This window comes from Pelobates fuscus, chromosome 5 (assembly GCF_036172605.1).
Source record: "Pelobates fuscus isolate aPelFus1 chromosome 5, aPelFus1.pri, whole genome shotgun sequence".
Taxonomy (NCBI): Eukaryota; Metazoa; Chordata; class Amphibia; order Anura; family Pelobatidae; genus Pelobates; species Pelobates fuscus.
The window spans coordinates 224,005,778-224,066,725 of record NC_086321.1 but is presented as its reverse complement, the minus strand read 5'-3'; the positions used below and the strand labels follow the sequence as shown (position 1 = coordinate 224,066,725).

General features: G+C 41.7%; 1 protein-coding gene across 1 annotated transcript; it reads left to right on the top strand.

Annotated features, from left to right (window-relative positions):
- The first annotated feature begins 357 nt into the window (after positions 1–357).
- On the top strand, positions 358–39,513 carry FXN (frataxin). Its single transcript, XM_063455065.1, has 5 exons — positions 358–556; positions 4,615–4,712; positions 7,336–7,456; positions 36,298–36,395; positions 39,206–39,513. The coding sequence occupies exons 1-5, from the start codon at positions 425–427 to the stop codon at positions 39,357–39,359; spliced, it is 603 nt and encodes a 200-aa protein (XP_063311135.1). The 5' UTR covers positions 358–424; the 3' UTR covers positions 39,360–39,513.
- Positions 39,514–60,948: the final 21,435 nt, after the last annotated feature.

The window sequence follows — 60,948 nt, the reverse complement described above, 5'->3', positions numbered from 1 at the left end:
GGGATGTATTCAAGATAAGGAAAAACTTTTATTTACAGGTTTTACTACACATCAAGAGGGGGGACCTTCCCCATAGTGCACAGTGAGCTACGCCCATGGCTATTCACAGCCATGTAAACTGCTAGGAGTTTAAAGCGAATTTCCGTTCAGGTGAAAATAGTCAAACTTGAATCCATCAATGTTTTCAATTTGGCTATTCTCGCATACAATAGTAATTTTCTATTAAATCCCCTGTAAATCTCACACATGACAGTGATTAAAGCTTTTCCTATGAATATCTAAGCACCGGTTGTTCAAACGTTTGCCAGTAGGTGTCCTCAGACTCAAGTTTTGTTTGAGCCCAGAGTGTCTTCACCAACTTCAGACACAACCAATCAAACCCTGAAAGGGGAGCCGACTACTAACGCTTGAGTCCAGTGACATTATGTGGGGCCTGGGCCGGGTGCTGAGGGATGTCCCTGGGGCAGTGCGGCTGGCCTGTCAGCGGAAGGCGGTCATACAGTGCAGCAGAGGACTGGGCTCAGGGAGTGTGGAGCCTGGCCGCAGTGTGAGCTCAGTGAGTATCTCAGCGGGAAGCCTGGGTCCTCCTCTTATAGCCTGGATCTTACCTATTGCTCTGTGACACTCTGTCACGTGGTGCTAAGGACATGGCCTCCCTGGCCAGAGACATACAGCTCATACACTTTACAATGACTGTTTAATCAGACTTGTTATTAATGGGCACATTGATTAAGCAAGTATTGTTAAAAGGGAATTTTAGAGACCCATAACAAGCAGAAGGAATTATCGCTGCGTGTTATTGTAGAACGTATGTTATATAACACACCATGTGCTACCAGGATATATGGGCAGTGCTGTAAGATCTGAAAAATTCACTAAGGATAGCCAGCCAGAACACGTGAAAGGATAAGTAAATCTGTGTGGTAAAACTAGTCTGCGGTTATTTCTTTCCATATCCGGCTGCTTATAACTACCAGTCTTATTATGCTCATCAATACTAAGAAATAAGTGAGCTTTCTGCAAATCAAATGAGTATTTTTTCCCCAAAAAGGTGAGGCACACGGTGGGTGTCACTGTTTAAAAAAAAAGTAAAATTGTTCTACCCTCCTTATAAGAAATACTATTTGCATTTTGACATGATTAAGTAAGACATGAAATAATCTGCAGAGTGTTTTGCAGTACTAAATTAGGAAATTATAGTCCCTTTAAATTTGTGTGATTTAATAAACTAATTCATAAATACTACATGTTAACATATTTGCTTGTTTTACCTCATGACTGTTTCATACCTTCAAGCGCATACTTAGGTTTGTAAGAAGTAAATGATGACAGAATATTTGCTACAACCCATTGACCTACCTGTATATATAATACACAGCAATCCTGTTTTAATCCAATACGTTTATCCAAGTACTGTTTCTAAGTGGCAAAGCTTGTCTCCCTATCCCATCTGCTATTTTATTTATTTTCCTGCCCTCCCCTTGAAGGGTCAGTTTGCGCATGTGCTCTGAACTGGTAAAATATTCCACTCAAAGGCTTCTCTGATTGGACCTCTCTGTGACTCTTGTGTCATCACAAGGGGGCATGCCAAGCAGTGCTGTGAGCTTTACCCAATTAAGGTAAGCTTTATTCTAAAAGTTTGTTTTTTTAAACAGACAAAAAAAAGGGATGGAGTACCCTTTTAAGAGAACCTCCGAAGAAGATGGGTTATACTCCCAATTAACTTTATTGAATGAATATCATTCAATTGGACTCAAATGACATAATGAAAAATAAAAGTTAACATTTATTAAAAATGTCTGCAAATGTTTGGTGATTTAAATTACCACTTAAGTAACCCCTGGTCTTTTAGTTTTAACCCTGCAAAGTAAAACATTGCAGTTTCTTTAAAAACAGCAATGTTTACGTCGCGGGTTTAAGTCATACTGACAGCCACTAGAGGTGCTTCCGCAGGACTTACGAATTCACTCATCCCTTAGACAGGTTGGAGTAACTCTACTAAGAATGGAATCAACAAAGACTGTAGTTTTAAGTATTATTACTATTATTATTATTATTGGTATTTATATAGCGCCAACTAATTCCGCAGCGCTTTACAATATTATGAAAGGGGTATATTTACAATAATTATGACAATTACACAGTGACACAGAATCAATAGGTAGATGAGGGCCCTGCTCAAACGAGCTTACTGTCTAGAGGTAGTCCAATATTACTGAATTGCTCTATTTTATCACAATATACTTGGCACTTGGACTAGTGTTTGCTATTTGACTAAAACACTATAAAAAAAATATGCATAAGTTCAAATAGAAACCACTTTGTTTCATGCTCATAACTATTTATGAAAGGCACAATTTAATTCAGCTTCTGTTTGCCGTTTTTATTAGCCTCAACTATCAATACTGTATGAGAATAGGCATTTTCTCACAATAGATGCCGATGGCATTTCAGTGTTCCTTCTGAAGAACAACTAAGCATGGTGCTATGATCTTTGCTGCTACTAATAATCTTGCACAGTATTAATGTGTGTACAAAGATGATGCCGCTCTAGGTAGCATTATCAGTCAGCATCCAAAGGTGGTGGGCTAAAGCCAGGAGAGGGTTAGGTATGTTCATCTCCCTTTACTCCATCCCCAGACTTCACCATGCAAGTGTACACATCACCTGCAAGGCTTGTCTGCTCAATAAATTAATGGCCCCACAAGTAACAGTGCTACTTTAATCCTCCCACTAGCATAACATTTTTTTTAATCAAATATAGCTAACATATAAACATATCATAGCATAGTAGTGTATAGATTGCTTTGCAGAAGAACTTAAGTATTAAACTTATGTAAATGTACACAATTTATTTTCACGTATTTGTTAATCCTTTATGAAAATACTTGAGGGAAGTATTAGACTGTATACAGTGGCCTTCTTGCAATATTTCACAGTCTGAAATGTTAGTGCAAAAGCATAAAAAAATGTTATCACATACAGTAAATGTCACAAATATATAAAGATGATCAAATACTTTTGCTTATAGGTATTTGCGAGGACTCTAAAGGCATTACTAGCAATACAGCATACTAACAGTTACAATTCAATATAAAAATGTCTGTGTTTGGGTTTTTTGCTCACATACAGTAAATACATTTAAATTCCATTTCTTTCTAAAATAAAGTTGTTGTTTTTTTAAAGCTGCTGTAGCAAACTTTATCAATTTCAATTTATTATATCAATTTATCAATTTCTGGACTGCTAATGATTGACTAGAAATGACTAGAAATTGACTAGAAATGATATGACCCATTGAAATCTCCTGTACTGTTTCAAAGCGGGGGAGGGGGGTTGGGCTTACATTTTCAGCAAATTTACAGGCTTTATATCAGTGGTTTCTAGCAGAGAAATGTATTCCTTTACGGGCTAGTAATCAAAATTAGAGTAGAAATGATGGCATGTGAGGCTTTATAGACTAGATTTCATAAGTTTTTACTTGATTTGACCATTGAAAGGGTTAAAGGTGAGTAATACTAGGTTAGTTGCTAGTTTAGAATATGTATCATTTATAAAATAATTTTATCTGACCAGTGACTGAACTTCCATTCAGAAAACACATGCATTTACACCTGAACGAGCCATCAGGTAAAATAAGGCAAATGCCCAGTGAGCCGCTGAGGCCGACAGGGGAGATCAGAGGATCTCCCCTGCCGGTCCATGCAGAGCCTGTGCTATTGAAGCTCTGGCTTTGCTGTGTGCCTCCAATGGCTGGTGGGGAGCTCTCCCTCACTGGCCCATAGGCACTTTACTATTGGAAAGGTAGGGAAGAGGAGCACCCGGAATTATGTATTCCAGAGGCGCTGTGGGCTAGAGTTACAACATCAGACCGCCAGGGTTTGCAGTGCCCCCCTCCCTAGCAATAGGTAAGAAGGGAGGGGGGAGATATAAAGTTATTTTTGTTTTTAATGTAAAAAGAAACAATATATTTGCTCCCAGTTCCATCTCCCCCCACACAATAAAGACCTTATACCACCCTACACACTGCACCCCTGTTACTTTGAAGCCATACTCAGACTGCGACCCTCACACACTGCATCCTGACACATACTAGATCCCCTTTAGACACTACATCCCTTATACACACACTGAGTTCCCTACAAGCACTAGATCTCCTATAGACACACACTGCACCACAAACACACATACTACATCTCCTATACACACACTCTGGACGCCCTATGCACAGAGTACATTCCCTAAACACCCACTCTCTCTACAGCCCATACAAGGCACCTATACACACTACAGTACCTGTACACTGGCACACATTCTTTACAGCCCCATGCCACACGTATGACACACAAAACACCACGATGAACTTAAGGAGCATAAACCCTATACACCAAAACTGCTTCATTAAGCTAAAGTTGTTCAGGTGACTATAGTGTCCCTTTAATCTCCTATGGACACAAGACATGCAAATGATTGTCAATGTAGTGTGATATATTTGCTAGTGCAATGTATAAATACAATAGTTTATAGCTTACAAAATCACTCTGTCATGCACAAATTACTGGAGGACTGTACAGTATTAATACATTTCATTTCTCTTTGATATTTCTTTTGTAGGCTGGAAATCTCCCAACTTGTAGACATCTGCTGGAATCTAACCACATGAATGTTACCTTACACAATAGCAGAAGAGCAGGGACATTAACAAGTAGCAGGTAAAGAGCACATGCTTTTAATATTATGTTTTCCAAATCCCAGGACAATCTGTGGGATTACTAAAAAAACAAACAAAAAAAAACTGCAGCATAATTTTTTTAGGACCCCAATACTCTCATTCAGACATTGTCTCCTTGACTTCAGCTCCTCTGATCACTGTTTTTTAATTGTTCTTCTAAATAGATCAGTCATTTTTTCTGGGTACACATTACCAGGCCAGCCACATTAGTAATCTTGATTGGTGTGATTGTGTCCCAGGCCCATTAATCTGTTTACTGCATTAGAGTGAGCTAAAGTCCAGACTATCTCAGATTGAGGAGTGAGAAAACAGGAGGTTAACCCAGGGTCTGGTGAGTGAATAGTTTTGCAGCGTTTGCTAGAAATGACATAAGAAAACATGAGGCCCACTGGTATCTCAAAGTGGTTTTACAGCTTGTTGAGACCTGACAGTCAAAATGGCCACCCCTCCAGAGTTTGCAACCATGGGCGCCTCCCAGTTATCATCCACACTTGTGGAACTGCTCCTCAAGGTGTTCAATCGCATTTGTGCATCATTCTGAGCAATGCTCAATGAAAGAGAACTTACCGTCACCTCTATTGAACAAACTGTGGTTCCATGGAGAAGTCCTATCAAACAAAGCCGTTTGTGTAAAGTTCCCTTGCGTGTGTCCAGAGAAGCACTCAGGAGAGCGCCCAGAAACCCGCAGTGGTGGACAGCGGTACTTAATTGTGCACTCCAGTGAATTCGCCACTACTCACCTCGACTGCGGAGATCTGAAATCCTTTGTCGTCAGCATGACCAGCCTAATCTGGATGCCTCTCCCTTATATTGCCGGGTGTCTGGGAATGCGGAATCACAGATGTCACACGCCTCTCTATTTCTGTGTTGAGTATGGAGGGTGCAGGTAGCAGAGTCTGAGCCTGGAACCAAGCTGTACTATATAATTCGGACTCGTAAGTGGCATTGGTAGGCTGACCTAGGCAGGATCTTTACCAATTCATGATAATTAGTTTAGACCAGTAGAGATTTCTGTCTGCTTGATCTTTTCTGTTACCTATAGTTTATAGCATTCTTGTTACTCATTGTTGAATTCATGTACATGCCCAACTAGTTATCTTCATGTAGGAACAGCCTTATCCTCTTGTATGTTTTAATCTCTGACTGGACGTGCTTATTTAGCCTTTTTATTTTTTTATTTTAAAATGTGGCAGACTTGGCCAGGAGTTGATTTCTGTATACATACTTTGATGCACTCATATTTATGTTCAAGCAAAGCCTATATACTCCTCATTGTGTATGCTATTACTCCATTTTATGTGCACTGTACCTTATCATTGCCTCAATAAAACAGAGACTGCCAGAATATAAAAGTTGTGGTTTGCTGGTGTAATATCTCACAAACGTTTATTTATTTTTTATTTTCATAGTATTTAATCTATAGTCAGTGTAAGTAAATTTGATCCACTTAAAAGAATATCTGTAAAACAATGTTAGTGATCATTGTGCCAAATATGTTTATTGTGTGACGCAGCATTTACCCCTTATCAGTGAGGCAAACTGTTGTTCAATGATTGTTCAGTTATAAATTTGTATATCCTCAATGATCAGCTAGCTGCTCATAATCACATGATTGTGACTAATGCACTAACTAATCTTAAATTTTGTTACTATTCATTATTATACACATATTTTCTATCAGATTGCTGGGAACGTATATGCATATTATATGAAATAAGCTGTTCAATCCAAACATCTTGGAGGTGGTAAAATATAGGTTGGAATCAGGCAGCCCCATGTGGTTTTCATCCTCTTCTCAAATCTTAGTGGGTTCACATGCTTCCAGAATAGCTCCAGGGGAGACTTCACCTTCTCCACTTGACACAACTTATAGTTTCCTCTGGTGAAGGCTTATGGCACTTAATGGTGATCCGGTTTGAGGGTGAGCCTGTAATGCAAAATAAAGTAGAGTACCAAATAAAAGTACAGCGGTTCTAAACCGTGCAAAACATGCTGTCAGTTGTCACTTCTTTGGGCTAAAAATGAACAATATAACTATAGGCCATATACGATCAAATACTGGTAAGTGGGCCATGTGAAATTGACATCAATCTAAAAAGGACTAATAGACGTAGCTGCATATGTGCTGAGAGAAGTGATTGTTACTATATTCCCAGAACAGTGATGTTTGGGGGATAGATGGGGAATAAATTACTGCACTCCATACTGAATGTGGTGTTAGTGGTGACAATTACTGAAATACTGCAATTTGCTTAACAAGTTGTTGTTTTTTTTGGTCTCTTTTTAAATTTACTGTACAAATGTCACCTTGTGTTAAGCTTACCTGGCTCCTTTTCACACCCCTCCTGGAACTGTCATTGCATGTCTGCTGATGTCATGAATGAAAGCAGTTAATAAGGAGATATAATCACATCAATCAAGCATAGGTAGCTGCCACCAGCAAGCTGACCGCTTTATATAAAGATCTGGGCGTTTGTGACTTTGCAGGATTGTGTCTTTTCTGTAGTAACATTAACTTCTAATAAGGTATCCATTTGGGTCACAAAAATGTATTCTGTCTTCTGTCTGTGTGGTTCTGCACTAACCTTGTTGACATTTCTTAGTACCCTAGATGAGAATACATATGAGAAGTTAGCAGAAGATACACTGGACTCTTTAGCTGAATATTTTGAAGATCTTGCAGATCAGCCATTTACACAAAATGATTATGATGTCACTTTCGGGGTATGTCTTTTCCATTTGTATATTTATTCATTTTTGTCATATGTTATTTTTACATTTTGTCAAGTAATATGCAGGTCCTGATATACGTTTTTGTGTTATCCATTTTGAAACATTTCTAAATGCATATTCTTTCCATCAGCATTCCTTATCTAGAATCTATATGCCAGGGCCTAAAGTTATTTACATAACTACACTTGCATGCCAGACAAACCATAATCTCTCTCTCTCTCTCTCTCTCTCTCCTAGTTATACACAAACATAGCTATCCACTCGCATGCAGATAAATACAATTATATACTTTTAATTTAAAAGTGAGCTGAGAAAGCTACCCCTGTTCCTGCAGTATGCAGAGGTCGTCCAATACTTTATAGCCTATAGGAGTTAGTCAGTGGATCTCTGAAAACACTTTATAAGTAGAAAGACAAAGTGTGTGTGCACTAGATCCTATTGTGTACCTATGGAAATTTGACACTGTGTACATCTAAAATGTGGTCTAAGTCTATAGAGGGGAACTGTAAATTATATTCATAACAACATTTCTATTAAAGAGAAACTCTTATCTTTTCTGTTGGTGACATTTATTTTTCCCCTGACACAAATAAGAATTATTGAAGGTTTTGGGGTGGAGAGTGCAGTCTACTTGCTCTCAACATTGAGTAGATTTACCCTGTTATCTTTCTTGGCTGCATACTCCCTGGTCATCGATTCTGTAATGTGCCCCTTGTGTGATCAGAGGTAGTGTGCAGGAAAAGTTTGGTCTGCAGCTATTCCAGCACATCTTGCATTTAGTACAAATCCAAATAAGAAAAACTGTTCACTCATCGCATCTTAACTGCTACAAAGATCTTAAAGGGACACTGACCACTTCATCTCATTGAAGTGGAGTGGGTGCAGAGTTCCTGTGTTCTTGTTAAATACAGCAGTTTTAGAGAAACTGGAATGATTAAGTTGCTGTGCTAAGAAAGCCTTTAGTGCTTGCCTACCAGACAGCCATTAGAGGCGCTCCCAGGAGTTTACCGGAATCTGCGTCGCCTAAATGAAATCCCAGTAAGAAAGCATTGAGGTAAAGCTTTCCTATGGTGAGAGGCTTATGCACTCGGCGCGCATGCGCCTTAGGTCCTCCCACCTCAATGCTTTCTTACGCGGATTTCTTTTTTTTTCCGGATGATGTTGGGGAAATCGGCATTGAAATTGTGTGAGTAAATGTGAGAATTTTTTCCTGTCGTAAGTAGTCATCTCCTTAAGTGGACAAGAAGCTCTGCAAATTAAAATAATTAAATTTAATTCCCTCCTCCTTGCCTATAAGAGGCCATACCTCCAAGACATACCCAGTTCTTCTTGTCCCGATCTCAGGACAGACAAGTAGCTCAATACAAGACTGGTGAGACTGGTGTTTTTTTTGGGGGGGGGGGGGGGGATTTATGCCTGCTAATGCTTGTAGAAGGTCCTCCAATCCCGATGCAGGCCGTGCGCCTGCGCACATTGGTGGAACGCACACCCGGGTGGCCATGCATTCCATTGAAGTTCCGACCGCGCTACTGCGCACGCGTGGTTTGGAACTTTGACTTTTGGTGCAAAATTCTAAATGTAAAGCCTATTTATTCTGTCCATGGCCTTGCTTTCACCAAGAGTGGTTGTAAGCAGTGATACACTGTGTCACCAGCCCTCCCACACGGTAGTGAGGTTTTGAGGTGAGATTTATTAAAGTCTCTACTTTAAAAATCCTAATGCTATTTATTGCAGGTTTGGTTGTTTTTTATATTTTTTTTTATATTATTTCCAGAATATGTCCAGCCCTGCATCTCTGGACAAGACGGATAAAGAAGAAATGCCAGCCCTAGCGCACAAAAATGCTAAATGCAAGGACAGCAGTGTTCTGCTGAAATCCTGGAATACTCAAAGCAACATGAGATGTAATCATTTTTAAATTGGATCCAAGACAGCTTATCACAGACTTTCGAATTCTTTAAAGACACGGAGAAGAAAGATAGCGGGTCTGTTAAACGACATGAGCCACACGATAAAAAAATGTAAAAGACTGAAGTCTTCATCACATTCAGACCTCTCTTCGGGAGAATGTTCCAGCTCTTTATCAGAAGTCTCTAGTCTAGACTCCAGTGTGGACGAAGGAATTAAAGTGGTTTATTAAGGAGGTCTGTGCTGTGGTTCAGATGTAGAACCCTGAAGCAGTAAGGTGAAAGGTTTCCCAACACATCCCAGAGTTCTTGAATTCGTTCAGAAAGAATGGGGAAAACACTGAGAGACGAGCCTTTATTTCCAAGCATTTTAAACAGATCTGCAGGCTACAGACCGAAGATAGAAAAACACACAGGTGCTTCCTCGGTATGAAACCTAGAGGGAGCCCCAGAGAGAAAGGGTTATAGGGGTGGAAATAAGGGCATAACCCTGCATAAAGCACAATTGAAGAAAAGAAATGAAGGATAAGACCAACCTGTAGAAGACCGGTTAATCACCTTCAAACAACCCCAAAAAAAAGCGTCTCACAGAAAATAATAAATAACTTTAATGGAAAACGTAGTAAAAACTCAAACGGCAACAAAGTGCCTGAACCAGGGATAGGTGCCTGTTAAATAACTGCAAAATGTATCCTAATAACACTCACAAGAGTATGAAACAAAGTATGACACTGGAGTGGAGTATGGATACAGTTTTAGCAATATAGTATCCTAATAACAGTCACCAAGTCTCACATGGTTAATGATTAAAAATGCAGAAATCGAAAGGATAGAGGAGGGCTTAGTTTAAGAGTGAAAATAAAGTGTGATCAAATAAACCTGATATAGGTAGTAAATACAAATAATATCACTGTTAAACAGAAAACAACAAACAAATGTAGCCCAACCTCCCTTTTAATCAATTATCAGGGTTGCAAAATAACTCCAAAAAAAATGGGGAGTATAATATCCTGCTAAATGAATATTTTCAGTCAAAAGTGCCAATCACCATGGTCGCCCATGGGTAGCCCAACGCGCGTTTCGGCGGTCCAAACCGCCTTTCTCAAGGGCACAAAATAAACATAAGTAGAGTGAAAATCGACCGCACTCGGGTTCCCCCCCAAAGCTCAATTTAAATGTCCCTTCGTACCTCCCATCCGTCGTGATTGGTCACTGACGGCCAATCGTGTATTACCTTTCAATAGGAGGAGTAGGGAGGACTGCGCATGTTCCCAGACACCCGGTGTCGTTTGTGCGCATGTCAGAAACGGGACTCAAATGCGCATGTCTGTATCTCCGTAATCGCGCATGCGCAAGAACTTTAACAAGTATGTATTGCGGATACTTGTATATCGGCAACACAGTAATCACGCATGCGCGGGAACTTTAACAAGAAAGTATTACGGGTGCATATCAGAGCCTATGAGGGAAATAGACCGTGGGAAGTAAATCGTTTATGTCTCACCTCAAAAGTGGTGAGCGGTCTCGGACAAACCAACGGCTAAGACCCAAAAGTTCTGTGCAGGAAGAGTCAGGGGAGATAAACAAAGTATAATAAATAATCCAAATGTAAATATATAGTGTAAAGAGACTAAAGAAAGAATTTCATGATAAATATACTCAAGTTAACTCACAGAGGGCTGGAACAAAGAAAAGAAAAAGAAAGAGAAATGGAAAAAATAATAATAATAGTAATAATAATAATAAAAAATGTATGAATGAGAAGTCCATGCTGCTGATGAACTAAAGTAAATAAGTTAATTAATTGAGTAGGTAAATTGGGTGAATAAATAAATAAACAACTAAATGGATAAATAAATAAACAGATAAAAAAGGAGGACTTATTTGTTTGCTACCCCAACATTTCTATATGTCTTTATATATATATATATGTATAAAGATATATGAATATATATGTAAAAAATAATAATAATACGTGCGGCCACACCAAAAAATTGTGTATATAAAAATATCTGTTGATAAATAGTAGGTGTATGTGCACAAAGTGAATGTATATACATATATATATGATTTAAAAAAAATCACTGTTAAGGTCTCTTCAAGATCCGTATATAAGGGAATGAGTATGTTCGCCCATTTACTGTCGGTAGAGTGCATTCACGTGTGTATACACCTGTGTCGGTGTGTATATACACACACATATACACTCGTACACCCACAGACGGTCTTAACCTGAAGGTGGTTAAATAAACGGGGCAAAGGAAAACCCCTCATTTAAGCCTGCGGGTTGAAGGGTCTTTAATTCGTAAATCCATCTGGACTCTCTCTGTCTCAAGATCTTGTCAAAATCTCCCCGTCTAGGGGTCCTTTTGACTAGTTCTAGACCACAAAACCTTAGGTTATTGGAGTCCCCTTGATGGTATTCCTTCAGGTGTCTCGAGATAGGAGTCTCGAGACGGTTTCTGGGAGACCTAACGTGCTCCATTATTCTATCCTTAAATGCCCTGAAGGTTTTCCCTACATATTTCTGGCCACACGTACAGGACAGTAGATATACAAGGCCCTTTGTATTGCAGTTAAAGAAGTTTCTGATTTTAAAGGAGCCCTGTCCCTTGCTATCGCTGACGGTTTTGGAGCCTTTCTGAATAAACTTACAGGCTACGCACCTACCGCAGCCATAGGACCCTATGGGAGGGGTGCCCAACCAAGTAGCCCGTTGTTGTGACTTAATTGAGAAGTGACTAGGGACCAGAAGGTCACGGATGTTCCGTCCACGTCTAGCCGTGATATTGGCATGTGGGCTTAGGGAGTCTTTTAGATGTGCATCATTTAAAAGGATGGGCCAGAATCTCTCTAGAGATTTTCGCACTTCTGGCCATCCCAAATCAAATGTTGCAACCATACGGATAATACCGGCATCCTGACTCTTTGGTTTGTCACACAACAAATCACTCCTGTCTGTTTGGAGCGCTCGTTTGTAGGCCCTTTTTAAACAACGATTCGGATAGCCCTTCTCTTTGAAGTATTGCCGAAGTTGTTTTGCCTGTGCTATAAAATCCTGGATGTCACTACAGTTTCTCCGAAGGCGGAGGTACTGGCCTATCGGTATACCCTCTTTGAGTGGCCTAGGGTGGTAACTGGTCCAATGTAGGAGGGAGTTTGTTGCTGTAGGTTTCCTGAACAGTGTAGAGTGAAAGGTACCGTTTTCACTGATAGTGATAGTGACATCGAGGAAGTTTATAGAGCGTCCTCCAAATTCAGACGTGAAGCGAAGGTTTTCCTCGTTTTGATTCAGAAGTGTAACCATATCTGAGAATTCCTTGGGGGTGCCTTGCCAGATAATCAAAATATCGTCAATATATCGACCCCACCATAGGACCTTAGATAGGTATTCACTTAGTGAGTCCGAATGACGGACCTGTTGCTCCCACCACCCCAGGTGAAGGTTTGCGTATGAGGGGGCACAAGCCGTCCCCATCGCAGTTCCCCTCACCTGGTGGTAGATACGGTTATTAAAAAGAAAATAATTGTGTGACAAAATAAACTTCAAAAGACGTAAAAGAAATGTCGTATGTAGATCATCCCTAGGGGTTCTTTGATCTAAGAAAAAGCCCACATGATCAATACCTCTATCGTGGGGTATAGAGGAATATAGGGACTCGACGTCCAGACTACAGAGTTGGACAGTGGGAGGGAATTGCAAATTGGCTAATTTGTTCAGTGCCTGCTTAGTATCCCTGATGTATGAGGGCAAGGTCTCCACAAAAGGTCTAAGGATTCTGTCGATGTACAGGCTACCATTTTGTGTAAGGTTATCCACCCCAGACACAATGGGGCGTCCAGGCGGTATCTCCAAATTTTTATGAACTTTTGGTAAGCAGTAGAAGGTTGCTATCTTCGGGTGGCGAGTAAAAATAAAATTAAACTCGTCACCAGATAGCAACCCCCCACTGCGACCCTCGTCTAGGATCTCCTTATATAGAGAGAGATAAACGTCAGTCGGGTCCTGTTTGAGGATCTTATAGGTCTCCGTGTCTCTAAGAACATATTCAGCCATTTCAAGGTATTTATCCACATCCATCACTACGATGTTGCCCCCCTTATCAGCGGGTTTGATGATGATATCACTATCATCCTGTAACGATTTACTTCCCACGGTCTATTTCCCTCATAGGCTCTGATATGCACCCGTAATACTTTCTTGTTAAAGTTCCCGCGCATGCGTGATTACTGTGTTGCCGATATACAAGTATCCGCAATACATACTTGTTAAAGTTCTTGCGCATGCGCGATTACGGAGATACAGACATGCGCATTTGAGTCCCGTTTCTGACATGCGCACAAACGACACCGGGTGTCTGGGAACATGCGCAGTCCTCCCTACTCCTCCTCCTATTGAAAGGTAATACACGATTGGCCGTCAGTGACCAATCACGACGGATGGGAGGTACGAAGGGACATTTAAATTGAGCTTTGGGGGGGAACCCGAGTGCGGTCGATTTTCACTCTACTTATGTTTATTTTGTGCCCTTGAGAAAGGCGGTTTGGACCGCCGAAACGCGCGTTGGGCTACCCATGGGCGACCATGGTGATTGGCACTTTTGACTGAAAATATTCATTTAGCAAGATATTATACTCTCCAAAAAAAATGGGGTTATTTTGCAACCCTGATAATTGATTCAAAGGGAGGTTGGGCTACATTTGTTTGTTGTTTTCTGTTTAACAGTGATATTATTTGTATTTACTACCTATATCAGGTTTATTTGATCACACTTTATTTTCACTCTTAAACTAAGCCCTCCTCTATCCTTTCGATTTCTGCATTTTTAATCATTAACCATGTGAGACTTGGTGACTGTTATTAGGATACTATATTGCTAAAACTGTATCCATACTCCACTCCAGTGTCATACTTTGTTTCATACTCTTGTGAGTGTTATTAGGATACATTTTGCAGTTATTTAACAGGCACCTATCCCTGGTTCAGGCACTTTGTTGCCGTTTGAGTTTTTACTACGTTTTCCATTAAAGTTATTTATTATTTTCTGTGAGACGCTTTTTTTTTGGGGTTGTTTGAAGGTGATTAACCGGTCTTCTACAGGTTGGTCTTATCCTTCATTTCTTTTCTACAGACCGAAGATAGATAGAAAGATCTCCCTAAAATGGATATACAGGTGGCACAGTTGTCCAAGAAAACGACCATTCCAATAGGAGAAGTTTTGGGTCTGAAAGAACCCATGGACAAGCGTGCTGAGACCTCCTGTAGACGGGCATACCAGGCTGCAGGCTACCAATGCAAAACCGCTTCTGCAGGGGCAGCGGTGGTAAAGCTCAAAATCTCTGGCTCCTGTCCTTTGATTATGGATAATACAAATAAGGACCGGACTTATTTATTCAACCTTATGCGGTTATCAAATGATTTCTTGCTGGATATGACTGATGAGATGTTAAAGCTGTCAGCCCACATCATGGATTTATCGTCGGTAGCCCACAGGGCTTTATGGCTGAGAACATGGACGGCAGACACTGAAAAAGCGGTTTTGTGTAAACTGCCTTTTTGAGAAAAAAAAATTATTTGGTTCTCCACTGGAAGAAATCATAAAGCAGATGCGGACACCAAAAAAGCTCTCCCTCAAGATCACAGGATGTCTGGGGATAACAGATACAGGAGGTTTCGAAACCAAGGTCAGAGGTCTTTTCATGGCCAAGACAACTACAGGAAATTTCATAGACCCTTTCAGAGATGTCAAAAGAGAGCCCTTTGGGGGGGGCGGAGCCAGATACCTAACTGGACGCGTCCTGCGGGAGCTCCGGCTATACAGACAACAAAACGAGGCTACAAACCCAGTTCAGACCCGAAAAACCCCTCATAAGAGCGGGCTACTGCATACAGCTACTATGGGGCGCAAATAAAAAAAAAATACCGGGCAGAAAAGACCCCCACAACTGCCGATATTGGCGATCTCCTCTGGAGGCCCCAAAGCTCCACGAGACCTGTCATGGCGCCTGCCTCGGACGGACCGTCATGCTCCTCCAGCAAAACAACCCTCACCTACCTGAGAGAACTGGAGACGCTGGCAAGAGGCAAGCAGGCTGGCAGACCGACTACCACAGGCTCTGAGACCGCAGTGACAGAAACCACCCTAAAGGCCCTCCTGGACGAACTACGCCGTAATATTGCCACGATATCTCCGCATTCAAGGACGAAATTAACGGAGTCTCAATCCGCCTACACAATGTGGAGGTGACCACAGCAGGCCATGAGACGAAAAAGTACAACACATGGCCACAATGGAGGACCGGAGGCGGTGGAAGAACGTAAAGGTCTGCGGCCTTCCAGACACCGTTACTATTGCTGAAATACCTCACCTGATCCGGAGGCTTCTGGCTCAGTTGTTCCCCGCCAAACAAGCCAAACAGATGCAACTGGATGGCTGCTACAGGCTCCCAGCTCCACCCGAAACAGCTACAGGTGCACACAGGGACGTTATAATACGCTTCCAAGCTGGCCCTGACAAGCAAGCGTTCATAGCAGCCACCCGTAACAAGTCGCCTTACACGTTTGAAGATCACCAGCTGACGTTCTACCCGGATTTTTCCAGGGCAACCCTAGACTGGAAAAGGTCCCTGAGACCCCTGACCGCAGCACTCACAAAATGCAAGGTGCCTTAAAGATGGGGAACACCAAGGAGTCTTCTGGTGTCAACTTACTAGTCAAGAGAAAAATCAGCAGCAGCGTACCAAAACGTCAAGTTCCAGGGAGTGTACTCTCGCCTTTTCTGGTCCAAAAGCCAGATATACTTTTTTGGTCCATTCTTGACCTGAAGAAGGAAAATGTCTGTATACCTTATCAGAGGTTTTGCATGGAAAGCATTTTATCAGTGACATTCTTCAACAAAAGTATTACAAGGCGAAGATGACTTAAGGGAGGCTTATCTCCATGTACCGATGTCAGTGTCTTCAAGGAGATATCTCAGGTTTGCAGTGAAATCTGGAAAGGGGAAACTACTACATTTCCAGTTAAAGGCACTGCCTTTCGGCCTCTCATCAGCCCCACATGTCTTCACAAAGCTACTTCTTTCATGAACGGCAATGCTAAGACTGAGAGGCATCGCAATAGTCCCTTGCCTGGCTCCTAAAAGCAGATTCAGCAGAACACCTATGAAGGAACCTGCAAGTTACCATTCAGTTCTTGCAAAACCATGGATGGATAATCAATTACGATAAATCCAAGATGTGCCCTTCCATGCACATTGTTTCTAGGTCTATGGGTGGATTCAAGGCTCCTTTCCATTTCCCTTCCAGTAGAGAAACGAGAAAGAATCAGGAAGGAAGGATTCTCGAGAGACGAGAATCCTGCTCCATAAGAAAGGCTATGAGTGTTTTAGGCCTTCTTACCTCTACCATTCCGGCTGTGAAATGGGTAAAGTCGGAAATCAGACCTTTACAGTGGAACATCCTTTCCAAATGGTCAAAAAGGGAGGAAGATTTAGATTCAGAAATCAGTCTTTCATCCAGGGTAAAGACACAGCTGCACTGGTGGAAAAAGTCAAGATTTTTAGAGATCGGTGGATCATCACTACCACGGACGCATTGCTAACAGGCTGGGGGGGGGGCACATATCTAGGATCGCAATTTCAGCTGGGAAAATGGTCTATGGAAGAAGTTGCACAGAGAAATGAAAACTGTTTGGAATGCCCTTCTAGCTTTCAAACCAGTCATAAGGAGAAAGTCTGTGATTTAGTCAGACAATGTCACAACTGTCACATACCTAAACCGACAAGGCGGTACAAAGGTGTTTTCTCTCCAGAAATCATGGCTTGGTCTCAGGAAAATCTAGAATAAATATCCGCAACGTTCATCAAGGGATCCGACAATATAATCGCGGACGATCTAAGCCGACAGTGTTGGACACAGTCAAGCGTTTTGGTCTACTAGATATCGATCTTACGGCCACAAGAAGAAACGCGAAGCTCCAAAAATTTGCTTCCATTCTGAAAGGAGATAATCCTTATGTCCTGGACGTTTTTTCGAAACCATGGAAGTTCATCATCGCGTATCATTTTTCTCAAGTAGCTTTGATCCACCGAATTGTGCAGAAAATAAGATCAGACTGGCCAGGATCTTGGCAATTTTCCCCTTTTGGCCAAACAGGAACTGGTTCTCGTAGATCGATCGGATGGCAATAGCTCTTTGGGAACTCCCTTGTTAAAGCAACCTTCTGGAGTACAAAGATCTTCTGGTGGAGACCATAAAGATGTTCCGACTGACTGCATGGTTGCTGCAAGGATGATCCTTAAAGACCAAGGAGTGTCTTACAGTATTAGTGATATTCTTCTGTCCTCCACATGCAGATCCACTAACAAGATTTACTTCTGAATCTGGCAGAGGTTCCTGCATTGGTGTTCACAGAAGGGCTGTCTCTCTTTTAATTCATCTGTTTTTGGCTGGACTTAGTGTGTCTACTCTTAAGGTACAGATTTCAGCCCTCTGCCATTTCCTGCTACAAGATTTGGCATCCAACAGGCTCATTCGTAGGTTTTTTTAAAGCTGTTTTTCTGAAACGTCCTTCAAGGCTTTCTTCTTTTCCCATATGGGATTATCTGTTGTTCTCAAGGCGATGAGACATAGGCCCACCAAAGCCATCTACGAAAATTCTAACTATTGAAACTGAAATAGCCTTGTCGCTTATATGGCACTTGAAAAGGCATACAATGGGGGTATCGTTATACTCAGCAGATGTAGCTCAACACAATATGGGGTTCTGTGCAGGAAAAGCACACACAAGCTTTACGAAATACACATTACAAAAACCTTGTTAGATGTGTGTATATGCCAAAATAGAGAAAAAAAACACAATTTTACTCCAAAATTTAGCAGAGATTGACGATGAAATGGCTACGTAGTGTCAAACTAACCTATTTTATATAAATATATACTTTTGTGTGGCAATTTTGTTTTCTGTGATGGCTACTAAACCTACAAGACCAAACATACCAAATTCTAAAATAGTTGCAAATTGAAATTTTATCTTAGTCCTTGTATTTCGTGTCCTGTAGCTTTCAAAATAAGCTGAAATCCTATACATATGATGATGTACTCTATAAATCAAGACACATAAATCAATTTATTTTGAATTACTTTTTCTAAGCTGGACATATTATGCACACGCTATTATTGCCAAAACCAGAGATGCAATTTGCGTTTGAATGCAAAAATGTCCTTTGTCCTTAAGCGTAAAACAAGCTTCTGAAGCTGTGTCCTTAAGGGGTTAACCCTATCCTTCTACCCCCCTCCCCCCCCCATTCAACTCTCGGCTAAGGATCGCCTAGGTACTAGGGTTATCTTATTGAATAATTTCTGACTGGTTGAGGGCAATTCCTCTGCCAACTTAAAAAGTAAAAAGGGGAACCAAGACTCAAGGGTAATCGGCTCGACCTTAAGATCCCGAATATGTTCCCAGAAGCGAACCACTCTGAGGCAGGTACACCGCATCTTGATTAATGTCCCTGTCGCATAAATCAGTGGAGTACTTGCCCATACAGAACAGAACAACTTAACACGGGTGGTGCACCACCTAAACATAATTTTGTAGACTTGCTCCTGTAGGTTAGAGCAAATGCAGACCCTGTAGGCAGCTTCTAAATTCCCTACCACACCAGCATTTTCTGTAGAAAATTTCCTGAAAATGTACAGGGATACCATAGACACTATAACCGGTTTCTAATTGTATTGGATATATTTCCTTGAGTCTCCTGGCACTGTCCCTCCAATTAATGTTAAACCATTTTGAGCAGTTTAACACTGAATATGTGTCCCTGTCCACCCACAACCCAGACCCCACTGGTTATATTGCTAAAGCACTTCCTTGGTCATACTAGCAATGGGTGGCTGAAATCAGACAGCTGGCTCTCATTCAAGCACTAATGCTTCTTCGTTAGCCCGTGCAGCACTGAGGAGATGAGCTGCTAGAGACTCTGGTTAGTAAACCTTAAAATAAATGGTTTAACACTCAATGAAAGGATGCCGCCAGGGGACTCTGATATGAACACCATCTCAATGAGATGAAGCCATTTGCCTACAGTGTCCTAAGTTTATCTGCACTGTTCAAATATAGTTTTGCCCATACATACATATGCAAATGCAGTGATTTTTTTTTTCTTTTTACATTCTTTATTTTTTCTGTACTGAGAAGTACAAAACATGCTTGTAGTGCCACAACCGGTACAAACTTATAAGGATAACACAGGATGAATAGTATTATGACACTCTGTTAAAGTGCATTTTATATGAAACAGAAATATAATAAAGTAGGAGAGTTGCTTAGCCTACTAGCTCACTTGTTCAGCATGAAGTAATGGTTTGGTCAAAGGTGTGTAGACACAGAAACAAGAGTTAGAACAAGCTGTCTACCGAGTAAAAGTAGTGGTATGTGTTTCAGCTAGATGTACAGCCTTATGGCTGGTATTAGCTTAATGACTTCTTTCTGTTGTGACATAATTCAGTCTATATGCTAAGTCAGGTAGGCTAAGGTGAGATACTAAAAACAATAGGAAACCTGCTAGACTAAAGTTAACAAATTAGCTTAATGGTCACTGGGTATTCAACACTCTTGAAAATTTCTGAGAGGAGAACAGAAATCTCTATATTGACAGGAAAATAACAATGAAGTCTCTGTTCATCCGATGCCACATAGAGGCCTCCAGAGACCGGTAATTTCCATGCTGGACCACGGCAGAAAGACCAGCTCCATAGCTGTGGTAGTTCCCGCTTTCATATCGATCAGACCGGGTGAGCAGTGCTGTATGTACCTCTGGGACTGCAGCTCCATGAATCTTCGGCTCCGGTCCCAATAGGAAACCCCTACCGTAAGTCCCTGGATCCCCCTTTCCATAGTGGCAGGATCATGGGTCCGCAGGTTTGCCGGCCTCCAGAGCAACTGTTGGGTAGGAGGTCGCCGGCGTGGAGGTTTCTCCAATTGGGCCACCAACCCAGAAGTGTTATGAGCAGCTGAGACTGCTCTCCAGCTTGGCTGTGTATCAGGAGTGGTGAGTGTGTCAGATCTGTGGGCAATTATTATTATTATTATTATTATTGCAATTTATATAGCGCCAACAGATTCCGTAGCGCTTTACAATATTATGAGAAGGGAATCTGGGAGCAATGCGCTCCCAGATTCTCTGGCAGATATCGTCAAAGTGTGCATTGAAGAGGTCTCTTCGGGCCCGCTTGGCACTGTTGAGATTTTTTGCACGGTGGCCATCTTGGTCGCACCACGCAGCTTCTAAGGCTAGCGGAATGTCTTGCGATGCGGGTTGAACGCAACCCAATGGGGACCATGATGACCCCCACCGGTCCAAAGAGGGGGGGGGGTAAAGGGACTTCTTGAAAGCCACCAGTAGGCCTTGAAGAGAATGGACTGGTAAGCATGGAGTTCCGGACCAGGGTCAGTAGATTTTGCACTGCTAAGTAGCAGTTTGCTTGCCGTTTAGAACCCCTGGGGTCAGAATTATCAGCTTTTTCGTTTTGTATATAGCCTAATTTGACGGGAGCTTGTGGAAAATACGTCCAGCCATCTTGGCTGTCACGCCCCGCCCCCGATTACTTAAATTTATTTATAAAAGATTTGCAAATATGTATGACTATTGAATCAAAGCATTAAGTCTATATCAAGTATTTACTGTTGTGTTTAAAAGGATCTAATCCATCACCATACCAGTCATTCTCTGTCTATTAATTGAATTGACATTTATGTTTAGATTAATTATAAAACCTGGACATATAAATGCTTATAGCTACACACTGAGCATAAATGTTATTTTTTGGGGGGGGGGGGGGGGTCTGACTGATTTAATACTGTACCATGTTTACATTTTAAAAATATAAAAAAGTAAGAAACGCTGCAATTGCATATTTGTTGTTTGGTCACTAGATGGTGCTATTTACGTGGATGTACCCAGAGTAGTGCTTATATGAATGATCCCTTCGGCTGCTACAGTAATTGAACACATTCTGATAACTTTATCAAACAGCTGTCTTTTAAGCCGCCCTTTCTCAAAACTTATTTATTTTGAGTTCCATAAAAGATGGAAGAAGAAAAACACATTCCTGTCCTATCCTGAAACAGGAAAAGCTAGAACAGGTGGTTGTTCTAGGAGATTCACTATTTAACTTATATAGCATACTCTGTTCTCAAATGCCAGATACTTTGCCCTCTCAATGCCAACAAAGTTTACCAAGTAGTGAATAATGCTGGCAGGTTATAGAAGGGCCTGGGATGACCTGATAGTTTTAGTACACAACAAGGGAAGCAATGGGAGCTTAAGTATATTAAAACATGGGGGTTTTTTTGGGGGGGGGGGGGAGATTTTCCTTCTCTTTTTTACATTAGAAAATAAGTAAGAAGATTACATAAGACACCTAGGATGAAATACAAATGAGAAACTAGTAAGTCAACACTTTTTGTGGAGAAAAAGAGAGGGAAAAAGATAGAAGGGGGGCGGGGCCTGGCAGCCAAGATGGCCGGACGTGTATACCCACAGCTCCGACATCGTGGCCTGTAAACATCGCCTATACGACAATTTCCCTGCCGAGAGTAACCCACCGAGACCTGGGGGACGGTCTGCTTCCAAGGGGGCACACATTGATACCTGAATCCTGCAACTGACCCCGACACAACCGCAGATAGGCCCGGCGGACGCTCTCCCTCGGCCACAGTGCGCAACTACTCTCGGCATGGGACCCCGTTCCCCCCCCTATAGTCCGGTGGGGGTCATCCCGGTCCCCTACGCCCCACAGCAGACAACAAAGCGGGCCCCAGCTGGCTTACCGCGACAAAGGTATGGGGAAGAAGAGCCTCTCAAAATGGCGGACGCACCCCAACAAAACCCACAGACACAAGCACAGCTTGGAGGCCAGATACAGGCAGGTAATCCCTCACAGACTGCTGACAAACTAGAGTCAAAAGACCAAGTGACAGACACCCGCACAAACCGACTTACCCCCAGCGAATGGGCACTTGACTTTCAAACCAGGTTTGAGGCCATATGCAGGCGGTTCTGGGCCAGCCTGGAGGTCAAACAACAGCCTCTATAGTCACCGACGGGCGGTACCACAGCGAACTCACCCACAACAAGACAATCAGACAGGGCTCCTCGCCCTAAAGAGCAACGGACCAGGGCACAGCTGAGGACGCCCCCCCAGAGCCACATGGGGTGTAAACCTTAAACGCCACCAACACCGGCGAAAGAAAACAAGGCGCAAGCTGCAACACCGGAGTGGGACCCTAGGCAGCCACATACCACACCAAACATCTCGGCCACACAAGCAGAGGGCTACAGAGGGCAAACGCCACAACCCGCTATCACCTCATGATGCCCACAGCAACAACCCCCCCAAGAAGATCCAGGACCCCACAGGACAGGGGGCGCAAGATAGCAGACATCCGGCTTCACGGCAACCCCACAGCACAACGCTGCACCTAGCAATGGATTGTGTACAAGAGTAACCAACGAACACCGCAGGGGCATCGGCTGAAAGACCGGAGCAGCAACAAGAGGGGCGAGCTTGAGGCACTAACCCTACTTAAGACTCGCGGCACCGTAGAGGGCGCTGGACAAGTCAACATCCCCTTGCAACCTATTTGCGGACATTCACACTAGATGGACACTACACTGACAATAACATAGCCGGGTCAGCAAGTGCACCAGGCCAGTCACTAGGCAACCCCTTACCTTGCCATACCTTGCGCAAGCCTTAACGTCCCAAACTTCCCTCCATTCTCCGGGCAGGACAATTTTGCTTCATGTGGGCATGTTCATGTCTCTATATTGGCGCCTGATGTTACAGCATATATTAGTTTTTAGCGCTTAAGTGACTGCCAGCATACAAAGGGTGTATAGCCTACTGAATGTCAGGAAAACGTGAATCTGTATTTAAAAACAGCCTATCTCCACCTTGAGCAGTACAGTACCTAGCTAAAATGTATAGATCGGGGCAAAACATTTAACTAACTGTCTAACCACTGACCAAATCCACTTAGCCTAACGTAATCTTGATGCATAGGCTCTAGTTTATCCTTACTTACCTACTTTAGGTTTGCTAGCCTAGTATAGTTAACGCTGTCAATATCTCACTATATATAAAATGTACATGTGTTTTACCGCTTACCCTATTGTTACTCATGTTGCCAAGCCGGAGGAATGCCGTTGGGGTACCTCTGACATGACTGTACTAATCTTTGCACGCCAAAAAAATAAAAATATAAAAAAAGATAAAAGAATTGGACTTAATATTAACTTTTATTCTTTTTGATAATTAATGATTTGCAAATTAAACACGTGCACTAATAATTAGAATCACAAACAGGGAAAGATATAGGCACGTAATAAACTTAATGTTGTGGAAGTATAAAAGCACTAAATTAATTAAAATATAGGGTTATGAAAGCAAAATAAATAAGGAAAAGAAGAGGGACTATGACTAAACATTTAAGTTTAAGTCGGGAGTTGTAAGAAGAATAGACAGGGGAAAATAGCAAAGATTAATTTTTTTTTTTATATTTTTTTGCACATTAGAAAATAAGTAAGAATATTTTTTTTTTAATTAAATTCTTTGTTTTTGCAGTGCGTATATTAGTCACAGGCATACATACGGTACCCCAACGGCATTCCATATGCAGGTTTCAAGACATTAGTTACAGTGGGGGGTAGATAGACAATGCACTTTTTTTTTTTTGTATACATATCACGTAAAGATATCTAGCTAATAGGTGTCGCTTTGTGGCACAACATATGCGAGGTTAGGATTGCGAGTAGTTATATACTAAACAGGCTTAACAATATAAGTCTAGAGTATCTGTTAGAACTAATGGCAACACTAGTGTGGAAACACATAGTAGGGTAGACTCTGTGAACTGCCCCGGCGGGCGTTCTAAATGTGATTTCGCATATAAGCAACCAGTGTACAATTTAGCTTATAACACCAAAGGAGAGAGAGTGAGAAGATAAGGCACGTTAATAGAGACATGTTCAGACATATTCAGCTTGCGGCAGCAGGATAGGTTGGAAAATATTTGCAATACAGGTTGTGACATTAGTTAGTCAGGCACATATTTTAGGTTATTAGAATTATTATTTCAACAGTGTAATTATCGCTTGTGGAACTATAAAACATCATTAGAACAATTTTGAGGCATTGCTTGGAATAGTGCAATAAATGTTGTACCAAAATGCTAATTAGTGGCTCAGGCTATTGCGATTAAACTATTTGGCTGCTGGGTATGTGGTAACATGCTAGTCTGCTGCACCTCAACTATAAGTGGACATAATGGAGAGTATAAATCGCAGATGAGAGCTTAGACTATCTGGTCCTGAGCTAAACAAATAATAACGAGAGGTAGTCTATGGCATATTTTACAGCACCTCTGTGTAGCTATGTTATATGTTTGGCTAGCATCGTCCACTTAAAAACTCTTAGTCCATGCAGTGAGATTTATATTTACGAGGTATGGGTAGTCCATATGTCGATGGTTGTTGCCGGCTGTGAGTGTGCCCTCTAGATGCAAGTGTGGCATGTGCACTTGAGAGGCACAGAGGTGGGCTTGTCAGCCGATGCCCAGGGCCTTCTTGGAAACTCTGGGCGATGTGCCTTCGTATCCGGATCCAGCTTTGATGGCGTCCTGTGGGGTTCGCTGTCGCCCAGTCTCTCGATCAGCAGCGCTGGTGGCAGGAGGTCGCGGTGTGCTGCGCCAGGCACTGAGAGGCTGGGTTGGTGAGTGCTTCGCAGGTGTCGCTTGTGAGGGGGTCCTGCTGTTGTGTAGCTGCGAGTGGGAGCTTGCGTTTGGACGACGTTTCTTTGCTCGCCTTGAGGGCCGCAGGAATCTTATGTCGGTGCCTCGGCAGTTTGGTGGTGGGAACCCTCCCTTGCCCCGGAGCTGTGGGAGAGCTGGTGCTCGTAGGCCACGAGCCTGGGAGCCTACGAGGCCCAGGGTCGCCCCTTGCGGGGTGGTGCGGGGACTTTTATCCAGTCGCTGACTTGATCGCTGTGCTGCTCTCCGCCAGTGTGGCTGGCACCTCAGGGTTATACCCTTCTTTGCTCTCAGCCCAGGAGGGCTCTGGGTGTGAGGAGATGGAGCGTGGGTCATAGAGTCGCCATGGTGAGTGTCCCCAGTCCTCTGTCCGCCTTTGGCTCCGGCCCTTGCGGCCTTTTTGCGGCTTGGGGTTTCTGGCTGCATGTATGCCTCCAGTTGTGCCCAAAAACAAATCGAAGATTCTATCGATAGTCTCTCTTGTATTCTGTAGTTGCTGCTGTGGTGGTTTGGTGCCATCGCTTATCCGACACTTGCGTGTCAGGATGGTCCACCATCTTGGGGTCCTCCGTCTCTATTTTGTGTAGGGAGATCGGTGTGCCTGTTTCTCGGTGTGGAGGTTGGAGCACCCGCTCTGGTGGGGACGAGATATCCCCCGTCGGTCCATAGGGGGGTGAGTTTATTCTTTACTCTTGGTGTGTATGGCGGGAAGGCGGCCGTCCGACCTCCATGCCTCCGCTAGGCCTCATGTTGCCGCTGCGGTTCCCGTGCAGGTAAGGCGCCAGAAATGGTACCGACAGGTTCCTGGGTACTTCCTCCATGTACTGAGCCCGGTTGTGATTAATTTCCATCTGTTAGAGTTAGGTTGTACTCGGGTTTCGGACTTTCCCTGCAGGAGCTCACACAACATGCGACTTGTCAGTTAGCTGGTTCGGCTCCGTCCCCAGAAAATAAGTAAGAATATTATATAAGACACCTCAGATGTAATACAAAGAGAAACATTAGAATTGCACTAGTAAGTTAACACTTTTTGTAGAGAAAAGGAAAGGCTAAAAAGATAGAAGAAAGGAGAGATCACAATAGAAATGAAGAGAATTGGACTTAATATTAACTTTGCATTCCTTTTGATAATTAATGATTTACAAAATAAACATGTGCACTAATAATTAGAATTACAAACAGGGAAAAATATAGGCATGAAATAAATGTAATGTCATGGAAGAATTTAAGCACTAAATTAATTAATAATATAGGGTTTTGAAAATGAAATAAACAAGGAAAAGAAGAGGGACTATGACTAAACATTTAAGTTTAAGTCTGGAGGTGTAAAAAGAAAAGACGGGAAAATAGGAAAGATTTATTTACTTTTTTTTTTTTTCTCTCTCTTTTTTCCTCCTTCTTGTGGACAAACAACTACCAATCCTCCTGGCCAAGGAGAGTACTATAGCTCGCAGATCTTGGTATTGAAACCTTTTGCGAGTTTAGAGAATGGGGATATATACGACACTGAGTAGAGAGTTAGTGTGGTTTTTTTTTTTTTTTTTTCTCTCGCTATCTCTGTCGGGGCTCCCCCCTGGAGGCAATGGGAGATCAAGGGAGGGAGTAGGTACATAGGTCTAGGAAAAGGCAGAAAATGTACAATTTTGTTGTGTTTTAAATGTTTGTTAGTTATGATGGTGAACCTCTTAGTCCTCCAATTAAAGGAAATAGGATTCATAAAATAATGAGATTAGCAACGATTAATGCACAGGGGATTAATTCACAATTTAAAAGATATACAATCGCGGAGCCTGACGACGAACCTGTACGGACGCCATCTTCCACAGCTCCCGGCCTGTCGCCCGCAATCTTGCCAGTATCTCCAGCCAGAGGGGCCATCTGCCCAAACAAAACACACACCTGGACCCACAGTGAGGGGGCGAACAGATCGATGCCCTTCTTTCAAGCCGCAAAACAACCTAGGCAGCGGCGCAAAACCGCGGCCTACCACGTGACACCAATCCTCAATCTAGAGGCTCTTTTCGGCAGACAAGGGGATTGCCGTGACCACCAGGCATACACCCCGCCGGACACATTAAACATGGGCCGCCGCACTCCCAAGCCTACAACCGGAGCCAGCACCCAAGGTAGGGACATAGGGGAAATGCTGATCAGACCAGGGCTGGCCACACCAAAACAAACAGACACCCCACCAAACATGGCCCCCACCCCAGGAACGGAGGGAAGGGGGACCCCAAACGCACAGTACCCTCAGGAGGGCCCAGCCAAACCCCCTGTCTCCCCAGAGGACTCAGCCCCCACCACCAAAGGAGACCTAAAGGTGCTTCTGGCAGACATCAAAAACTGCTGGCCGCGGACATTGCCCTGATTAAAAGGGACATGCAACAGATTACAGACAGTCACTACCACAGAATTGGACATAACACAAGTCCACAACACCATAACCACCTTGCAAGACTCGGTCCAGCAACTACAAACAGAACAACATGTCCTAGCAGCACAGTTAATGTCCCTAGAAGACAAACAACGCCGAACACACATTAAGATCCGCGGCATACCTAACACCATCACCACTGAAGAATTGCCGCGCTACACGCGGCGCTCCCAGTGGCGGAAAAATTCACACTGGATGGAATATACCGGGTAACCAGCTCAGCCCGCATCTCACCTAACACCTCCAGAGACGTTATCTTAAGATGTGCTACCACGCATGACAAAATCCGAATAATGACTGCCATAAAGGGCAAAACGCCATTCGAATTTGAGAACACAAACCTTTTGTTTTTCCAAGACCTAACCAGGGCCACACTACTCAGACGCAAATCTTTTGATCCAGTGACGACTGCCCTGCGTAAAGCCAACATCCCATATAGATGGGGCAACACAGGCTCCTTACTCGTCCATCATGCAGAGACCACCCACAACCTCACATCCCCAATGGGGGCCCCGGCATTCTTGTCCGCACTGGGACTTCACCTGGAACAACCGCACACTGCAGATGACGCCCAAACCACTACCTGAGGAACGTCAGCCAGCGCCTCAACCGACCAAGCTGAGAGGAGCCGACAACCCCAGAGCACCTGAACCCACTAAGGGACAGTGAGGAACCAACCTTGAGACTCCTAAACTTAATTTTATTTTTGTATATATATATTGTTTTTTTGTTTTGTTGTGGTTTTTTTTTGTTTTTTTGGGGGGGACTCCTGCAGCTTATTCACTATATATATATATATATATATATATATATATATATATATATATATATATATATATATATAAATGTCCCTCCTTCTATTTTCACCTTACCCTGCAGGCATGGGGCCCCCACTCTCACAAGACCGACAGATGGTCCCCCACGCACAATAGCATTGTGGCGCCCACCATGAACACCGCCACTCCGCCCACCCCCCACCTCCCCCAGGGATAGGGGGATAGATGAGATGCCATACAGGTTCAACGCACACCGGAGCACCCCACACACATGTCATCCCAGCTAACCTGGTCCCATTAAGAGCTCCACAGGCGAGTACACACAGGCATCCAGAACCACAAACCTGAACCAGCTTGCAACACTTATACACATGCTCCCATACAAGACGACACACTGCAGCCCGACCCAGGGAGCACCCTCACACCTCCACACTTGTAGTACACCAGGGGAATAACACACATAACACCAAACATGTAGCAACCTTACCAACCCCGGGTATGCCACCAAGCCTGTCTGTTATATGAAAATGTGCAACCTCAATGTTAACACTGTTATACTGTACCGCTTGAAATTGTCCTACCATTTTATGTAGGAAACTATTAACTTGCCAAACCAAGCGCACAAAAATAAAGAATTAAAAAAAAAAAAAGATATACAATCCTTGAATTTTTAAAAAAGGAACAGAACATTCAGATAGCAGCTCTCCAAGAAACCCAATGGAAAGTACAAGAAAAAAACCCAATCTTAAATCTAAGTTTTTTCCTACTATAATTAGCGCCTCTATGAGTCAAAAAAGGAAAAGAGGAGTAGCCTTTTTATTCTCGAGGTATTTCCCTAAAAATTTTACATCAGGAATTAGATATAGAAGGCAGATAGATACATTATTTTGGTAGCAGAAATTAATAACCAAAAATACACGTTAGTTCATATATACACGCCAAATCAATCACAAATTACATTTATTAAAAAAAGTGCTTAATAAAATTGAACGTGTTAAAATGGGCCAAATTATCATTATGGGAGACTTCAACTGTGTTTTTGATGTAGAGCTTGATCGGAGCTCTAAAACAAAAAGTAGCAATTATAAAAACTTGAAGGTGAATGCCAAAAAAATTTCAGAACTGATTAAACAAGCTGATTTACTGGATTATTGAATGATATTCCACACAAAAGAAAAGGATTTTTCTTGTTTCTCAAAAACCTTCTGTTCATATTCTAGAATTGATCTGTTTCTGGGGGACAAAGTTAGCGAGTCCAATTAAAAAGTTTTTATAACAGCTACTACCTGGTCAGATCACAACCCGGTTATCTTAGATATAAAGGAACAACATCAAAAGAACAAGAGCAGACTGGAGAATGAAAGATTGGATACTGAAAAATAAAGATAATCCTAAACAAATTAAAGAAACAACAGATTTTTTTTTTTAAAGAAAATAGAAATAATGAAGTCTCTCCAGCAATGATCTTGTCAGGATCGGGACAGGGATCCAACACGCAGAGTACAAACAGGTACAGGATACGTATACCGGACCTTAGAATGGCCGGACTAATGTACGGAGAGTATAGAGAATAGTCAAAGACAAGCCGAGGTCGAGGGAACGAGAAGACAGGTAAGCGAGGAACAAGCCGGGTCAAGGGTAACAGAGATAAACAGAGTAAGTCAAACAAGCCGGGTCAGAACCAAAGGGATAACAGAAATACAAGAGCACTGTGTGACTAGGGAGACTAGAACCACGACAGGGCAATGAGCAAATGGGAGAAGCAAGTTTAAATACCCTGGCTCGGAAGGGTAGACACGCCTCCGACGAGTCCTGATTAGTTTCTGAAGGATTGAGTGACAGGTCGTTCCGGGTTGGCGTCATGACGTCGGTTTCCGGACGTCATGCTAGAAAAGGAAGTGAGTCCCTCGCGGCCGGCGTTTACGTGACCGGATGGACCGCGAGGAACAGAGGAAACAGCCTGTCCGGACGGATGAACGTCTAGGTCTCTACCTCTCTCGGAGGTAGAGACTTCAGGTACCCTGACAGATCTGGTGTGCATATAAATCAGTAATAAGGGGCCTTTTTATAAGTTTATCAGCTAAAGAAAGTACATTTAAAAAAAAAAAAGCGAATTTAGCAGAGCTGTATATAAAGTTAGACAACTTACTTGACCAAAATAAAAAGAATCCATCGAGTAGTATCACTAATTCAGTAACAGAAACTGAAAAATTAATAAATAAACATCTAATGGCCAAGGCTAATAAAGCTCTGATCTACTTTAAGCAGAAATGATACTATATCGGAAATAGAGCAGAAGCCTTAATGACAAATAGACTAAAAAAAGAAAAATCGAAAAGAGTCATTACCAAAATCCTCCATAAGGGGGTGACTTTACTGAGGCCGGAAAAAATAGCAGAAGCCTTCAAGAATTATCAGGAATTATATAATATCCAGGATCCAATTAAAAAGGCGGATATCAGTGAATTCCTTGGGAACATTAACAGTCCAAAAATTACACATACACAATTACAGGCGCTGAATAAAGTATTTCAAGAAGAAGAACTGATCTTTTGCATTAACAAACTAAAAAAGAATAAATCCCCAGGGCCAGACGGATTTGACAACCTTTTTTTAAATTACTAAGAGATAATATCAAAATGGATCTAAGTGAAGCTTCAACTCTTTCGTAACACCTAATAGCATACCGGCAGAATTGCTGCAAGCAATTATAGTACCAATCCCTAAGCAAGAAAAGGATGTAGAGAAAATAAAGAACTATCGTCCAATCTCTCTTTTAAACACTGATATTAAACTGTACTCGGCCATGATAGCAGAACGTCTAAAAAAAAATTATTCCAGAGGTGATTAATAGAGATCAAGTTGGGTTTGTCCCAGGTAGGTCGTCAACACATATCAGAAGACTAGTTGACATTTTGAACTCCGTACGGAAGACGGGAGCTCCCATGTTGACTCTGTCATTGGATGCAGAGAAAGCATTCGACAGGGTCAACTGGGAGTTCATGAGGCAATCACTACAAGCATTTCGATTGGAGGGAAGACTTCTCGAGAATATCTCAGCTCTATACACCGTACCAACAGCAAGAATTATGGGAAATGGCTTTAGATCAGAGTGGTTCCCATTGTCCAATGGAACAATACAGGGGTGTCCCTTATCCCCGCTACTTTACATAATATCTTTAGAACCTCTGGCATCAGCCATTAGACAAGAAGAGAACATTTTTAGGTTTTGATCATAAGAAAGAAAATATAAAAATAAACCTTTACGCCGATGATGTGATTATAACTTTAGAAAATCCTTTACAATCAATAACACAGCTTATGACAATTATAAAAAAATTCTCACAGGTTTCAGGTTATAAAGTAAATCCAGACAAATCAACTGTCTTAGCGAGTAATGTAAATATTGAAGAAAAAAGAGATAAGAAAGAGATTTGATTTTGTCTGGGTTGAGAAATCATTTAATTATCTGGGAATAAATATTTGTACGTATTCACAAAAAGTAGTTGAGATCCATTTTCTCCCATTACTTCTTAAAATGAATAAGCTCCTAAAAGACTGGAGAACTCTGGAATTTTCATGGTGGGGCCGTATAAATATAATTAAATCTTATATCCTACCAAAGTGGTTGTATTTGTTTAGAATGATCCCTTTAAGAGTACCTGATAGTTGGCTGTTAATGATCCAACAATCCTTCTCCAAATTTATATGGCAAGCAAAGAAACCAAGAATGGCAAGAATTTTTTTAGCGATAAATCGAGTCCATGGAGGAGTAGGACTTCCAATAATTCAAGAGTATTACCAAGCGAGCACTCTTTTTCATTGTATTATTTCACAACAGACAGAGTCTAAATTAGAGAGATGGTATGCAATAGAAAAATAAATGTCTAATAAAGATCTGTTAATTTTCTTTTGGTTCACTCAAAAAAAGAATACGGATAATAGTCAACCAAGTTCTGAAAGCATGGTGTTACAAGATATTAGAGAATTATGGAGTAAGATAAGGAAAAATCTGGGACTCAAAAATCGTGTTATCAACACTTTACCGATCCTAATACTGGAAAATAACATGGAGGATCTAAATTTTAAAAATTGGACCAAAGCAGGCATACAAATTATAGAAGATTTAATGACCGGATCAAATCTCAAATCATATGAACAAATACATACTAAATTTGCTCTTCCAGAAAATGAAAAATACAATTATATAAGGATTAAAAGCTACTTAAACAAAGTACTAGACAAAGAAAAATCTGAAGCTAAGTGTAAACTAAGCAACTTAATAAAGGCGAAAGATATGAGAAATCTACTAAAAAAAAAAAAGTGCAACTCGATACTGAGACATGGGGAAGAATATCTTACATTCCCGGCCATAGAGAAATGGGAGAAAGATGAAAAAAAAAGAGTGGAGAAAAAAAGCATGGCTAGCAGTTGCTAAACATATTAAATGTTTAAACTTAGTGGAGTTACATTTTGAGATAATAAACAGACTCTATCTGGTCCCTAGTCGTATGAATAAAATGGATCAGAACATATCAGACATATGCTGGAGGTGTGACAAAGAGGTAGGAGATTCGATACACATTTGGTGGAGCTGTCCTCTGATAGAAGAATTTTGGAAATTGTTTCTAAGTAAAATTCAAGAAATAACTGGAACGAAGTTCCCCTTTTCTCCTGACATGCTTATACTGCACCTAAATTTTAGCCAATACAATTTGGATCTGCAATATTTCTTCACTCATGCTTTAATAGCAGCAAACATCTCAATATCTAGAAGATGGAGAACTAAGATATTGCCAAACTGGGAAATTGTAAAAAAAAACATCTAATCCTACAGTTAAAAATGGTAGGAGGTGTAAATAGAAATCTGAAGAAAAAAAAGATTGTTGATATAGATAAATGGCTAAATAAGCTGGCTGTAGTAGCTTAAATTAGCAAATAAATTAGGAAATAAAGGGAGAATAAAGTAAAAGTAATAACAAAGCTAACCCAATTATTAATTTAGGAATACTATAGAGGACTATAAGAGAAAATTTGTCACCATCTTTGTGTTTGTAGTGTATTTACTTTTTTTTTGTTTTTTCTTGGTAAATCAATGTTTCATAGAGTATATTAAGATATGTGGATTGATTAGGAAGGAAAAAAGAAGAGAAAAGGGAAAACATTGATGATGACTAATGTACCAAGGCTTGAGTTGCAGGAACTGCAGTGGAAATCTACTGGCGGGTACTGTCTGAAAAAAGGAAAAACAAAATTAAAAAAAAGAAGAAAAAAAAAATGGGTGAGGAAAGTGATCCAGATGGGGGAAACTTAACTTTTGACAAATCTGCTGAGTTGCATACACCTCAGACATGGAGGACACTGCTTTGAAGAAGAGTGTAGTAAGAAGATTGTAGTGTTTCTCAACCTAGGAGGTGGTACCGAGAAATAGAACGGTAGAGACCAGGTTGGCAGAGGTTATATTAGGGTGCGCACAAGAGATGAGGAGGGACCTAATTAAAGTGTAAACCTGATCTAAGTTGGTTAACCATGTGTATGCTTTAATTGGCATTACTGAAATTTGGTAGATCCAACTTCTAATTTGAAAATGTATTTAAAAAGAAACAAATAAAAACCAAAGGACTTAAAGGAACACTATAGGGTCGGGAACACAAACATGCATTCCTGACCCTATAGTGTTAAAACCAAAGTCTATCCGCCCTCCTCTCCCTCCATACCTCACTAAATATAGTAAAATCTTCCTTGTTTTCAAGTCTGCAGCTGCTGCCTCAGCCCCTGATCTGCCTGCTTGGCTGCCATCATCAGAAGTGATTCTCTGAGTCAATCACAATGCTTTACCCTAGGATTGGCTAAGGCAGATCATGGACAGAGGCTGCACAAGCCAAACACAACCCTGGCCAATAGGCATCTCCTCATATAGAATTTAATCAATGCATCTCTATGGTCAGTCAATAAATAAAAAGGAATAAAACCTATCAAGGGAAATTATACAAGTCTTCTAAATCAACACTATTTACAATTCAGAAAAAGGCGTTAAATAGGTGGTAATCTAGAAATGCATGTGACAAAAAAGTGCTAATTCTTAAAGTGCAGTGTTAAAGGGATTCTATAGTGCCAGGAAAACAAAGTTGTTTTCCTGGCACTATAGAATCCTACAGTGCCCTCCCTCTCATGGCGATGAAGGGGTAAAACCCCTTCAGTGACTTACCTGAATCCACGCCAATGTCCCTAGTCTAGTAGACAGCCACTAGAGGTAGAGTTAAAGGGACACTATAGTCACCTGAAAAACTTTAGCTTAATGAAGTGGTTTTGGTGTATAGAACATGCCCCTGCAGCCTCACTGCTCAATCCTCTGCCATTTAGGAGTTAAATCCCTTTGTTTATGAACCCTAGCCACACCTCCCTGCATGTGACTTGCACAGCCTTCCATAAACACTTCCTGTAAAGAGAGCCCTATTTAGGCTTTCTTTATTGCAAGTTCTGTTTAATTAAGATTTTCTTATCCCCTGCTATGTTAATAGCTTGCTAGACCCTGCAAGAGCCTCCTGTATGTGCTTAAAGTTCGATTTAGAGATTGAGATACAATTATTAAAGGTAAATTACATCTGTTTGAAAGTGAAACCTGTTTTTTTTTCATGCAGGCTCTGTCAATCATAGCCAGGGAAGGTGTGGCTAGGGCTGCATAAACAGAAACAAAGTGATTTAACTCCTAAATGACAGTGAATTGAGCAGTGAAATTGGAGGGGAATGATCTATACACTAAAACTGCTTTATTTAGCTAAAGTAATTTAGGTGACTATAGTGTTCCTTTAACCCTGGATAGTAAATCTTGCAGTTTCTAATAAACTGCAATAATTACTATTGCAGGGTGAAGGGACATGGGACATTGCACCCAGACTACTTCAATGAGCTCAAGTGGTCTGGATGCCTACACGGTCCCTTTAAATGTTAAACCGTACAATATTTAGTGATATTACATTCAGCAGCCATAAAAAGTATATGCTGCACACAAAATTATAATGGTATACTTACACATTTGTAGTTTTCTTTATATCCTGAAAAAATAATACAACAAAAATAGTGCAACAATGTGAAGAAAATAATTATCTTATGTGCCCTATGTGGATTAACTCAAAATATAGCTTAGCTGGGCTTCCATCCTTATTAATTGACGAGTCCACAGATTACTTTGGATCCAGTGCTCCTGAACCTCTCATTGCTTGGCTGTTTAAGTGTCACAGAGCCAGTTCTATTTTGAGTTAATGCACATAGGGTACATAAGGGAGTTATCTAAATATATCTGGTTGCACTGTTATTTTCTTATTTTTTCAGGATATAGAGAAAACTACAAGTTGTCTACGTATACAATTCTAGTTTTTTGCAGACCATATATTTACCGTTTTACATTTTTTTCTGTTATCTACACAAACTAGACTGGTCATGTACAAATGATTAATGAACATTAGACTGACACTTTAACCTAACATATCAATATCCCCTGCTTAATGAGTTATATGATATGGTCATAACCACCTTTTATTTATATACCTCTGTAGTAAGGAAAGGTGAGATTTGATTAATGGTAGTGAGCCACTGCTTACAAACTGAGAAACATGATAATTTGATTACAAGAAATCCACCATAGGATAAAAATATATTCCATACAAATAAATACAAATCCACTGTGCTTTTGAATAGCACCATGAAATGGATCACTGAATGGTTTCATGTAAAGTTCCCCATAGGGTTTTCACAATGAAAATGTAAATATACAGAACAAATAAAGCTATTACAATTGGTAATTTAATATCCTGTAGAACGACAATTGTGAATCTGTAATAGTAATGCATCTACTGTATAGGAAGTGATTTCTAAATTCTGCTTTTCTTTTTGATTTTTGTTCCCAGAGCGGGGTTTTAACAATTAAACTTGGGAGCGATAAAGGGACATATGTAATTAACAAGCAGACACCAAACAAACAGATTTGGTTATCATCTCCTACAAGGTATGTTCTAATACTACAGGTAAATCCTTATTTAACATATGTTACATGCCTGCAGCATGGTTGCTGAATGTATTTCATAGAAAATATATTTTAAAGTGCTGCGGAATTCGTTGGCGCTATGTAAATACCAATCATAATGTAAAATATAGACGTTAAGGCTACCTACATGCGCCGAGGTGAATCCAGTGACTTTCATGCAGTTGTGCCTCTCATTAAGTGATGTGCTAAATTTAACAGAAGACATGTACTTCCTAATTGCCTGCAGAGGATGTTCTAATATCTAAGGCATTAAATAAAAGAAGCACAAGTGTTGTGTGAAAAGGAAATTAAATATACAATAACAGGTCAAATAAGAGCATCCTTGAAGAATGAATTAATTTGCTTGCACAGAGGGGCCACATGTTTAATGTAAGTATGCACTCAGCCTGCATGTTTCTTGGCCTGCTGCGTGCAGTGCTGCATAATTCATAAGCTTGCACTGTAGAGGCCTTTGAACAGCTGGAGATCTGGCAAATTAGATGTGGCGGGTACATCATAAATGCAGGAAGTGTCTGATAACCCTTCATGCACAGGAAAGGAATGGCAAATATACTATACCATGGAAACCTTTTCTGTTCTCTTATTTAAGCACAATTTAAATTACTGTGGACATTTTTGTAAATCTATTTTTTAGAGCAATACGCATGTTAGATTTCTTAAGACCTTAGACATTTGAATGTGTACTTTACAAATGACTTGGTTTATCTGGGTGGGATAACTCTAAACACATGAAACATTTTAATTGTATAGTGCAATCAAAATAGTAGTGGTTTATGGAGGTTTTAGTGGAACCCTTCATAGATCTTCTTGGACATGTGCATTGACATGCTGTAGGCATCTGTTTGGCACATAGTGAGAAGATGTTCCTTTCTATCACAAGTTTTGGTTGGTGGGACATGGCAAGGTTTGGCAGGAAAAAGCCTTTTGAATTTTTGCCTTTTATCAAAAACTGGAATGTAATTCCCACTTTATATTATAACACCTTTTGATTGTGTTGCAATTTTAATGAATTTCCGTCACGGGCTACTTAAAGTTTTTAATAGGGATTTTATCACAGCATCTTGTAGACAAGACTATTCAAGCTGACTTCCCAAAACATTTTTCATCCTAACCATAAGTAAGAAATCTAGACCCGGTTAGAAGAATTGGTAAAAATAATAAATCAAGCACACTGTAAAGCTAAATGAAGTATCCTTTCATTGCCCTAGATAAAGGTCATATCTAATAATAAAATGGAGATAAGTATTGTGCTTAATGTCCGAAATTTATAAGCAGTTTCAAAAATAATTGTTTTGATCACAAATCTTCCTTAGACTTCCTTTGGTTCTCTTCTTTGGTGCCCAGAGCTCTCATCATCCCCTAGTATCAGCCTTCATAGGTTTCTTTCTGACATTGTGCAGATTTATATATCACTTTGTTTCTAACATATTTATTGAATTGTTAAAGAATTTCAAGTGTTAACAACTGTGCCACTTGTTTGAAGGCAGGTAAGCTGAAAAGCATATAACTATACCTGTCATGGTAGACACAATATTTAAAGCAGCTCTGTTACCCTATACTTAGTTTACTTCAGTCTGTTAATCTTCCTACTTCTAATCTGTTCTTCTTTCCTAATTCTTTTATCTTTGTCTCCACTTGACAAAAGTCTGAGTTACCATTGTCAAGCTATGGCAACGTCCCCCAGCCATTGCCACTCACTTATGAGACAATATCTATGGAGGTTCTCACGGGATCCTCCATAGACTTCAGTGTTGTACTCTTGTGCATGCGTGAGAGTACAGCACAGAGATGGGCTCCTGGCACATGAAGTGCCAAGAGCAGAAGTGGATATAATGGATACTGAGGGACAGCTGCAGGTAGGTAAAACTTATCTTCCTCTGCGACCACAAGACACCAAGCAGCGAAGTTACCATCAGGGATATTGGCAAATTAGGTTAACGTGCCAAAAGGTGACAGTCCCTTTAATTCTCATCTCTACATCATGCTAGCAGAAACACTAGTAAATGTATAGATTACATTTAATGTCCCTCCCCTAAATGTCAATAAGTCCTATGCAAAAATCTCTCTGCTCGAGGCATGCAAGATTAAGCTAATAATTGAGTGGCAGTGGAGAGCAGGAGAACCCTCCACCTGTCTATTCATTGGATCGCTGTCACAACGTTCCTCTACCAGCAATCATTTCTTGCACTCGCAGGGGGCATTTATGGTGCTCTGACATACTGGGGAGGACATGCAGAAGTGTGCCCAAGAAGGGGTCAATTGTATCTGAGATACAGCAGAACCAGAATGTGGATGTTACAACAGTGTAACAACCCAAAAAAAACTTTTTAGACTGGTGGCGCTGGCAAGAGGGGCAGCTGCTAAGTAATTATACAATTGATTCTAAAGCAAAAAAGTATGGTTTGTCACTATGGTTTATATCTTTACTGCTTCAGGAGCTATTGTATGTTAAGATGGCATGGTCACTTCACAAGTATGCCCTAATTGTTTATCTATTGTTAATCTGTTCTAAGTCTCCTCCCATGTCCTCTCCTAATATCATAACGTGATTGAATGAACTTTGCCAGTTCAATTGCAGTATATATGTGAAGTGTATGATAGAGAGAATAGTTGGTAATATGCATTTCTTAAGAATATTCTTTTTGCCAATTTATGTATGAATACCCACCTAATAATCGTATTTTTATTTCAATCTCATTTACAATACCTATTTCCTGCATAAATTCATTGTTGGATATACTCTTCTAATGAGCTTATTATTTGTGTTTCAGTGGACCAAAGCGATATGACTGGACTGGGACCACTTGGGTGTATTCTCATGACGGCCTTTCCCTTCATCACTTATTAGCAGAAGAACTGTCGATCGCATTAAACACAAAAATAGACTTATCTGCTCTAGTATATTCTGGAAAGCGCTCAACATAAGGGAAAATTCAACATTGTTCACAGACTACTGCATCAAAAATTTGTTTTGTTTTTTACTTTTCTTGTTTGCTTTTGTCTGCATTATAACTTTCAACAAAAAGGTCAAATGATATATATTTTTTCCAAATATGCAATTCAGTTTGATTTGTGCAAACCCACCTGATAGTTGCAATTTTTATGTAAAATCTTTTTTTATTTATTGATTTAGTTATTTTTTGAGAAAAAAAAAACCTTATGAGACCATAACATTGAGTATAGATGTTCATCTCAAAATAGATATTTAAGATAAAATAGTGGGGAAATGATGGCAAAAGACAAGTGTGTATTTTAAATGAATGTAAACCTTGAATATGGGCAACTCTAGCAAAACATCAAACATGGTTGTAGAAGGGGGATCAGGGGAAAGGTTAGAGTATCTCAGTGGTTCATAAAGCGAGGACAAGAATGCATACGTAGACATGGTGCAAATATAACAATTCCACCTGTGACACCAGTAAATTGTGAAAAAAAGGTTAACTTTTAGATACACAGCCTCACAAGGTTACCTACCCGATGGTAACCGACCAAAATAGATATATACAACACAGAGAATTTAGGGCTCCGGTTGATGTACCTAAAAACAAGGATATGACAGTGGAATATTTCCTGAAACAAAGAAAGAAATGTGTTTTTGCAACTGCACTCTCAAATTTAAGATGATTTGAACTCCTTGGGGGTGCCACCCTTGCTGTCAATAGGAGGCTAAAACTCTTCCTTAGTGCTTGCCACAAATTGGACTGACAGGTTCTCTAAAAACTCAATCCAGAGGTATTTTCCAAAGAAGGATATTTATTGGCATATAGGTTTAAAAATGAAATAAAGTGTACCAAGTGCTAAGAGGGCAGGTCTTAATTGATTGTTTTATATGCACTGGTCCCTAAGGAAGTTCTCAAAAGAGAACAAAACGCAAGTTGAGTTGAGTTTTTTTGAGAACCTGTTAGTCCGATTTTTGGTAAGCACTAAGGAGGAGCTTTAGCCCCTTATTGACATAGAGGGTAGCACCCTAAGGCGTTCAAATCATCCTAAATTTGTGAGGGAAATTATGTCATATACTTGTTTTTAGGTATGTCAGCGTGATCCCTAAATTCTCAGTGTTGTATATACATAGACATAGTGCCTACAGTGTCCTTTTAAGAAAGCTTTAAAAAATATTGTTTTATGAATATTATAGTGTCAGGGATACGAATGTGTATGCCTCACCTTTATTCCAACGCCCTGCTCCTCCTTGTCTGAGCTCATCAAATTTGATGATTTTAAACAATGCAATTCTTTCCCATAGGAAAACATTGAAAGCCAAAATGCACTGATCAGCATCTCCTCATAAAGATGTACTTAATGCATCTCTGTGATTAACGCTCCGCGCCTCCATGCAGAACATTGAGACGCTGAAAGCCAGTGTTGCACATTGTGCATCGCTGACCCAGGAATCACCTCTAGTGGCTGTCTGAGTGACTGCCACTAAAGATGGTTATAGGCAGTAATGTAAACACTGCCTTTTCTCAGATAAGGCGATGTTTACATTAAAGAGCCCGCATTAAAATGCAGTAGACACCAGAACAACTATATTAACCATGGTAATGTTAATTAAGTGCCTTCTCCTCACAGCAGAAAGGACAGGGGAAAAAAAACAAAGACTGACAACGCAATCCCTAGCAGACAGTCTGTGTAACAAAGCTCCACAACCCCACAGAAATGTGAACATAATAGTGCAGTGATTAATAATAAAAAAAATAAAATTCATGGGAACATTTCTGCTTTTCTGATCAGATAGTGGATGGCATTAAATAATAAGAGTGCATCTTTTTTCTATATATATCATATATAACCAGCGTGGGAGTGCACCAGGGCATATAATTTAACACTGTGTCATCAGTAAGGGTGAGTGCCATTTCACTTGTATTATTTATTTATATATATATATGTATGTGTGTGTGTATATATATATAACAATATAACATATTACACTTATAACAACTACACACATACATACACTTTTGCATTAATATAATAATCCCAGTGGTTTATCATATATTAGCCCTTTAAACATTTTTAAGGTGTGAACAGAAAACCAGTTGACTAATAAATGGATATCTCCACTATTTCTGCCTGGAAACGTCTGGTCAGCAATCCCATTTCATTCTATCACATAGGTCATCCTGAATAAGCCCTAAATTATAGTAAAGAAAAAGTTACCAAAATGAGCAGATCTTTAAAAAGTTACAAAGTGTTAGTGTCATACGCCTTGGATTATTACAAACCAAACTACTGGAAGACGCAAGTTAAGTCTGTAGAAAGAAGGGAATAGATTCCTAACAAGGTAGTATCAGGAATGTTGAGCATATAAGGAGGGTACTGTAGAAAATACATATCCGTAATATGGTAGACCCAAAAGAGGGAATCCCCAGAATATGAAAGACTAAAGGAACATTCCAAGCACCATTATGACTACAGTGTGCAATTTGAGAACTGTTTACTTCTTACCTGGAGTCCAACCGGTGCCACTCAGAGAGCCGGAAGCTCACAGTCTGAACTAAGTCTGGCAGTGCAGGGTTAGCTCATTGGTTGAGAGCAATCAGCTGACTCAGTCAATGAGCTGACCCTACACTACAGGGCTTCACTCAGGAGAGCCAATGGTAGCTCCTAGCTGGTGAACACTAGTTCTAAAATGGCTTGACTGCTTTACATTGAGCGGCGCCAAAGGCTCTCCTGGCACCCGCCTGTAGTGTTTATGGTGCTTGGAGTTTTCCTTTAACCTGAAAACCACTAAGCAGTTTTCCAGAATGTCCAATAAAGAAAGCCTCTCTAGATCTAACAGTAAAAAAATGAGTTCCTGGACTCAAGTCACGTTCCACATCTAGGAGTTAAATTAGCACTAAAGCCCATTGAAATGAACCTGCAATGGAGAGTTAATGAACAAAAGAGTTAATGAAATTTGTTGTAAGCTTTGGATCACCTACATGTAATTACCAAACACACCACTGGGACAAGCTGTGTAAAAGCTGCAAAAACATACATTTCTTTGTATTTCAGAGTTAGGTTTTTATAACGTGTCACACCGCCACTCCCTGTCATCAAAAATAATACCTTATTATCATATATTTCCAACTTATTTGTGTTATCTGAAACGGAGAGATAATTCAAAGAGTGGAATAATAAGAGACATAATGGCAAACCAGCTTTTCTCCCATTAGTACATTACTGGGTAGAACACTGTTCAATTAGTGGCACATTAAAGAAATTGATCAATGTATGTAGGTTATGTGCAAAGGGTTTAAATTAGCATAATGCAATTATCAATTGAGATATATAATTATGAAATTAGCATTACCACTATAGATTTTAAGTTGTTAGGAGTGGACAAAGTTTTATACTAAACCTTGGCTTGAGATATTGTGCCGTAACATAATATAAGGTAGGGCTTCGAATAACATGCACCTGTTTTATTTCTAACTAGTCTTCAATAGGAACAAAACTATGTTATAATATCAAAATTTTCTAAAATATGCAAAAGAAATTGAGAATTTTTTAAGTGTTACTTCAAGCACCATGACCACTTCAGTTATATGAAGTGGTAATGGTGCATGACGTCTGTATATGCAATGTTTGAGGTATGAGTTAAACCTGCTGCTGAGATCTTTGCTGGCTAATGTTGGTTCTGTGAATGCTTCCATGTGCAGAACCTCATTCTTTGGCTTAGAGTTATCAACTGACACTCAGCCAATGAATGAGCAGCCGTATCGGCATTTGTCTGCTTCTCTACAGAAGCTGTTTGTTGTTACCCTGCGCTCCCCAAAACCATGGTACCGTTAAAGGACCACTATATTGCCAGGAAAACATACTCGTTTTCCTGGCACTATAGTGCCCTGAGGGTGCCCCCTCCCGCCGGACTCTAGGGTATGGAAGGGGTTAAATTTACCTCTTTTTCCAGCGCCGGGCGGGGGACTCTCCTCCTCCTTATCGTCATCGGCTGAATGCGCATGCGCGGCACGAGCCGCATGCGTATTCAGCCAGTCCATAGGAAAGCTTTCTCAATGCTTTCCTATGGACGCTGGCGTCTTCTCACTGTGATTTTCACAAACAGAAGCGCTGAAGCGCCTCTAGCGGCTGTCATTGAGACAGCCACTAGAGGCTGGATTAACCCATATGTAAACATAGCAGTTTCTCTGAAACTGCTATGTTTATAGAAGAAAGGGTTAATCCTAGCTGGACCTGGCACCCAGACCACTTCATTAAGCTGAAGTGGTCCTTTAAGGTAAAGTAACTGTTGCAAAATGGTTTGCCCCATGATACTGGAGAAGACTGAACACAATTAGGCTGGGTACTGACCACTATAAAGAGGAAAGGGCCATATCTTGCACATGAGCGACTTCTTAAGCAGATTTCAAACCTATTGAGAAGAAGACACCTGACATAGGGTGAACACCAATAATATAGTTACTGCTTGATTACAAAGGCAGGATTAACATAATGTTTAGCATTGCAGGCACAGAGGCCATACAATAAGGCATGTAGGTAATTGACCTCAGCCACTGGCTTTATGTATTGACTTTTAACGCCTGTAACATGGCATGCATGCATAAAATTATTCATAAATCATATTTACATTGTAAGAAAGACTATACAAACATACAATAATGCTTTTTTAAATGTTCAACAGCACCGAGTAAAATTAAGACAAACATTCCATTACAGTGTTACTCTAACTAAAAACAGTGTTTTGTTTGTTGGCCCGGTCCCACCCCACTCATGGTGCCAAGAGTGATCCTTTAAACATATTAACATGAGGGGCGAGCCTTAGAGAATAAAGAGTAATATTTTGCACATTTGTGGCTTCTTAAGCAGACTTGCCAACTATGATAATAGCAAGGAACACACCGGACATGAGATGAGCACCAATGATCTCGTAAAACTAAACACGGTGAGCTGCTTTAGCAGTGGGTTAGGCCTGCATCATGGTTGGCTACAAATCAAGAGAGTTAGATAATCTCAACTATTATTACAAGGTCCTGCATGCTGAGCCTTGATACTTTACATTGGGGTTGGTTCACACTAAACAAAAATAAAAAATACAAGTAGAACCTTTCTGGTATCTGATAGTATTGCGCAAAAAATTAAAATTGAGAAATTATACTTAATTTTTAGTGTGGATTTATTTTATTGTTTTTAATACTAAATCTATATCTGCTACAAATTGTAATAAATCTGTATCTGAATGCATACAGTTTATATACATGGGTGGGTACTGTATCTGCTTCATCTCACTGGTTATAGTGTCTGGAGTCCCCTGGTACCATCATTTCTTTCAGCATTTAACAGTTTTTAATGTTTCAGTGCTAAACAAGAGACCCCGGCGGTCCATCCCCTCTGTGCTGCTTTGGCTAATAAGGAAATATTAAACCTGAGCAGCAATGGGCAGCTGTGATTGGCTGAGAGTTTCAGCTGACTGCTTTTAGCCTGTCAGAGCTCCAACTTACTGTATGAATGGTTATGACAACAAGAAAGTGTGTAAGCTCTGCTTCAGCTACACATACAGAAGGGGCCGGACTTTGGGTGGCCAGGGACTTTTATTTTGTGGCATACTGCATGAACATGGTGCAACACTGAATGGAGGGACAGTGAGATGAAATGGTTATAGTGACTACAGTGTCCCTTTAACGTTACATATATCTTGTTTTAGAAAAAGGTCCTGTTACTTGGAATTATGATATCCAAAACAGAAATCTATTCCGTTTTGTTGGTGTTTTGACTTGTCCACCAGTGTGAGTGCCATTCACAGTGAGTTTCAGAGTTCAGATGGGTTATTTTATAAACTGGAGGCTGTGTTCGGGAAGGTGGTTACATTATAACTTGCACTTGCAAAGAATTCTTGAACATTCTGCATTAATTATAAAAATATAGAGGCAGAGCTAGATGAACAAATAATTGGCCTGATTTTCACCAGTTATAGTACATATTTTACCTCCTCTAAGGAAAGGGCATATAATCTATGTATTTAGATAAGCTAAGGCATATATCATTAATACTACAATTTCCTGAAGTTCTAATAATTTATACTTTTTTTTTTTCCAAACTGAAACTGAAAACTTAAAAGAAATAAAATTGTGCAATTTAGGAGGGTGAGGGGGAGGGTGAGGGGGGCAGATAAGAACCAGTTCACTCACCTTATCAGACAATTATGAAAACTAAAGCTGATTTTGCTTATTTGATGAGGATAGTTCTGTTCACAATGTGTCAATTATTTGTTTATTTATATATTTTATTTACTTTAGTTACTTTATTAAGGGGTTTATTCACTAAATTGGGGACATTTTTGAGAATTGTCAATGGAATTACAAATTGCAGACCATAATATTGCATAGACTTGGTCATTCATTTCAATTCTCTTCTGGTTTATAGGAAAATATAATGTAATATCTTAACCCCTTAAGGACACATGATGGAAATATTCCGGCATGATTTCCTTTTATTCCAGAAGTTGTGTCCTTAAGGGGTTTAAAATGCTCATATGAGTGTCATTGACTGGAAGAGTGACATTGTTTGTTCCGTTGGATGTTTTTTCTATAATTATTTTCTAAAATGTTCCCATCTCTTTTTGAAATAATTACCTATTGGGTGGAGATGCTTGACCGTCAGGCTGATCGGACGCATCTTAGCAGAGCTTCGGAAGAAACCGAGAAAAAAAACGTGGTTTTATCGATTTATTTCCTGCATCTACCAACTTACCACTGTTTGTTGACACTCAAGATTCTTGTGGGCTCTAGTCTACTCAGTTTTGAAGCAATGCTGAGTTTGGAAGAGTTTGCAGCCTACTTGAAGTGGCGTAGGGGTCCTTCTTCCCCACTCCACCGGTTAGGGTTATCCCGGCACTGACCTCCCCTGTCCTTGTGGCTGAATATGTTAGCAAGCAGGCTGCAGGTGAGGCACACTTTGCATAATGGCGGACAGCAGCCACCCACTCAGCCCCAGAGACCAGTTGTCTCCTACTCTGACAAACCTAGACCGGCTGTTTGCTGATTTTTGGCCCACACTTCAGTGTCGCTGACATCCTCCCGCAAACAATGCGCCTATAAACACTCTGCATGCGAATTGACCATGGAGTTCCCGTGGTTCCTAGCTCTGCTGAGGTGCAGATTTTTCAAGGCCACAAATTTAGACTCAGGATAGTTCCACTGGCGACCATTTGGAGATCACATAGCTGCTGACCATCTCCATAGCTGCTGACCATGCTCCCAAGGAAAGGGGCCTGATGCTGGACTGGTGGTTGGAGACACTCTGCTACTGTTGACCATAATACGATACTGGGACCATTCTGATCCTCCGTCGTGCATCTCCCTGCTGGAGCCACTGACTCTCTGGTTAATAGATCTGCCGTAGGAATGTGCTTTACCCAGAGCCAGCATGGGCTAATCGAGACTCTGGGCTGTGCCCTGTGCCACAATATTGCAGCCACTGTACCTTAGCAAGGCTCATATCAGTTGATGTTTCAAAATTTCCTATGTGTTAATGCTATTAGCCTATATTTACTTTCAACCACAGACACCGCTATATCTAACATGTGTTAGATATAAATACCTGTTTTAATCTACCACTAAATTATACCATGTCTTTTGCTCTCAATTATTAGATTTACCTACAATCTCCATGTCTAGCTAGTCTACTTAGTTTATGAGTTTACCACATGTACGCCTAGCCTGATTACATACATATTTTTTTTCTAAAATAGGTATGACCATTGACCATTGACCAAGCAAATGTAATCTATATACATCTTGACTTTATATCTTCTCATGCATGTAATGATTATTAGCTCAATAAAGACCACAGACTGGGTGAAATCATTGTCTATCTATCATGCTTTCCAATAATTTAGCAACAAACTTATTCACATGTTCCTGACTATTGCACCTTGAATATTTTGCTGCAATCCTAGTATACTTAGCTTTTTTTGTTCATTATTCCTCGCTCAATTTCTGCATGTGACTTTTATTTCAGTAATGCGCTGACCCCTGGCCTCAGCTTGACTCCTGATTACAGATGAATGATTGCCACACTTTTCAATCTGCTTTCTGTATTATCATTATGGTGCTGCCTGACCTGACTGATTGTTTCTATCCTTGCTTTTTGACATCCTTCATTGAGCTAGCCTAGTGTGTTCAGTACCGCCTATACTTCTCAACTGACGGCTTCAAGTTGTTTCTTCCACATTTTGCAATTTAAATCATACCACCACATGGAGGCCAGTGGGATATTATAGGTGCTTAAAGGAAATTGATCATAGTTTTTTATGATTATTAAAAATAAAAGTTCATTATAGCTGTGATATTATATTTTAATAATTGCATATAAGTTAAAAAAAAAATTTAAAAAAGAGTTAAAACTTTGCCAACTCCTATTTCCTAATAGAGTCTGCATTGGATAATTCCTGTGTGTGCCCAGACGTCTGTTACAACTACTGTATGGGAAATATCTGCCATGTTCTGAGAGATCCAGCTATTAAAGAAAACTAGGGGTGTGCTAAACTGATACTAATGGGAATATTTATTTCCAAACGTCTCCATATCCCAATAAATACAGCAACATGTGAAATAAAAAATAAACGCAATATAGCGCAGATCCTATGTGTTAATGATGATATAAGACAACTAAAACATATATCTACAGTGTTAGGCTGACTAACTAAGCACACACACGTCATGCATAGCGCGCTAATTCATGTGCCCACTACGCAGCTTATATGCGGGACATTAAAGCTTCTCGGCAAAACCCACAGCCTGCTGAAGCCCACGGTAATTTATGTTTATTGTAAATAAGTTGGTTTGCAGAAGTGATTTTTCTTTGAAATCTCCATCCACTCGGTCGCCGGAACTAGGCTACACGTGGGCCGCCCAGGTGGATGCAAGCTTGTAACCCTCATGGGTCTGCCTGTAAATATCCTTCTGACCCTACTGGCCAATTGTGGCGACTAAAACCTCAGGGCAGTCACCCTAAGTTTAGCGTTCATTATTACTTAAACAGATTTGAAACATGTCTACCAATTTTGTTTACTTAACATGCTCTCAGCGACAATCATATAAAAGACACATTTTAAAATGTGCGGCTTATGCAAATGCCATCATACTGTGTTATATTCAGTGGTGTATCCTGATTTTGTGCTGCCCTAGGCATGACAAAACTCAGGCGCCCCTCCCCCCCGCACCACCCCACCCTTTCCCCCTGCCCCACCTTCTAAATACACACACATTCACTGAAAGACACGCATACACTAGCTAACAGACATACACACTCACTAACAGACACATACAGTCACTAGCAGACACACACATTCACTAACAGACACGCATACACTTTCACTAACACACACACACATAGTGATACCGGAGAAACTGACGGAAGCCAAGCACAGAGAGATGGACACAGGTTTCTTCAGGAAGGAAGAGATTCTTTATTGGATCACCGATCGGGACTCAGAGGGACTAGCGTCACCAAAATACAGCAAAGTCTGAGCCCCGGACAATAGTGCAGGCTCCTTATATAGGCACATAACTCCTCCCATATTAAGCTCCACCCGCACATTCCCTTGACCAATCAACACAAATAAGAATTAACTTCCTGTTTGACCGCATGGCTTGTCCAGCACAATGGAGGAGGGGGAATACTATATCCTGTATTCTTGCACATGCTCCGTACACTACTGATCGTATCTTGCCTCGTGCAACCAACTGAGCGATACGTCAGCATATGCACGTACACATGCCACGTGGCAATCTCGGCCTACTAAATTTATTTTTACCGAGATTCCACCACATTCCCCCCTTTGATGCCTCTTGATATTTTACAATTACTTGAGGCATCACATAACCTTAGTTTTGCTTACACCGCAAGTTACCTTGAACCAGACCAGACTTATCTTATGATGTGAATCTTCAACATTCATCTTCTTGCATTGGTTCTCCCTGATCTAGAGCCTTATATTTATATATCGCCATTATCTGTGCAGCAGCCTTCCTCTCTGCTATACTTCCTATCAGGCTTTGCACAGACCTAACTACTAGGGGTATAAGACACGGTAGGAGTAAACACAACAGTAAAATCAGTAGGACTCCACCTACCACTGCCTTAAGCCCTCCAAACCACTCATACCAGCTACCAAACCAACTACTTGGATTGTATCCTTTCCATACCTGAGTAGGCACGTGCGCTAGTTTAACCATATGGCTAGTAAGCTCAGCTATTGCTTGCCCTTCGTCGTCTATTTGAAGACAGTAATTGCTTAGGTTAAACTTCCCACATACACCTCCCTCTACTGCCAAAAGGTAATCCAAGGCTAATCTATTTTGGTAGACTGCTGTCCTCATCCTGGTGTTATGCTTCGCTAGAAGATTGAGCGCTTGTGATGTCTCATTAGTGATAATCTCAACCACCGCCTGTAATCTTATAATACGGTTGAGCATATAAATAGGGGTTCTATAACCAAAAGTACCATCCTCAGCCCACGTGGCTGGCCCATAATAGTCTATGATACGCTGGGGAGGCCATTCATTATCTTCCCAGGTGCCTATCTCTATGGGTCCCCTTTTCTTCCTATGATTCACATCATACACTTTAACACCTAAAGTCTCACCTGTTTCAATCGGTAACAAGAAGAAGGATGGTTTGAGCATACCCAACACACATGCCCCTTCCCAGTCCTGTGGCAGCTCCGAGTAGGCTTTCTTACCACAGATCCAGTACAAATTTGCTGGGGCTCTCCAGGTAGATGTGATGGATAGATCAAACCACACATCCTTTAAATTGGCATATCTAGCAAACGGGTTAGATGGTTCTGAGACATTTGAAGCCGACCACCAAGTTGTATTCTTTGTATCATCATCATAAGCTTTTTGCCCTAAACAAGTTAATTCTCCTACAGAAGTATTATACATTATTCCTTTCCTTGCTATGCAAACATAACCTATGATGGAGGTCTTTAATCTCCACTCAGATTTACCTCTAACACTCATATGATAATCGGCTTGTGTAGATATTAGTTGGTCAACTGCCTCAGAACCGGACATTACCTCCTTTGCTTCCCAAGGCCATTGGTCTCCCATGTTAGTACCTCCACACACATAGCAGTTGGTAACATTAAGACTACCGGCAATACTTTCAGCTAAATCGATGAACAGGTTTTTAGCGTTATGGGGGATCTTATTATCTATACTCATCTCTTCATAAAAGGAATGGTATACTTGATGAGTCTGGGAGGATACCGTATCAGTCTCTATCCCTATAAACAATAATGTCCCAGGATCTAAACCCGTCCCGTATATCTGAAACCCAAATAAATTGCCATACTTATCTAAGAACTTGTCGGGGTTATTAATAAGTATATGGACTGGGTTACATTCCATAGACTTACAATATGGGCTAGTCGGCAACTTAGTCACTATCATGTCTTTGTCTACTGTCTGTCCCCAAGTCGCCCACCCCACACAAGACCAATATGGACAGAAGTTATAGTCTTTATTTGGGCATCTAGGACTCACATATTTATTTTTGCTACTGGGACAAATGTATTTATCGTTAGACCCATACGTCCTCTCCCATCTAAGATCCCCACATACATTCCACGGCTTTCTACCACTCGATATCGCTTTACACGCATCAAATAGCAGAACACCCGAGGAATGTACGGATTCTAACACCGTCTTATTAATTAGGGTCCCCTGAGGATCTCCATTCCTGAGAGTCAACCAAATTGTACGAGGCTGATACTCCGGACTGAAGCACCTAGGTTCTCCTACTCCTAAATGGCACACACTATAATCTATATTTAAGTATCTACATCTCGATACATCTCCTTTACACTCGTATTGTGAATGCCAGATTAGGGTTTGGGAAATATGGTTACCTGTTCTCGTAGTCTTAATGCATACCTCACAGCTAGGAGTGTCGGTACCTCTACCTTCCTGAATATAAAAACACATGTAAATAAACACAATCAAAAGCACATCTTTCGCCGTCATCCTCAGTCTTCGTCCGTGCGATGGAACCTCAGCTTCCAGGATGTGAGGGCTGCAGGGAATGGAGTTCTGCTCGTCTTCACAGGTGTCCCTTCGAGACTTTCCTGGCTTATACACTATGTGATGGTAAGCGGACAGGCTTTATTATGGCCTTCTCACTCACACCTGTAACAATAAAATTTGTAATCCACAATAATTCCTCGTTACTCCGACTGAGTAGTGCGTTTCAACCGGATCTTGCAGGGATTCTCTGGATCTGCTGTAACTTGCCAAGAATCGACTGCTGCTGGTTTAACCCTGGAGTGATGTATCCACGGAGTCACTTCTGCTACTTTTATCGCTGTAGGGGTAGACAAAAGAACAACATAAGGACCTCTCCACTTGGGCCCTAACGGTACATTATTCCACTCTTTAATCCACACTTGGTCTCCTGGATGATAACTATGAACAGGGGGATAAATATTCACAGGTAATCTATCTTGTACCCATTTCTGTACCTCCTCCATAGTCTTACCCAACTCTACAACCTGCTGCCGGGTAATTCCTTCTCCCAACTGACTCAAGTCCCCCCTTAAGTTACCAAGTACGGGAGGTGGTCGCCCATACATAATTTCAAAAGGGGAGAGGCCCATCCTTCTGGTAGGGGTACTGCGGATTCGCAATAGAGCTATAGGTAAGAGAACGTTCCACTTAAGTTGGGTTTCCTGACACATTTTAGCCAACTGGTTCTTTATAGTTCTATTCATTCTCTCTACCTTACCAGAACTCTGGGGTCTATATGCAGTATGAAGCCTCCACTTTATACCCAGCATATGAGTCAGTTGTTGTAGGCACTGGTGAACAAAAGCTGGACCATTGTCCGATCCTATAGAACAGGGTAGTCCATATCGGGGTATTATTTCTCGTAGCAGGAATCTCACAACTTCTCCTGCTTTCTCTGTACGAGTAGGACATGCTTCTACCCAGCCTGAATAGGTGCACACAATTACCAGCAGGTAACGATGTCCACCCGATTTAGGCATCACTGTAAAGTCTATTTGTAGATCGGACATGGGGAGTCCCCCCATAAACTGGACTCCTGGTGGCTTTACTGGTCCTTGTCTTGCATTATTCTTAGCACACGTTACACATCTGCGTACAATGGCCTGAGTCAAGTTGGACAATCTTGGTATGTAGAAATGTTTCCTGAGAGATTCTTCAGTACTGTCTCTCCCAGAATGTGTCCCGTTGTGATAATTCTGGACAATTTCTACCGCTAGCGATGCTGGTATAACTATTCTTCCATCTTCTAGCTGATACCACTTGTTCTCCAGATACTTTCCCGGTTCAGTCTTTAACCACTCCTCTTCTTGAGCTGTATAAACTGGAGTCCATTGAGACAGTGGGGTTGGTATTAGAGCAGCTATATGCCCCACATACTCCTGTCTTCCTGATTCAGCAGCACGCTTAGCTGCACTATCTGCCATCCGATTTCCCTTGGTTACATCACCATCTCCTCTCAGATGCGCTCGACAATGTATGATACCGACTTCTTTCGGCTCCCACACTGCTTCCAATAGTTGTAGGATTTCAGCTGCGTACTTGATTTCTTTGCCTTCTGAATTCAGTAGTCCTCTTTCTTTATACAAAGCTCCGTGGGCATGAGTGGTTAAAAACGCATACTTAGAGTCCGTATAGATATTTACTCTTAAACCTTCAGCCAATTGTAACGCTCGTGTTAGTGCTATCAATTCTGCCTTTTGTGCTGATGTTCCTTTCGCCAGTGGCCGAGCTTCTATCACCTTGTCTATTGTTGTTACTGCATATCCTGCATAGCGGATCCCTTCTTTCACATAACTACTGCCGTCGGTATAATATTGAACATCGGGGTTCTGGATGGGAAAATCACGAAGATCTGGTCTACTTGAAAATACTTCATCCATTACTTCCAAACAATCATGTTGACTTTCAGTAGGTTGTGGCAAAAGGGTAGCTGGATTTAAGGTGTTTACAGTCTCTAAATGCACTCTTGGGTTTTCACACAACATTGCTTGATACTTGGTCATACGGCTGTTACTAAACCAATGATTTCCTTTGTAATCCAACAACGTCTGTACTGCATGTGGGACTCGTACATAAAGTTCTTGACCCAGAGTGAGTTTATCGGCTTCAGCTACTAGCAGGGCGGCTGCAGCTACGGCTCTTAGACAAGGTGGAAGTCCACTGGCCACTGCATCCAGTTGCTTAGACATGTAGGCAACAGGTCTTTGCCATGATCCCAAGTACTGTGTCAATACTCCCACAGCCATTCTTCTTTGCTCGTGTACATATAAATAGAATGGTCGTGTGTTATCAGGTAGACCTAATGCTGGGGCACTCATCAAAGCCTTTTTCACATCTTCAAATGCCGTTTGCTGTTCTTGGGTCCATAAGAAGGGATCGTGCTCTGTACCTTTGATGGCTGCGTACAGAGGTTTTGCCAGTATCGCATAGCTGGGAATCCATATCCTACAGAAGCCTGCTGCCCCCAAGAATTCTCGCACTTGCCTTCTATTCTTGGGTATTGGTATTTGGCAGACAGCTTCTTTTCTCTCTGGCCCCATAATCCTTTGACCTTCAGAGATATGGAATCCCAGATACTTGACAGTTGGCAAACACAACTGAGCCTTCTTTCTAGACACCTTGTATCCTGCCTTCCAGAGAATGTGTAGTAGATCGTGCGTTGCTTGCTGACATTTTTCTTTTGTAACTGCTGCTATCAACAAGTCATCTACATATTGTAACAAGACACACTCTCCTGGGATGGACTCGAAATCCAGTAGATCTTGACTTAGGGCTGAGCCAAATAGGGTAGGTGAATTTTTAAACCCTTGGGGCAGTCTTGTCCAAGTCATTTGGCGTTTTGAGCCCGTTACAGCGTTCTCCCATTGGAAAGCGAAAATACATTGACTTTCTGCGGCAATTCGGAGGCAAAAGAAGGCATCTTTGAGATCTAAGACTGTGAAGTAAGTAGCCCCGCCCGGAATTAAAGCAAGCAGGTTATATGGATTGGGTACAACTGGATGTATACTAACAACCGCATCATTGACTGCTCTCAAGTCCTGCACAGGTCGATACTCATCTGTACCGGGCTTTTGAACAGGCAGCAATGGGGTGTTCCAGGGGGAAGTACAGAATTTTAGGATACCATACCGTATGAACTTATCCAGATAGGATTGGATGTTCTTCTTAGCCTTCTGCGGAATGTGGTATTGTCTTAGGCTCACTGGATAAACTCCAAGTTTCAGTTCAATTTTTATTGGTGGAATATTGCGGGCCAGTCCTGGTGGGTTGTTCTCTGCCCAAACTCCTGGTATGTTAAACAATGTCTCATCACTCCTAGGGTTTTGGCTAGTCAACACTGTATAAAGTCGCCACTCTTCTTCTTTTGGTACGGATAAAGTCATAATACCTGAAGGTCCATTAAACTTCAAAGATGTTGTTCCATTTGGTAGGAACGTAATCTGCGCTTGTAATTTTGATAGCATATCACGTCCCAGCAATTGGACTGGACATTCAGGCATATAAAGGAATTGGTGTTTTACTACGTGGCCTCCCAATGTACAGAGTCGACTTTTAAGAACCGGTCTTTCAGCACTTCTTCCAGTTGCTCCTATCACAGTAATAGTCCTTCCAGATGGAGGAGCAACTAGATTAGTCACCACTGAATGTTCAGCACCAGTGTCGATCATGAATGCACTCCTTTTCCCCCCTATTGATACATCGACCATAGGCTCCGCTCGACCAAGGGGGATGGAGCCCGGTCGGTATCAATAGTCCTCCATGACCGTGTCAGCCAATCCCACGAAGTCCCTACCTTCTCTATCGCGGGACCTTTGCGCTGCTGGAATATACCTGTCTTCCCTAACACTTCCTCTGTTCCCATTACTCCCTCTATAACCATTACTCCCTCCGGGACCTCCTCTACCTCTCGCTCTGCCTCTAAAGTTTCCGTAGCCTGCCCTGGGTTGGTCTCTCTCGTACTGCTCTCTTTGCGGACATTCGTTCCTCCAATGCCCTTCTTCCTTGCAATACGCGCACTGATCCCTACTCAAAGGCTCCCTACTCCATCTATTATTGCCTCTATCTGGGCCCCGTTTATCTACGCCTGCGATTGCTACCGCTAGCATATCAGCCTTTTTACGCATCTTGCGCTCTTCCTCTTTCTTATTTTCTGTATCCCTGTTCATATAAACCTTATTTGCTACCTCCATTAGTTGGGTGATGGACATACCTGCAAACCCTTCTAACTTTTGTAGCTTGCGCTTAATATCTCCGTAAGCTTGGCTGACAAAGGCGGAGTTAACCATTCGGGAGTTATCTGCGTCTTCCGGATTAAAGGGGGTATACAAGCGGTATGCCTCCAATAATCGGTCATAAAAGACACTGGGCGCTTCATCGCTTTTCTGAATCACCTCAACTGTCTTCGACATGTTAATGGCTTTCTTTCCTCCGGCTTTCATGCCAGCAATTATAGCGTCTCTATAGGCTCTGAGTTGAACCATATCAGCACCATTTACGTTCCAATCGGGATCAGTGTTGGGATAGTGTGTTGCGGCCCATGCTGCTGGATTAGCTTGGTTCAAAGCACGGGCTCTATCTTCTAATGCTTTAATGGCTGCTTGATTTATTCTTGTCCTTTCCTCATTGTTAAATAAAGTCATTAGTAACTGCTGGCAATCAGCCCATGTCGGATTATGCGTCTGTACTATTGAGGTGAACAGATCAGTCATGGCTTGTGGTTTCTCAGTATACGAGGAATTATGGGTCTTCCAGTTTAAAAGGTCGGTAGTGGTAAATGGGACATATACGAAGACTGGGTCAGCGTGTGCCATTTGACCTGCGGCATCGATATAAGCTGACCCGGGATTTAGGCGAAGAGGCATCTGATAGTGCTTTAATTGTTGGGCACCAGTCAACTGTCGGGTTTGGATGGGGCTACGTAGGGAGGCGTCAGTCATGGGTTCCGGTCGGGGAGAGATAGGGTATGGGGATGTGGGAGGTTGGTTTTGGGAAAAGGTGGTAAATAGAACACTTCGGGCCGAGCTAGATGAAGCTTGACCGGAAGTCTGAAGTGGCGCCAAATCAGGATATTCGTTTTTAATGGGGGTGGGTTCTGGTTCCGGAAGGGGAGATTTAGTACGAGGGGGTGTGGATCCTGTACTGGAGGAGGAAGCGGAAGTGGATGAGGGTAATGAGGGGAGGGGTGCAGGACTTCCTGCGTTTGCGTCACTTCCTCTTAACGGAAAGTAAGGGGGCGGCAAAGGGATCTCGGACTCAGGGGGCGTGTCCAAAATGGGCCTAACACCAGTCCTAGTGGACGAACAAGTCCTAGCTACCATGAGGCGACACTGCTCCTCGTGGCATGTCTGGAGCCATTTTGGCGAGTCATTTACGGCCTGTCTCCAACAGTCAATATAAGGAAACTGGCCGTAAAGTTCAGGCCTACCTGATACAGCCACGTGTAAGCGCTGTACCAGAGTTGGATCCAAACTGCCACGTGGCGGCCATGCCGCAACCAAAGTAGGCCACTCCCTAGTGCACAAAGTAACTAAACGCACAGAAGACATCTTAACCCCAAAATCACAAACCTTGAATCCCTTTTTAAAATTCTTAACCATACATCCTAAGGGATCCGGAATCGTTGACTGCGACGCACCCATATTTAACAATGGAACGTCGTCGACAACGAATACTATACACGCGTACTATTCAACAGTCACACCCGTTTCCTCTGGCAACAGCACCACGTGGTACGGTTACCAAGTGAAACGTACACAATAACAATAAACACTCAGGGAATTCCCGTACACACACAGCTGTTACACCAGTCACTATATAATCAATATTATGCCCTTTGGCGTAACTATACAGTCACCCACGCTATAATTCTCTATATACGAATTACCCGTCTATAACACACCCCAGTAACATCGTCTTTTACAAATAGCGGTTACAGTACGGTTAGCATAGGTCAAAGCACAAGTTAAGGTCACAATACAATTATTAGTGGTTATGGTGTTAAAACATGCAATGAACGACAATGATTAGTACTTATATACAGTGTCAGTAAATATACAGGGTTATGGTACCGTGCACTATAATACAGTAACACACTATTAACACTCTCGCTAGACCGCTGAGCTCGCGCTATCTAACAAGATATACACTTTACTAAACAATCGCTAACACATTTACAATTCCCAACTAAACTATTGGCCAGTACCTTGAATGGACTACCTAAAAACAATCTACATACGTTTTGGTTAGCCACACTGCCCAATCACCACATATATAGCGAGCTAGAGAACCGAATTTACACAGGCGCCTCTTAGTCGCACTATACAACGAGCTAGAGAACCGAATTTACACAGGCGCCTCTTAGTCGTACTATCAAAAGTCTAGTGGGTTCCAAATTTACACGCCTTCCCACTTAGCCCAGATAGGATGAGAACTAGCGAACCGAATTTACACAGGCGCCGCTTAGTCTCCCGGTCCCTCCGACCTAGCGAACGTAATATACACCCTAGAACGCTAGTCTAAACAAGACACCGGTGTCCGGCTAGGGCTATTTACACCAGGACCCCGCCTGACTAACCAAATCAAACGGTCTGACTAAAGAGCGTTCGATCGAGCGGTGCGCCTTCGCTCCTTCCCTCCGACAGAGGGGGCAGATACAGATTCAAAAACCCCTTTGGGCCTACCGCACAATCGGTATACCCCTAGCGGGTCCTGCCGTCTAAAACAGCAGTTGTCTTACCTCCTCGTTCCTGAACCTGAGTTCACACTCATCGACGGGGACACCCCAGCACTTCTCACGTAGAGGCCGATGATCTCCTGGACAACAGACCAGTGGCGCCGAGACGAAGGGAGGTCCACGCAGAAGTTCAGGGGTGCAGCCGTAGAGAACGTGGGCAAAGATAGACCGTCTCACGCCTCTGCCTCTCAGCTACCGTTGAACGATGAGCTTCCCGGCCAATGCACCAAATGATACCGGAGAAACTGACGGAAGCCAAGCACAGAGAGATGGACACAGGTTTCTTCAGGAAGGAAGAGATTCTTTATTGGATCACCGATCGGGACTCAGAGGGACTAGCGTCACCAAAATACAGCAAAGTCTGAGCCCCGGACAATAGTGCAGGCTCCTTATATAGGCACATAACTCCTCCCATATTAAGCTCCACCCGCACATTCCCTTGACCAATCAACACAAATAAGAATTAACTTCCTGTTTGACCGCATGGCTTGTCCAGCACAATGGAGGAGGGGGAATACTATATCCTGTATTCTTGCACATGCTCCGTACACTACTGATCGTATCTTGCCTCGTGCAACCAACTGAGCGATACGTCAGCATATGCACGTACACATGCCACGTGGCAATCTCGGCCTACTAAATTTATTTTTACCGAGATTCCACCACAATAGTAACACACTCCCTAACAGACACACTCCCTGACATACACACACTCACTAACAGACACACACACTCACACACACTAACACACAAACACACACTAACAGACACACACTAACAGACACACACTAACAGACACATACTCACTCACTCACTCACTAACACACACACACTAACAGACACACACACACACTAACACACACTCACTTTAAAAAAATAAATAAAAATTCAACCCCCCACCCAGCCTCCTTACCTTTGGGAATGCTGTGGGGGGGGGGGGGGGGGGAGGGGTTCTCCCTTTCCCTGGGGGTCCAGTGGCTGACGTCATATTCCGGCTCCCAGCATCACTCTGCGGCGCGCGATGGAGCTGAGCAGAGAGCTCAGGGGAAAGTGCTCCCTTGCCAGCGCCACCCGCACAGATTTTTACTTAGCCGCCCGCCTGCCTGGACTGTTAGCCGCCAGGCTAACAAGGCATTTGCCCTGGGAATTTGGGGGTGGCTTTTTTTGCCACCCCCTGGAAAATGCTGCTCAAGGCACATGCCTTGTTTGCCTCACGGCTAATACGTTCCTGGTTATATTGCATGTTTTCCTTATGTTTGTGGAAGCTGCTGTGGCTTACCAAGCATTATGTTACTTTTTCGCACGCTATACATAAAGATTCACAAAATATCTATAGTTGTGCTAAAAAGTGTGCATAACCTTGTAGAATTGGTAATATATGTACCATTTTTAAAGAAAACATGAGTGAGCAGGTAAAACACATTTATTATTTTTCTTACAGGATTCATATTCAACTATAGGTTATAACAGAAGGGCACAATTATAAAACAAAACATGGCAACAAAGAAAAAATGAAATGACCGCTGTTCAAAAGTCTGCATACTCTTAGTTCTTAATACTGTGTATTGCCCCCTTTAGCATCAATGACATCGTGTAGTGTTTTGTAATAGTTGTCTATAAGGGCCCTTAATTCTTGCAGGTGGTATATCTGCCTATTCGTCTTGGCAAAATGCCTCCAGGTAATGTAAAGTCTTTGGTCATCTTGCATGAAACGCATGTTTGAGATCTTCCCAGAGTGGCTTGATGATATTAAGGTCAGGAGATTGAGATGCCTCTTCAGACCCTTCACCTTTTTCTGCTGCAACCACTGCAGGGTCAACTTGGCCTTGTGCTTGGGGTCATTGTCATACTGGAATGTCCAAGAGCTTCCCATAGGCAGCCTTCGACAGGGCCAGCCCGTCCATAGGATGGACATGAGCCATGGCTCTAGATGGCACTTTTACAGTGGCAGCATTTTGCCACCCGGACCCTGCCTGCTCTTATATATGGACTCCCTGGTGGTCCAGTAGGCTGCTGGTTGACTCCCTGGTGGTCCAGTATATTGTTAGAGCAGCACACTCCCTTGCGGTTCCTGCACACTGTGAGTGTCAGAGCACAGGCACTGGGTTCCAGCCTGCACTCTGACGTCATCGCAGAGCGCCGGAACCGCGAGGGAGTGCGGTTGCTCTAACAACACACTGGACCACCAGGGAGTCCACCAGCAGCCCACCGGACCACCAGCAGACCACCAGGGAGTCCACCAGCAGACCACCAGGGACCCACTGAACCACAAGAGGGGGGAATATAAATATAGAGGGGTGGTGAGTGACTAAGTGGAAAAAATGACAGCATGTGGGGTAACTGTGTTAAACACAGTCTCCCTACACTGACTAAAAGTCTATTTAGTATATATAAATACTTTAATACTTTAAAAATGAATGAAGAGAGCACTCAAAGGATTTTCAAAAATAAATTTGTGTTGTATGAAGCAATCAACGTTTAGACCCAAAATGTCTTCATCAAGATGTGCATACACATAAACAGAGTGTTTATATAAGGCATAAAGCATAAAAAAAGGTAATAACTTACCCAGTGCAGGTGTATCCCCCTTGATCTGTGCTCAGATGCTGTGTGGACTGGTGAGCGTGACTGCACATGCGTGAAGGACATGTGTGTGATGACGTGATGTACGTGCCTTGATGTGGCCGTGATCGCGTCTAGTAACCATGGTGACGCAGTGCAAAAGTGTAATAGGTGTATAGTGTAGCGGAGGCCTGATATTCCACAGGTGAAC

Coding starts and splice junctions, on each gene's coding strand:
- FXN (XM_063455065.1), top strand. CDS start 425: ATGTGGGGCCTGGGCCGGGTGCTGAGGGATGTCCCTGGGGCAGTGCGG. Junction 557..4,614: donor CTGGCCGCAGTGTGAGCTCA/GTGAGTATCTCA, acceptor TTTCTTTTGTAG/GCTGGAAATCTCCCAACTTG. Junction 7,457..36,297: donor ATTATGATGTCACTTTCGGG/GTATGTCTTTTC, acceptor TTTTGTTCCCAG/AGCGGGGTTTTAACAATTAA.